At 35.6% G+C, this 72089-nt stretch overlaps 1 protein-coding gene across 1 annotated transcript; it reads left to right on the top strand.

The window, feature by feature from the left end:
- Nucleotides 1–13894: 13894 nt before the first annotated feature.
- Nucleotides 13895–70150, top strand: LOC121327545 (transmembrane protein FAM155A-like). The gene is made up of 3 exons (XM_041271619.1): nucleotides 13895–13978; nucleotides 64760–64931; nucleotides 69681–70150. Exons 1-3 carry the CDS (start codon nucleotides 13895–13897, stop codon nucleotides 69977–69979), a joined length of 555 nt encoding a protein of 184 aa, XP_041127553.1. The 3' UTR covers nucleotides 69980–70150.
- The last annotated feature ends 1939 nt before the right edge of the window (nucleotides 70151–72089 follow it).

Here is a 72089-nt window from a genome sequence, read left to right as displayed (position 1 = left end):
TGCACTACACGAATCAAAGATTTCTCAAAATAATCACAGCTGTTTATAAAGTCATAAGCTTCCATTGCAAAAGGAGACAAGTCTATTTGCTGTATTTAGTGTTTAGTTTTTAGTTTAGTTTATATAGCACACAAAAGGAATCTGATATAGGCCTATTGATACAGTTACTTTTATTATTATTTAAATAAAGGTTGAAATTGTCAATCATAAAAATAATACTAGTAGTTGGAAATGCAACCATTTGAATATAACAAAACACTGCAGTCTCTTATTACCCTATTACTGGCAGTGTTGTGGACAAACTGTTTTTACAATCACATTGTTCAGGGTGCTTGACTGCGTTTCATGAAAATTGGGCCTGTAGTGTTTTGTTTTGTATTATTTGACAGCTTTGTTTCTGTTGTGAAAGAGGCTGTGTGTGTTATATAGTTATGCCAATGGCTTCTTATTTTACAACTACAAAAAAACTTTTTCCAGTGCAGCTGGGCAATGTCCCTCCTTCCTGACTCGTATCTATCATTGATTTGTTCTGAGTATTTTAAACCCGCCCCAACTATTGAGTGGCAGAAACTTCTTACATTTCTATTGGAGACTCCACTTGCGAGATTTAAAATGAGATTACAATTAGAAGCCATTTTCGCAGGATTTAAAGCTATATTACGTTAGAGTGGTTGAATTTAAAACCGATTTGCAAATTGTGGCAAAATATAAAAAAACAAATGCCTACACACAAAAACGTCAGAAAAATGTGCCTGTGACTATAAGAATTTCGTTGTTGAAGACAGCAAAAGAAGAAGGTACGACTTAAGTGTGAAAGTACTGTCGAGTACTATTATACATATTTTGACCAAGCATTTTGTAAAGTATGCGAAAACAGTGCTTTCATACAAAAAGCGAAAATCCCCCAAAAAAACAAAAAAACGGATTGACATAAAACTTGAAAATAGCTGTAAAAAATAAGCAATGGAAAAGGAAATGAATAAAAAATGAAAAACAGAGGCCCTAGTTATGCCCAATAAAGCAAACGTACTCCTTTTGAAATTCATTGCCATTTTTCTGCGCTGTTAAATTATGATAAGGGATATTACTGGATTAGAATGGGTCGAAGGATGGTAAAGTTTAATTAGGTACAAGTACCTAAAAAGAAAGCGGGGCAGTTTGGCTGCAAGCCTTTGGACCGGATTGTTATAGTGGAGGTTAATATTAGCTGAGCCTTTTCTAAAATTGCTGTTCGCAGACATTTACATCACACTGTCTACATGTTTCGGGTTGAGGCTTGGCGTGGCTTCTTTCTTACTTAGTCTCCTGTTTAAATATTCCATTCGACACTCTCAAAGCACATTGAAATTCTAGCCTTGTACCAGCCTGATTGTGCATTCTGCTGGAGAGAGGACCTTCCCTCCACTTCACCAACAGCAACATGTTTTATTATCCCCTAGCAGAGTATGCAGAAGAAGAGAGGAGAACCGCACAAGCAGCCTATAAAACATTAAGTAGCATATAAGTATTAGGCAACCCCCAAAGACTGAAGAGGCACAAAATCAGTTTTAGATGTCAGAATGAAATCTTGAGTATTTCACATGTTTATAGTAAACAATGGCCATTGCAAGGCTTTGTCAGCTGTGAAACTACCTACGTTCCTTATGCATGTCCGTATTCTCAGTACAGGAACAGAAATATCCTCTACTAATTAAGAAGGCTTTTGTATGACTCGCATGACATTTGTAAGTACAAGAAGTATAATTTTTGCTTGATCATTGTTATTTTAGTTCACCATTATGTAGAATGTGTAGTACTGTACCATTGCATCAAGAACATTAAAGAATACCAATGGCTCTGCCTTTTTTCCACAAAATTGTGTTTTAGTCATTCTAGCTATTTGAGAACATTTTACAGAAAATACTGAGGTGATATTTGAACCATGTGTTTCCTTGTTACAACAGTGTTCTTGATATTTAATTGTAGTCAATAAAAGCTGAAAAACACCAGTGAAATAAATTCAAAAAACGACTGCAAAATCCTTGAATTGTATTTACCGTAATGTATGTGTGGAACTCAAACTAAGATGTTTTAAATAAACACCGAAATGACCAACATCAATCAGTAGAGTGAACCAGGAATCCTGATTATATGTTGCGGTAAAGGTCTGAATATTGGCAAATCTCTAAATAAACATGATAAAGCTTTACTTTGGACATTTACTGGCAAAGCTCAAGAATAAGCAAGTATCTTTACCAATAAGCTTTGGCAAATTGTCCGAAAAGCACCTTACAAGGTAAGTGTGGACAGTTACCAGTAAAACTTTTACAGTAACATATGTCATAAACTTTATAGTTCTAAGTAATTTCACAGATTTTCTAGAACAAACTGAAAGAAGCATGTGGGGAGGGTCTGAATAAAAACTGGTGGATCACACTGACTACCTGGTAGGTACTAAGCATACAGTATACTGTATTATAACCAACAGGAATTACTGTGAAGGTGACATATATGACCTCAGTCTTGTAGGCTATGTTAATCCATTTAATTTTGATTGAGCATGTGATCAACAGTACAGCTCTGATAACATAAAGGGATAACTGACTGTGAATAAATGAATTGTAATCAGACATTTACAGTATGAGTGGTTTTTAGCCAAGTGATGCAGGTGTTGGCAGAATTAAGATGGGTCATACACACTGTATATTTTTTTCTAGTTTGATTTCCCATATCAGTCAATGTTTTCCCCGAAGCAGTTATGCCTCCAAGACAGTTTTGTGTTTTTTGAACTGATCAACACCAATATGTTGTTTGCCAGTTCAAAATTAATCTCAATGATTGTGTAAACAAGGAAAACCGAGGGGCTGCATTGTTTTGTCTTGAGTAACTAACACATTTTATTTCATTTAATTAATACCTAATAACTGCAAATTTCTTAAATGTAATTACTCAGATAATACAAGTTTCGGCACAGCCCGAGTAAACAAGTCTCACCCCTGTGTGTTGTCATTAATCTGTGTTCACTTTTCTCAGATATGCCTCAGAGGCTAATGAAGCATGGATATTTCAAAATTAAAGACAATGGAAAAGTGTGTCTCTGTACTGAGGTACATTATCTGGAGATTTGTTTACTGACGGTTAGATTCTGCAGAGTGTGTGTGTATATTACATTTACATTTCTGTTTTGTTGAAGTTATATATATTTTTTTTTTATTTTATTTATTTATTGGTGGCTCTCAAGTATTCACCCCCCTTGGTCTTTAACACGTTTTATTGTGTTCCAACATGGAATCAAAATGGATTTAATTAGGAGTTTTTGCCACTGATCAACACAAAAAAAGTCCATAATGTCAAAGTGAAAAATAAAATCTACAAATTGTTCTAAATTAATTACAAATACAAAACAGAAAATAATTGATTGCATAAGTATTCACCCCCTTGAGTCAATATTTGGTAGGGGCACCTTTGGCAGCAATTACAGCCATGAATCTATTTGGATAAGTCTCTACCAGCTTTTCACATCTGGATACTGCAATTTTTGTCCATTCGTCTTTGCAAAATTGCTCAAGCTCCATCAAGTTGAATGGGGACCTTTGAACAGCAATTTTCAACTCTTTCCACATATTCTCAATTGGATTGAGGACTGGGCCACTCCAGGTTCATGGACATTTTTGTTTGTAAGCTGCTCCAGTGTGGCTTTGGCTATATGTTTGGGGACATTGTCCTGCTGGAAGATGAATCTTCTTCCAAGTCCTAAGTCTCTTGCAGACTTCAGCAGGTTTTCCTCCAGGATTTCTCTGTACTTTGCTGCACCCATTTTGACCTCTATCTTCACGAGCTTTCTAGGCTTTGATGCAGAGCAGCATCCCCATAACATGATGCTGCCACCGCCATGCTTCACGGTAGGGATGGTGTTCTTAGGATGATGTGTGGTGTTAGGCTTGTGACAAACATAACGCTTCGCTTTGAGGCCAATAAGCTCTTCATGATGTAGTTTTTGTTAGGAAATGTATTAACCAACTGTGGGACCTCCCAGAGACAAGTGTATTTAACCTGAAATCATGTGAAACACCTTAACTGCACACAGGTGGAGTCCATTCAACTAATTATGTGACTTCTAAAGACAATCGGTTGCACCAGAGCTTATTTAGGTGTGCCATAGCAAAGGGGCTGAATACTTATGCAATCAATTATTTTCTGTTTTATATTTGTAATTAATTTAGAACAATTTGTAGATTTTATTTTTGACTGAGATGGACTTTTCGGTGAATGAAAGCAATATATTTAAAAACAATGGGTTGCATGGAAATATGCAGATAAATAATTACAAGAGCCAATCAAATCATGTGAAAATTGCCTAACTAAGGTTTCTACAGTCACAGTGTTTTACAAGTTTAAATACAGTAGCTTCATACATGTTTCACCCTTTTTGGGGCTAATAAATCGTAAATTATAAATCATATAAAGTTAGGCAACTTTCACGCGATTTGATTGGCTCTTGTAATGCTTTATTTGCATATTTCCATACAACCCATATATATATATATATATATATATATATATATATATATATACACACACACACACACACTATATATTAGGATTGTGTTAAAGCCATTAGGATTAGCAACATCGACTGCTTTCTTGTGTATATTTAATCTTTAGTTAAACAGTGCAAATATAGTTATAAAACAATATAAATTCCTCAGTGCCATAATTTAATAAGAAGTTCATAAAGATGGGCTAGATGTACATTATTTCGGCATACAGCAAGCAAAAAGGCCATGGGGTAGTGAAAGGTATTTAACCAATATTGAAGCTGTGAAACAAATCAATTCTGGCATTTGTTGTACGATTACCCGAGACTTTGAAAATACTGGATAGACCTCAAAATATATTGGTACATTAACTACATGTAGTTACATTGTATTTACAGTGTACAGGCAGTCCTGCACTTACGACACAATTGGTTCCTGAAAGTCACGTTGTAAGTCGAAGCACATTTTCCCATAGGAACAATGTTAGAAATTGGGATTACGTTCCTGACTCTTCAGCCAGATAATACAGTTTTACAAAAATGACCTGTTATATTGTACTCATGCAAATATTTATTTAAATCTTTACGCTCAGCCCGGTGGTTATGTCTTTTCAAAGGTTTATTCAGTGTGTGTATGTGGTACTCCTAGCAGGAAATACGATCGTCTGAAGTTAAGCCCATCATCATGTGACAGAGTTCACAGCTTAGGTTTCGTTTTGAGTCAGCTGCTCTTATCAGACATTGTTAACGGCAAATAAATTAATAAAATAAATAAATACAGTTACATGCATAAAAATAAAAATAAATAAATAAATAAATAAATCATGTACTGTAGTTCGGACACAAAGCATGCGCACATGACGCATGGCTCAGGTCTCGCCGTATCGTAAATGCCGTATCGATGTAGTGAAGTCGAAGCGGGAATAATGCAAAAGTGTTATTCGTCGTAAATTAAAGCATCATAAGTCGAGGATCGCCTGTACTAATATATCATGCAATTACTACTAGAAGATAATCCAGGTGATAATCAGTATGAACTAATACTTGTTGGAGGGTATTAGCATAAATGTATATTTGTACAGTATTCTTTTATCAAAAGCTTTATTTATTTACTGAAAGAAAACAAAACAAGGTGCATATTTATTTACCTGTATGCATCCAAAACTTGAAAATCATAAAATCTCAGTTGGCTGGTAATTATGCAAATGAAGACATTATTTAAAAAATTGACAGCATTTAAGAAACTGTGTGTTTGTTAAATACAGATCCCCTGAGGGCTCAGTTATAGGAAACACACAGGCTGTTAATAAGAAATTCCAGGAGTAAAAAAAAAAAAAAGTGGTAATGAGGGGCAGCTTATATCCGCTGCTGTTATTTAAACCGCTAAAAAATCATAAACCATTTCAGATTCTGACTTCATGTTTTCAGTGTTCCGGACACTAGCGGTGTGCTGCTACTCGATACTCATCCACGGAATAGATTTTTCAGTAGGTATTCAGTGAATTGATTCATTAACATGTTGATTTTGAAACAAGAAAAGCTGCCCTTCCTTCAATTTACAATTGACTACCATTCAATGGCAATTACAGTAACTTCCACATTGAGGCCCAGATTTATAAAAGGATTCTGCATGTTTTACAACCATAAAACTGGCGTTGAGGACTCTGAATTTTTGGATGGGATTTATAAAAAAAAAAAACAGGCAATGGCATAAACACACAATTAATACGTGATTTTGAGGGGGGGGGGGGGGAGCAAGGGCTTTAGGTCTTGATGCATATGTAATTCTGTATGCATATGTAATTCTGGGGCGTTTCTGATAAGAAAAGGAGGCGTTAATTTGTCACAGTCAGACTGTAGGATATATAAAAGGCAAGGATTAATGTCTGCAGCAAGAAGGAGACATCATTTAAGGACAAAGAAACATTTAATAACATTTTGCAAAACCCTTTTTAACCCTTCTGATCAAGTCAGTTTGTAAATTATGGTTTACAGTATCGGTACCTTATTGTTTTGCAAACTCCAATTTTAAATACGTTTCATAGCTTACATGACAAAACAAAGTCTGCAAATAGAGAATATAGAATTAATTTAAAAAAAGGTTATTTGGAAGCACCTAAAAAGGTCTCCTCACAGTGGCAAAGCAGGTTCTAATGAGAGCCCTTATTTCTTAGAGTGTAGGCATTATTAAAAGAACAGTGGAGAAGATTAAGAAAAGGTGGAATGATATTCCGAGGTTCATGAAAGAAAAAAGTCTTGTATACAATGAGACCTCCACTGTTATTTTAGTAATGCCTACAGAATGTATTTTTTGGAATATGGCATTCTGGTATTTAACAATACTGGTTCAGGCAGTCTTATAAAATAGGTCGTTATTTTGACGATGAGCGCGGCCGTACTGAGCACGCACATTACGTGGTTTTTTGCGGTTGGTTTTTCCCCTTTATAAATTTGGGCCCCAGTGTTTTAAAAGTCGACTGGAGGATTATGTTCCCCGTATGCAGGCCACTGATATCTTTACTTCCGTAATGGCATAGGAAGGCCGTAAACTGACTTTGAGCTGAAAATAAATAAATAAATAAATAATACAAATACAAATAATATCATAAAATATTTATGATGAGACATTTTATTAGCACATTAGTGTTTTACATTTAAGAAATGACGGCCTGTTGAGCTTCCCTTAATGTTAAATTTGAATGCACTAGCCCCAAATTATGTACTTAAGTATATAGTTATAACACTATGAACAAAGTTGGATGTAATACTGTATACAGGCTGCACTCGCACAGGGCTGCTTGGGACACTTCGGGGAAAATCAGGTCATGTCATTGTTCTGTATCTCTACTGATCTCTTCCTTTATCTTCTTTGAATCACTTCTGATGTAACTTATACCTTTTAGATATAAAAGATCCAATGATTAAATGATATGGGAGCCAGGAGGTTTGGAAGTAGATGTAAGATGTGTGGTTTAGCTCTGTACAATTTTGATATTTGCATTTGGTAAAAAGGGGACTGAATCTTTCTATGACCAATTAACTAGCACTGCTAAACACTTGGTAATTTTAAACATATCTGTAATCATAGTATTAATTATTTATGTAGACAACAAAGGGTACCTTTTATTTTTTCAGCTGCAATATATTGTATTATATATCATCTTTTTGCCTGCAGTTCAGACAGACCTAAACTCTTATGTAAAACAAATGCTCAAATGTGTTTTATGAATCTGTGTGCATGTTGTTTTGTTATCTTGATTAATATAAAACATGCATTAATACAAAACTAGAAAACATTATCACTATGCCATTGTTTTAAATGGCTCCCACAGGGCCATTTGCTTTCTTAAGGATGTACAAATTAAGTACCATTTAAAGAGCAGCTTGGTATGTTTAGGTAATTAGAGTTAATGTATGCTGCTTCTTGTTGTTTAAATTCAAGTTCACATCATATTCTGGTTACTTTTTAAAACTTAATGTAAAGCACCCCTGTTGCTCAATCTAGTTCTCAGAATCCTGTCTTCCCTCTAAGGCCCTGTCCACACTACATAACCGATCTCGAGAACCGTACTCAAAAAAACATTTTAATGAATCCAGCTCAAAGCGTCCACACTGAAGTACCGTTTCATGTTTAGTCAGGCTTAATGCGTTCACACACTTAGAATAGTTCAGTTACAGCAGCGCAATGAACAGTGGGAATGCATACGACAGTATCCCACCACGCGCTGCATTTTATTTTAAAAGGATGTGTTATGCTTTATATTAATAGAGGTGCATATTCTTAAAGAAGTAAGTATTTTGGAAAAAGTAAATGCGAACACACACAAGTAGGGCTTGAAGTTTTATTTTTAATCAGATGACATCACTTTAAACAAATTGAGCTGAATCTGTTTTCACAATTAAACTCTGAAAAAAAAGCTGTTAATTACAAAACAATCTTTGTTTTTACCTTCATATCTTGCCTACGCCTAATTCTGGTCACCTTAATTTTATCTCAAACAGAGCTGACAAATTACGTGTATAGTTCACCCCAATCCTAGTTTTAAATCGCATTTCATTTTTGAAGTCGCCTAATTTAACGTGCTTTTATTATTTTTATTTATTTATTTTTTTTAGCTTGTTTAAAATCTTAATGTATTAGTTGAAGCCAAATGACATATGAAAAGTGTGTTAATTAAACATCACAAGACAAAACTTCCCCTCATTTACTCTCGTATGCACAATTATTGGTTTCATTGCATTTAATTTAACACAGAACCGCAAAGTGTGGAAGGGTGGTGGGTAGTTCACTGACACACGGGAGACACTAGGGTGTTTTCTTCTCTTTTAGGTTTCTTTCGGGTTGTTGTTTCGGATTTTCTTACTTGGAAACACTGCACAGGTGCCCAGTTTTATTTAGTGTTTTTTTTTTTTTTTTTTTACTGCCGTGACCGACAGGCAGATATAGTAAGGCTGCTGCCCTCTTCCTGCAGCACTAACGCACTAGAAGAGTCAGCACAGATCTCCCCTCTGTTACACTCGCTGATAAAAAAATAAATAAAAAGTTGGCTCTGGTGTACTAGCATACTGTAACTTAACATACCGTGCGTCTGCATCTACTGTGTATAATTCTCTTTTTGAATGACATTTCAACATATATTTAAATCCATATCTGTAAATCACACACCCCAAGTACATCTGTGATATTCATACATTTAAACACTCAATCAATGACAATCAAACATACTTGGAATTTTAACAACCTTGAGAAGAAGTTGTGTCTGCGATTTTAAAACAGTTAAAAAAACAAAAAAACTTTCCTAAACTTCGGAGGAGGATTTGTGAATAATTATGCAAGTCCATCTATAAGTGTGAAACTCACATATGCAGTGTGTACGTGCAGCATGTATTTATGTATTGTACTATATGTAAAGAACCTTATGCAAGTCACATTGTATCTGGTGGGTGGCGGCCTTTTCAGAGGTGAAGTGAGATTCAAATTGGGCATTTCAAATTGGGGAGAAATGGGGTAAATACCCAGTTGGCCACAGTAAAAAAAAAAAAAAAAAAAATATATATAATATATATATATATATATATATATATATATATATATATATATATATATATATAAATATATATATATATAAACAGTTCTGCGCAGTGATCACCTTAACGAGGCTTACAACAAGTCGGACATGTGTTACTCCAGTTACAAATCCGGTAACACTTTGGTGTTGAACACTTGAAGTGAACAGTTTTGTTTTTCTTGACACTGAAACTCATTTATGTATACAGTTGTCTCACACTAATACAGACAACATTATGCCGTACATTCGGATATGCTGAACACAACAAAACTGGGAGTTACAAGTTAAAGTATGGCAGGAAACTAGGCACTCACAGGGGAGAGAGAGAAGTCATATAGTTGAGCATTTAATTCCTGTTGTCAGTTTCAAAGTACTGCTGTGTTACTAAGGGGATCAGCTCAATATAATTGGTTTCTCATTAACAATATCAGCAACAACAGTTCCTCAGTGACAATGAAATTATCTTCTGCTTTTATGTACCACTGGAATCTCTAGTTATATTTGATTTACTTCTGTATAAAGACTCGGCCTATGTATAAACCATAAATGAAAAGGCAATATTGTTTAGAGTTCACAGGAATTAATTTTGCTAGTCTTAAATTTGAGCTAAATTACTTACTGTGTATTCAAATATAAATGCATACCTTTATTCCTGACAAAATCCTGGAAAATGTTCACAGATTTTGTTTAAAAAATATGCCTTTTCTTTTTAGAGTGTGTGTGTGTTTTTTTTTTTTTTTTTTTTTTTGGTGAAGCTGTAAATTAAGCAGACAATCATATCAGTGACGTACAGTTAGTGTGCTGGCTCTCAATCCTACAGCAGGGTCAAATACATCTTACAGGTATTGTTATAATTTCCAGTACATGGACATGGTACTGGCTCTTTAAGGCTGTTTTGATACACTTGTGCAGATCCACAAGAAACTGGTTAAGACATTGGATCATGATTAATCATCACTGTAGTGTGAGATTGAAACTAGGGTGAAAAGCCAGTGTATTATTGATCCCCTGCACAGCCTACCACTCATTACTCTTTCCTCCTTAGAACACTGGTAAAAAGTAATGACTATATGTATGGTACTATGTATTCTCTACAGGTTGCTCAGTTATTCTGCATTGATTTGGACCTCAAGGCTGCCAGTCCTTTGATTTAATAAGAAAGAAAAAAGAAAGCATGAAGGACCTATTTTCATTGAAGTTTCATTAGAAAATCAAAATATCATTTTGTGCAGATAGAAAAAGAAATTGAGATGCACTGTTTAATGATCATGTAAAGAAATATAAGCAAGTATCGAGAGATCTAGAATCAAATAAGCTTTTCATATTCAAAGCTGCTGACCTGAATTTTTTTTTTAACTGTTCTCATTTTAGAATCTTAACTTGCATTCAGTCCAACAACTGAATTGCTACACTGCATTTCTAAGTGGATGCAGAGCTTGATCTAAGGAAAGTAATTCTCTTAATTCAGCTTTTAATATAAACTTTAAACATATTTTCTTTTCCATAACTTACACTTGTTATATGAAGCAGAATACTCCATTAATGTTCCTTTCACTCGGCCTCACTTGTGAAATAACTGCTGTACAATACTCTAAGGTACATCCTTTATAAATCGCTACATATAACTATAAAAACCTGTTATAAATTCCAGCAATGCAAATGGTTTTCCAGGCCAGAGCTGGCAGTATTGCAAGTTGATTTAACCCTATACAGTGCCTATAGGAAGTATTCCCCCCCCCCCCCCCCCCCCCCCCCCCCCCCTTGGATGTTTTCACAGTTTGTTGTGTTACAACCTGAAATCTTGATGCATTTAAATGGATTTTTTTCCCCGTTTGATTTACACAACCTACTCAACACTTTCAATGTGTGAAAAAAACGCTATGACACTCTTAGAGCAGGCCATAAACCCAACTGAGCAGCCGGGTAAGAAGGGTATTGGTCAGAGAAGACACCAAGAGGCTAATGAAAACTCTGAAAGACCTACAGCGTTCCATGGCTGAGATGGGAGAAATTATCCATGTGTCAACAGTAGCTGAGGTACTCCACAAATCTGGCCTTTATGGAAGAGCGACAAGAAGGAAGCCATTTCTGAAAAAAGCCCATGTAAAATCCCATTTGGAATTTACAAAAAGGCATGTGGGAGACTGAAAAGATGTGGCAAAATATTCTGTGGTTCGATGAAACAAAAATTTAACTATTTGGCCTAAATGCAAAGCGTTATGTCTGGCGCAAACCCAAAACAGCACATCACCGAGATAACACCATCCCTACTGTTAAGCACGGTGGTGGCATCCAAAGCGACACTGCACACAGCCAAAGCGACATTGGAGTGGCTTAAAAACAAGAAAGTGAATGTCCTAGAGTGGCCTAGTCAAAGCTCGGACTTGAATCCGATGAGAATCGGTGGCAAGACTTGAAGATTGCTGTCCACCAACGATCCCCATCCAACGAATAAAGCACGATCCAGGTGTGCAAACCTGGTAGAGACTTACCCCAAAAAACTCACAGTTTTAATTGCTGCTAAAGGTGGTTCTACCAAGTATTGACTCGGGGGTGAATACCTATCTAACCATAAGCATTTCATTTTTTTTTTTTTTTCACAATAAAAATTCTCTTGCCTCTTCAAAGTGTTGAGTAGGTTGTGTAAATCAAAGGAAAAAAATCCCATTTAAATGTATCAAGATTTCAGGTTGTAACACAACAAACTGAAATCGTCCAAGGGGGGTGAATACTTCTAATCAGGCACTGTATCAAATCTCTGTATCTGCTTAGCAGTGTGGCGTAATTTTCAGGAGGTCAGTTCACCCGGTCTTTCTGTTGATGGATTGAAATGAATGCAAGATAGATTCCACATTGAGGTCCAGTAAAAAGAAATGAGCTCAGGAGCATTGAATACAAAAAGGTATTTGTATAATGCATGATCACTCTGTTTACAAATAATGCTTACCAGAGTATTTACTCAGTCCTTTATGTTTCAGTCTGTACAATCTCCTTTGCACCTCCAAGTTGTTAATTGTATGAATACTTTTTGTCTGTATTCCCCAGTAGCTCGCCTGTCAGTGGAACTGTAAAGAATAGTAAGGCTTATTGCTGAGGTGACCCATGCTGACATCTCTCTCTGCCTTTCTTTTACTAATTGAAAAGCTTGTATTTTGGTTCTAACCTTTGGCAGTCTCTTGGGAGGAACACACTACTACATAGGCAGAAAGCCTGAATAAAGGATACAGTTCTTCAATACATTCCAAGGTTATCTAAGATTAGGCAAACTGTCTTTTCTATCAGGTTCTCCTTGAAAGTCTGTTTCACCTTTTTGTTAGCAGATTTATATATATATATATATATAATATATATATATATATATATATATATATATATATATAGAGATTATATATATATATACACAATTTAATTAACTTTGTTTTCGCAACACGATTGTTGGGCTGTATATAGTTTTTTTATGCTTTGCTTTCTTTCTATTATATTCTATCCTGATTGGTGGATAAAAGTTCTGAAGTTTATAATAATATCATTTGGGTTATTATATATAGTTATACTACCGAAAGGATTCATGTTCCAATGCAGAAAATTTTTTAAAAAATACAATTGACATACAATTATATATATAAATAAAAAATCTCTCAAGGGCTCGAGTGACAGATAAATTTGGCCGGAGGTCTTGTCCACGGGTGCCCAACGGTTGCCTGCGCGAGGCCGGCTGGTAATACATGAACAGTTACATGCACGCTAGTGCCGCAGATAGGAAGTGGCTATGGGCCACCTGGTGGCCGGGGAGGATGGAAGCTGAAACTAAAAGAAGCAACAAGAAGGAATAACACACAGTGCTTTTATGCGCTTGCTGATGACGTTTGGTTAGATGCCGATTCTCCTTCCAGAAAAGCAACTAAGTTTACAATTCAGCACGGAGAATCCGCTATGAATGAATGGCAATGAATGAATGGCAATGAATGAATGATGATGATTGAGATTGCAATAGCAGATGATGTATGAACTGTGAAGGGCGCTCAGGGCCCGAGTGAAAGATAAATTTGGCCGGCGGTCTCATCCGTGGGTGCCTGACGGTTACCTGCGCGAGGCCGGTTGGAAATACATGAACAGTTGCATGCACACCAGTGCCACAGATAGGAAGTGGCTATGGGCCACCTCCCCCCAAAAAGATGAGCCCGCCAAACCATGAATGGAGAATAATGATAAATAATTAACGCGCTCTACAGTGGTACTCTGCCACATGTCTCCCAAATATTGAATTTAATGAAAATTAGCAGCTGAGACATGGCCCGTCCCCAAGAGCATGACTGCGCCGGGGGAGAGAGCCCAGCCACTCCAACCCAGCCACTCACCCCGCAGAATTAAGTATGAGCCGCTCAGCACTCGGGTAAGGAAAAACTCCCTACTCACATATTTTTTTTTATTTTTTAGGGGCAAACCTCATTAAATCCATGGCTGAGGGCAGCCCTTCCTCCAGGCTCTATGCGGTCAACTCCCGTTTCGACTACCCAGTGCTTAATTGAGCAGCCGAAACTGAAAGAAGCGACAAGAAGGAATAACACACAGAGCTTTTGTGTGCTTGGTTACGGGCGGATTCTCCTTCCAGAAAAGCGCCCAAGTTTACAATTATTTGGATTCAGTTAATATATTGTGCAGGACTGTCAATTTTATTTGTTAGCATATCTTTGAGATGTGATGGGGCGCCTGTCATTTTTTTTATAAATGTATTTAGAGTTGTGTTTGTAAGAGTGCCCTCCAGTGCCATTCCAAACGGAATTCAAGTAAATACATTTAAAATTGTGTCATTTAATTACAACTGCTTGTGGGAAGGCCCAGTCATTCGAGAGGAGCTTCTTGGCTCAGAATGATTACACTCTCAGAAATTTCAGAAGCTGGATTTTCTTAGGTGGATTAATAAAAGGAAATGAAACAAAAAATACTGCATTCTTGAAAATACACATATGATAAAATAATAAAAATATCTTTTAAAGTTCTCCTTGTGCTGTTTGGCTATAGACATGATTTATAAACTACCAACTGCAAAGATTCCTACTCCAAGCAGGAATACAGTGGAGAGTAATTGTGAACTTTCATCTAAACTTAAGGGCAAAGCATTTTGGACTAATGGCATTTGGTGTGACATTCAGATGTGACTTGGGCCTGTCAGTCTCCAGAAGTTAATAAGACACAGCTACATTAGTTCTGTTTACAGATCCAGACAGAAGATACAAATACTATGGCAGAGCAAGTCCTGACTATGTTGCAATAGAACTATCCCTAACAAATGTATTAGACCCCTGTAAGGATTTATTAAATATTACAATTCTTGGCTAAAGGGAATGAAAATAGAAACAGTTTTACTTGAAAAGTTGTATATCAGACTAGGCAGTTAGCCAGAGACGTGTCATTGGAAATTACTAGGAATTCCCCTTGCATTGCTGCTGCAAGCCTAAGTGCAATACATTGGTCACTGTTCTCTAGTACAGTAGCGGCTATTTGAGATACCGTGTTCCCTCTAAGGCTAAAATGCGCGCATTTTTCACAGTAACTGGCAATAACCTTCGCTCTCACAGTTTACTTTTGCAAGTTATCATAAATATCAACCTCAATCAAGACTACAGCCACTCGAGGTAAACCTATTATTTTCAGACCATTCTTACAAAGCATTAACATAAGCAGATTTTTGTCTGTCTTGCAGCTGATTCTCTGATTTCCCTCTGTAAAAATGCACGTCACACAAATGCAGAATTCGCTCAGGCACCAGAGAATCAACAGCTTGAGCAAAGCAGGTGTCTGGCTGTTCTGTCTGAGGGTGCTGCTCATGAACTTTACAGTCTTTAACTCGTTGTATAATTGAATACTAAAATCAGCATTATTTAGAAGTATAAATACTCCGGTAAACATAAATAAAAATCACAATACTCACACTTTGACGGTTTTTATTTTATTTCCCTTTTTAAAAATGACCATTTCAGAAATCCTCGCATGCGTTTTGAAACTGGTAAATGTAAATCAGCACATTAGTTAAAAATACCCATTTAAAGGTATAGCAATTGAAGACATACCATGTCCATTTTTTTTGCGAGTTTATTCATCATGTGACATCACTCTACGTCTCTGCTGAAACTTAGCATGACGGCTGCACCAACGAAGAAAAACAAGCAATGTTTCAGTAAGACAGAGTTAAAAGAAATCTGATTATCAATATGAGGATGGTGCGATAGTATTCTTAAAGTTTTGCTGAAGTTCGCGTGATCATGTACAAGTCAAAACCATTAAATAGCATAATGGCAGTCGTAAACACGTAGAGAATAAGAAAGCAAATAAGATGGCAACAATGGGAAAGTACTGCATTGTATGCTGAAAAACTATTGCCTAAGGTACTGCGCTCAAGGCGGAGATTTCCTGAAGCAAGCTAAATTAACTGTATTTCATTATTGTTTAGTTTATTTCTATCCATACTACCTGCCTTTAATGACGCTATAATTAGCAATTTTAAACCATGGCCATTTGCTAACCGAGTTATATTTTCTGATGACGAAGAAATGAGCTCAACACTATTTTTCTAGCTATACAATCCTTAAAGGAAATGGATCGCTTTACTGTGTAAAGGATGTAATCACTACACTACACACCTTTATTTGTAGACTGAACTACTGTGTTAGTGGAAGACGTAAATATGATTCTCACAACTGCTGGACATTTGGTTTTCTCAACTGTTGTAGTATATTTCTTAGCTTGTCCTGCTTATTTTAATGCAAGCAATGAGCCAAGTTATGTCTATAAACATTGACAGGTTTGAAGTGACTTCAGGTGCGTTAGTACTACAGCAACAAGCGTCTGATTGGGGGGGGGGGATAAAAAAATTAATTGTGGTAATATTTATTAAGTTTACTTATTTTAACTACCAACATTAAATTTATGTTCAAATGCCATATTTAATTAATATGTTGATAAAAAGTGGGAAAAAATAGAATTTGGTATTTCCAACAATGGGGAAAAAGATGGTTACAATTAAAGGCAGTGCAGATGCCAGTGTTTTATGCAGTAGTATAAAGCAATTTTATGCAGGCCACGATGTTATGAATGCAGTCTATCTGTGATAACAACTGGTAGGGCTGCATAGGATCAGAGGATGATTCAAAATCAGAGCAGAGCCACAATAAATGTCTTGTTGTATATTTAAAGTAAATTGTGTAATTGTTGAGATACTTGTGTTGGAATATTGTTTCAAAATTGTATAATGCAAAAAAAAAAAAAAAAAAAAAAAAATTAAAAGGGTTAATGAGTGGCCAAAAGTTTCTCAGTATAATTTACGCTTTCTAAGTCAAAACGGCAAGTTTCTCAGTATCTACTTATCTAAAAAACTGGAACGCTGCACACACACACACACACACATTTACTCAAAGACAGCGACTGCAGAAGTATGCAGTGACAAGAAATCAGGTACATTTAGGAAGGAGATATTCTTTCTGCTTTTTAATTTAAATGCTAATGATTAAGAATCAATGCTCTTTGTGGAACCTTCATGACACAGCACAAAAACCTACAATCACGACATACTGTCTTCAAGAACATCACTTTAGTTATTGAAAGCACTGGTCTTCATAGACCTTTTTACAGCTTGCTGTCCACCTGCATATGTGTACTGCAGGAGTGAGGTAGAACCCAACTCCTATAGAAACACATTACTCAATGTACCTTCCATCAGCAAAAACAGGGTACAAATCGACACATGTCAAGTTCTCTCTCCCTATAAACTGGATGGGGCCATCTTTTATAGTTTAATACAGAATGTTATTTTACTCTTCTAGCAGTCCTGATACGTTCCTTGGTGGTCTCTCCTCTTGGAAGTTTCTGCAGAAAGGACTACATCCAGAACCTGTGTCTTTTTACTGTGATTACAAAAAGCAGTGTGTGATATGTTCACACAAGAGAGAATCAAACTAGACGACACAGTCCAATGACCAAAAAAACAACAACAAAAAAAAAAAACACATTAACCACAGAATTTATGTGGTAGAAATGGTTACCTAACATGATTTATCCACCGAAAATAAAATACAAACTCATTGCAAATACTGTAGGCTTATCATTAAAACTATAAATAAGTGTTTGGCCTGAAGACAAATATGGCATGCCTATCTTTTGAGTTCTGTCCATATTTTGAATAATTCATTTAAATAGTTAAAACATTCTTATGAGCTATACAGATGAAATCTGGGGAAATACCAACTTTGTTTTTGATGACATTATAATGAATTCCATTACATGAGAGTAAATATTAAAACTTCATGCTGATTTGAACTCAGCTTTTGCCAAGATAAGCACCACCTAAGACGTAGCTTTACAGTAAACTAATGTGATCCATCTGCGTCTCCATCCATTTGTGTTTCCTTCCATCTGATGATGTAGATATCCTTCTGTCTGGTGTTGATTGCTGAAGTGTAATGCTGGCTCCAGGGATCAGCTTATTTTGCCTCCCCAGTGCATCAGCACACACAACGGCTGCAATGCTGGCTCCGGGGAGCAACCACAGTGCGGTCTCCCCAGCGCATCAACAAGACAACCGTTTGGATTGAGCGAAGTAGGGTAGATCTCTGGGGTCTTCAAGTGGGCACCTTCTATCCTCTGTGTTTCGCCGACTAGCCCATGACACCTCAAGAGGGCTCGACGGTGATTCTGGCGTCCCAGCATTAACCCTCTCCGTCCCCCACTCAGCTCAACCCAGCTTACTTCCCCATACATCAGCGTTTTTTTCTTTCTATTGTGCTTGAGATCTCCAGCCAAAAACCATCAGTCTTAACCACAGGCAGTTGTTGCTTCTCTCTGCTGCATCTCTGTGCGACACAACTCTTTGCTCTGAATCCAACATCTCTGAGAAACCGGGTTGTAGAGTGCGCCACAAATCCTTGACAACCCACCTCCACTGGGTAAACCCAGACTCTCCATCCTCGCTGTTCCGCTTCATATTTTGAATAATTAAACCATTCTTATGAGGTACATAGATGAAATCTGGGGAAATACGTACTTTGTATTTGACGACATTATATAATATGTAATGTAAAGCCTGCATACACACTTTCTAGTTTATTTCCTTCAGTGGAACTACCCAACTGTGACCCTTTTTTATTTTCCCTGTCACAATGCACATAACTGCATAAATACCATGCATATAAATGGAAAATTTACTGCAGCGTATTTTTACTATTACTTTTATTTAAGTAAAACTTTTTTTTTTGTTCAAGGAAACTGTAGTCTCTTTGAACAGTAAAAAAAAAAAAAAAAACTTTTAAGACAAGAGTAAAATGTGATCTGGTTATTATATTAAGGATTATATTGTATTTGAATTCAAACTTAATGGAAACTGTGTTGTAGACTAGTATTGTCTTTGGTTGTATCACTACAATTTTCATTCACACATTGACCAGTTAAGTTTGATAGGATTCTACTGGTTTTGTAAAGTACATGTTTGCCGTGATTTTTGGTTTTAATTCTTGTATAAATACCTATAAATAAGGTCATGTAATATAACTTATTGCTTCAGGATTCCTGGAGAAAAAAACTGTTCTTTGCTGTAATTAGCATAGTGAACCTTCAGGGGTAATTAACAACTGTCTGAGCACACATTTTAATAGAGTCAAATAACTTTGGATGTGTCACTTGGGTCATTAGTGTCAGAATGGGCAGTATAATCAATTCGCTCCTTTAACCTTGCTTAAGCAACGGCTGTTTTAATTACTAGCATGTAAAATATATATATATATATATATATATATATATATATATATATATATATATATATATATATATATATATATATAAGGGTCAATATACTTATATAATATAATATATAAGTAAAAGGCAGTGTTGCATGAACCATTTTACAGTTATAGAAATATGTAACTTTTTTCATTTGTAAGCTTCATAGGGTGACTGCTAGTTGAAAGCATTAATATAAAAGGCAATTATTTGAAGAAACTTCTCAAAAGAATACACTTACAAATAAGCAGAGAGAGAGAGAGAGAAAGTGAGAGAGGGTGAGAATATGGTAAGCAGAATGAATACTATTTCAGATTCCAGATCTTTTTGACAAATGCATGAATGATTTAATTAAACAATTAGGGTAATAGAGCAGAGAACAGTGAGAATGAATAATGTATTTTCATATCGCTATACCTGCTTCCAAACCTCCCAACTTCAAGAAACCTTTTGCAGATATTTAATCCTCAGACGGTTTGGCCGACCCATGAAGCAGTGGGTCTGATTTTCAACTTGGTCAAAAATATACCGTATTAAAAACATATTTTATATTGGTCTGCATGATGTATTGGTAATGTGAGCTGAGGTCAAAATAACATTTTGATTCAATCAGTCTTCTTTGCAAAGACTAACAGGCTTTTGGAGTCAAATTTAAGACAGATGAAGAACCATTAAGTTAACTTATTTCACCATTTGACCCTTCTGCAGCAGCAGTAGTAGCAGCAGCTATCCACTGACCAGTGCATTTTGGACTTGGGAGTTACAATAGATTACTTGTACGGTGAAAGAGACCTTGCTTTTTTATTTTGAAACTATGACACGCTTTTTTTGTGCTTGTCACTCAGTAGGCAAAGCAGATCTATATTTCACATTACCATATCTCTCTCCCTTTTTTCAAATACAATCAGTAAGTATCAGTCACAGATCCAATTGGGATTGTATTGGTAGTGTTTCATTTCTTACCATATTGGAATCCCTGCCTTGATATAACATTGTTATGATCTCAGGCTAAAAATATGACCCAATCTGCTTGTTGTTCTTTGTGGATAATTACAATATGACACTCAGCTTTGGGTTATATTTCAACATGGGATTGCAGCACACACACATACTACTCGCATAGAGTACAGTATACCAAGAGCTCAGTTTTTAGTGTTATAGCATAAACCCTAAATTATATGGCCAAATTAACACTTTGCCCTACTGTCTGTACTCATTTAGATGAGCATCAAGAGAAATTGTGGTAACAAAAGTAACAGAGATTGTATAGGGATTTTATTTTCAAAAGGTTGAGTTGCATTTCAGTTTCAGAAGTAGCGTTTTTAATTTCAGACTTTTTTTTTTTTTTTAACAGAAAACATATTTCCTACATTTGTTTGGTTTTTTGAATGGGCCTGACCTGGTACAATTCCATTCTGCCTCAACGATAATATGGAATATAGTAATATGGATCTCTGAGAGAAAAGGACAGCGTTTGCTGTTCACCCTATAAATTTATTTCAGTTCTGTCTTTGGCCCTACACTTATCAGTATTGACACAAATGTAATTGTCTTTTGTTTTCTTTTGCTTGTAGTTGCAAGCAGTTTCTAAGTGCTCAAAAGTAAACACTACATAACAATATTTGTAGCTGTCAACTTAAAATCAATTTGTTCCCCTATGCCCATGGTGAAACTGATTACAGCTTATTTAAATGCAAGTCTTATCATGAAGGAACAAGAGAACCAAAGCAGCATACTAATATGTTCATTAGGTGTAGATGAGGTAATTATAATCTGTGGTTTCTGCATGGTTTTCTCTTACTAGTGTCACTTTATAGCACACTCTACATTCAAACTCTCCTCCATGCAGAAGCAAAAGTCCTAGAATTCTGTATGTCCCACCTCATGATTAGAATGTTTCAGAAGCAAGGGCTCTGCAATTTTGTTTTCCTGATCCAGTCGTTTGTGGCGAACAAGCATTGATGATGGCTAGCATCAATATGGGCTATGTTAACAACAACTTTTAGCAAGCCAGACTGGTACTCTGTGCTCCCATACTGCATTATTTTCTCACTCACTTAATCCAACATGCAAGAATCTCAGTTTTTATTCCAAAACAACCCGACATGAAAAGTTCATCAGATCCTCAAGCTTTGTTTTTTGTTGTTGTTTTTTCTTAATCTATTTTGCTTTGCCACATGGTCGCTGAACAAGCCAAAAACAGAGTGCTTTTTAACAAACTGTCTTCATGACAAATATATGCCTGCGTTACTCTTTTTTTCAAAAGATCAATAGTTTCCAGCTTTGTTGCAACATGAAATGATTTTCGTTTCAGAGGCATAGTTACACAGCGGGCAATTTTTATAAATACAAAAGGGTTGACTTCACTGCAGAGGTGGCATCCTGTGCATGCAGACCTGGATGTTGACAGTGTGTGTTTATATTATTTTTTTTTTTTTTTTTTTAAATGTATTTGGGGTCCAGGGGCCAGGTTCGTTACAGCCGAAGGTTCGTTATAATGAAGGGCATTATAGCGAGGGTGTACTGTATATGAAGGTAAGCACAGACACAGAACATATATTTTAACAGAACATTTACTTCTTTTGAATACTTCTTGTCTATATATGCTTTGTCTTTTTCTATCTTGGATTCTATAGCTAACAAAACCTGCGAGGAAGCCTTTCCTTCCACTGCCACAATTTCACTGCCGCAGTAGGGTCAAATTCCTGGATGCTTGACCTTTTAGCATGACTATTTTCATCAAAGTGTCAATGCTTTCACTTTTGACAGAGCACCTGAATTTGTTATTCACTCTGTTTTGGACACTAAATGCCCTTGTTATACACAGACACAAAGCAACGTCACATAGGTTGGTAACATTATACATCAGATTAGCTTGTAGATTAAGAGCACGCTTGCAAACGTTTGTAGTGGTACATTGCTTATAGCTTCTATTAATCATGCCCTTTAACAACAGCCATTTAAACATCTCCATCCAACAAAGGAGCCACTTGATTCTCATCAACATGCAGTCCCTCACTGTCATACTGTACTTTAACTTTCTTAGTTTTTCCAAAAAATGCAGAAATGCCTTCTAGTGCCCCTTTAATTTCAACATCACTACCTTCCACAACAGTGGATAACTCCAACAAATTACCCAAATAAGTGAGCATAGCATTGTCCCCCTTCTTAAATCTGCTTTCAGTATTACATTTTAGACTGGTAACATACACTGTTGGGCACAAGTCTTAGACATGTTGCATTTTTCTACTCTGATGCATTATGAGCATCAACAATTTACTCAAAGCCTCTACTAGTTCACTACAAAGAACAGCCACAACATTTTGAACATCCAACATAAGTGCTATAGCAAGTGCATGCTTGTAGCTGCCAAAGTATTTATGCAATGAAGAAGCTGTTGCATTCCCCACTTCTCCAAGCTCATGCAAAGTGATCACACTTGAGGGATAATTTCTGTACGCAGCCTGCAGTGCATTTCTGAAACGTAGCCACCTAACACTGTGAGGCTCTTTAATTTTGAGAACTGGATCATCTAGTACCTCTGCACTCTTTTAAGCTTTGTAGTACGGATGGGAATTGCAAAAAAGTTTTACTGTAGGCAACTCTCCTGTCTTCACCACAGTGATATGTAACTGAAATAAAAGATAGTTTGTTATGCATAAGTAAGGACCTAAACTGTAGTTACACAATAGCTGTTACAATTCAAAATGACTACACAGCCTAATTAGGTTCATACATGTGTGCTTCACTTTAACCATCCAACATACAGATGTGTACAGAAGTTATCCCTCAGTTGTAATCACAGAGATACTCTGTCATCCCTTTATCTCCTCTCAAATCGACTATTGCAACTCTCTCTATGGTGGACTTCCATCACGCACTATAAAAAGACTGCAGCTGGTTCAAAATGCCACTGCTAGATGTAAAAAAACATGATCACATTACCCCCTGCCTTGCCCAACTGCACTGGCTACCTGTTAAGTTCAGGATTACTTTCAAAATTCTCCTGCTTACCTACAAGGTCCTTCATCACCCAGGTCCTCTGACTCAGGCCTGCTGGTTATACTTATGCAAAAGTGCACAACACTCGGCGCTCTTTTAGCTTCATGGCCCTGACTCTCTGGAACTCTCTCCCAGCTTTAGTGCGTGCAGCTCCCACAGTCGCTCACTTCAAATCAACTCTGAAGACCCACTTGTTCTCTCTTGCTTTTATTGCTCTCTAAGCCTGCTGTCTGTTATTAGCTGTTGTCTAAATGGCCATTTCAACTTTTTTACTCCATCTTACCTGTATGATTCTGCTTGACACATGCATCCACAATGTTTAGAAGTCACATCCTAACCTTTTATTTAATGTATTATGCCTATATTTAATGTGTTTGCATTGTTTCTTGTTATATTTAATGTATTAGACCCTGTATTTCACTATATTTAATGTATTATGCATTGTTCCTCACTATCTTGTAAAGCTCTTTGTGATGGTGGTCCACTATAAAAGACGCTATATAAAATAAATATTGATTGATTGATTAATAGTAAATCACCACACTCATAATGTCACGTGAAAAAAAGTTTATTTTTCCAATTAAAAATGTAAACATTACATACGTACAAACACTGCATAATATATCGGCATTTTAACCATACGATGAATATGTTTTAATACTAATTATGTACTTAAAGCTAAATTAAACTAAATATTATTACAGTTAGTGATTTAAACTGATTTTTTAAAAGTGATGTTTTGTATTTTAATATGCTGAGTAGAATTCCCACATAGCAAGATAATTAACAGTATGTGTATATTTCTAAGTCTGTTAATGTAACCAAAAAAGTGTTGGAAATGTTTTTGTAGCTAAATACGTATATAATTTGAAGCAAAATAAGCGCATATTTCTACGCATTAAATTAAAAAGTAGTTTGTATTTGGGTTTTTTAATGCATATAAATGGCAGGTGCGCAGTTTATCTAGACCGCTGGTTATTTAAATGAGTGTTATACGCACACACATTTTTAATTTGCCAGTGCCTACTGTCTATCTCCATTTTTATTTTATAAAAACGGTTAAGTGTTTATAAACTTGTTATTAATTATGTTATTAACAATCATAGAATATGATTAGGAATAAGACTATTTACTGTTATATTGTTTATAATGTTATGACGGATGTAGTCTGTGTGCCAGTCGTTTCATGTCTGTTTTGTCTTTCTATGCCTGTCTGTCTTTATATGTCTCTTTATTATACACTGTTTTTTTGTTATTGTTTATAATCACTTAGGAGTCAGACACTTTTTTTTAAATGTTCGTCACCACTCGACATGGTGCCAATCCCTGATCACTTATAACAGACACCAAAACTAAAGTGTTACTCAATCTTCTTCCAAAGCAGACCTGTATGGTGTCGGCTTTTGCAATAGGTAGTATTCTATGCGTTCTTAAAAGACATCATGGCGAAGATAACCAGTAAAAAAAGCACCTTTTATAAAAGTAGGATTTGAACCATGTATGGGTAAGGCTATAGCATACAAACAGTGCGGCTTTACAGAACAGGAAGAATGTTATCTGTTCAAAGAAAAATATTTCAGAAAGAACTTCAGTAGTGAGTGGGAGATCTAACTCAGAGACAAAAGTAGTATGTGCTAAATATACAGCAGGCCAGCATACAATACACACATCACTCCATTCAACTGAATTGTTGTACAGTCAGCACTCACATATCCAACCCTATAACATTTTTACTTCAGTGACGGTTAGACGTGTGTGACGCATATCTGATTATTTCATTTTGACCCTTGTACATGCATTAAAATAAGTAGGCTTCCTTTTAGATGTACTGTATTGGTTTTGTTGGTAACAGTTTCCAGAATTAAAATAGTATCCAAAGTCAGCATTCAAAATTTCAGAATATAGTGCTCGATAAGGCCCTAATGTCACAGTTCACTTGCAAATGAAGATTCACAAAAACAACTAAAGAGCACATATTTTAAAAAAATAAATAAATACTTCACAGTATCTAGAACTGTTTCGTGATTAACTGTTAGATTACCATAGCTTGTCTCGTTTGCTTAGTTTTCCCTGCATTTTTGTCAGGTGAAACTGGATGAAGCGCTGTAACTAATATAAGAGATTTTTTTTTTAAATGTATTTATTTTTTAAACGTGGGCTGTGATGGATATTCAGATAAATTGAACCGATGATGGAATCGGAAATCGTTTGTGATGGGTAAGTTCATTAATTTGTTTTATATATATATATATATAAAATATGTAACAGGGATTATTCTTAATACAAGGGCGATAAAACGCGGCTCACTTGTATCTGGGTAAGGGATAACCGAGTGCTGACTGTCATAGGCTACCTGTGTTATTTTTTGTTTTATTTTGTAAGAGACCATGTTGTGCTACATGGTTAACAGTAAGCTTATTTTATAAGTATTTTTATTTCACAAAATGTATTTAAATTTTTACTTTCAGTAAACAGTACCATTTTTAGCATAGCTCCATTGCAACTTAAAATACAATGACGCACACCTCAAGCTACAGACTAAAAATGCAGGTAAATCTGAAATTGTATCATGTTACAAAGGCAGGTCAAGAGCTTACCAGTCCTCTTTTTTACATTGCAAACATAACCTGTTGCAAAAAAGCTGAAAGTGCCTGTCATGCCTGGCAAATCTGTTTTAAAAAAGTGTATTATTTATGATAACCATCATTAGTTTGAAAAAAAATCTAAATCTGCGCAGCTTCATAAAGTATAATGTTAAATAAACTGTGGCTGGTAATCCATCCCTGAGAAGACAGAGTTTGCAACAGAAAGATGTCATAAGTAACGCACATTGTGAATTGATAGCATCTTTGTTTGTTTAAGGAACATCTGAGGCAGAGATCTCTGAAGGAAACACATTTCATTTGATAAGATGACAATATGCATTTCAGGAGGTCATGCAATTTAATCAAGCAATCACACTGCTGGCTTTGCATGTGTCAGAGTCCTTTCTCAATATTACAAGGACTTTAGTTCAAAACCCATTGGATTTCTTTTGAACTCCCTAACAGAAAACAGAGGAGATTTTAAAGACCACAGCTTGTAGATCAAGATCTAAATGAAAATCATATCAATCCTGAAGTAAATCTCTTGCTACCCAAACTTTCCAAGGACTGTTTTAAGGATGGTTTTGTTAAGGACTTGCCCAACTGTTCTGGAGAGTAAAAAATGTATTCTCATTTTTTAAAACAATGTTTACTCTAAGGAAAATTGAAGGAAGTTTTGTTTTTATAAAAACAGTTGTTCGGAAGATGTAAATAAACTTCTAACCCCATAAAAGGTTTCATTAACTGCAGGCGTTGTTATATTAAACAAAATGGGCTTAAGGAAACGGTGCATAACAAAACATCCTTTTTTTTTAAAAAAAAATAATGTACTAAAGTAAATGTTGCTCTTTTCTATCAGAGATCCATATTACACATTCGGGCAGAATGGAACTGTGCCAGATCCATCCTATTCAAAGGTCAAAACAAATTTGGACAGATATGGACCTTGTTTACTGCACTGGTAACCAACTTGCATCCCCAAAGCAATCCAAAACCTATATTCTTTGTGTGTTCTGATCTATACATTATTACACTTATAGATAAAATACGAGCAATATAGTGACCAAAGCTTCCAGCATCTTCTATTAATAATGTGCACTGGCTGTAGACGCATACTGTTTTGATTGTTTTGCTTGGATGTGTGTTTGCCTTGATGGATTTGTCTAAAAATATCTGAACTAGGCTTAGCAAGAGAATTTTGGGATACACTTAAAAATACAGTCATATTAAAGTATTCCTGATCAGGCTAAAGCTTTTACAACAGAGCACATTACTAAGCCATGCTGCCTGTTGAGGTGTGCATTCCTGCATTGTACTTTTTAATCACAATTGATTTGATATTTGCATTCCTATATAATTATCCATTTTTTGGTTTGGCATGAAAACATGCTATATCTTCATATCAGCTCTTACTTTCAATATCACAGCCTCCAGGTTTTGAACCCAGAAAAAGATCCATGGTTATATCCACAGCTGCTCAAAATTAATAGTTCCTGTTTGTCAGCAAAATTTGCATAAGACTGCTCACAGGAACCCTAACATAAACGCAGCTGTGGAGCCTCCATGGGTAAGTTTCAGAAAAAAAAAAATGTCCAGGACCCCTTTTTAAAGCCAGTGAAGGAGTTTGTGTTTTGTTAAACTTGTCCATTTGGATATCTTTAAACAGCTGATTTAACTTGGCTGTTTTTGTGCACGTGAAATGGTCAGATATGACTTACAGTAGCAGATTGGCAATGCAGTATTACAAGAAACATTGAAGGCTTACTTTGCAGTGTACTCTTCATACTGTGTTTTGGGCAGATGGAGAGGAGACACATTCAGAACAGTGGAAGGTCAAAAAGATGATACTGCGGTTCATGGAATTAGGAATTTGGAGATATGAGAGCCGCCTATGTAAATGGCAGTCAGGGCATTTTCTGTTTAAAGGAAGCAAATTAATAACAAGAGCTTTGATCATAATAATTTCAAATAGCATCTAGACTTTGCTTAGAAAGAGATGTAAATGTGTATATGACCTTGTGGTTAAGTGGATACAGGTGCAGAAGTGATGCAGTGCATGATTAAACAGACAAAGAGAGTTGTAATCCAGTTGGAAAGGGGTTGTATTGTATCCAGGTCTGGTGACCAAATAATAAGATCCCGGCAATACACAACAATGTTTATTGCACAGAGTAAATAACAACAGTGGGTTTCAATCCCAAACAATAAACACAAATATCTGCCTGTGGCAGAGCAAAGCTCTGCCCTTTAAATTGGCAGGGATGGGGTTAACTTCCCCTACCTGCCTGGGTTTATTATGTTCAGGTGGCTGGGGTTGATTAGTTGATTAGGTTGATTAACGATCAATCAGCACCCAGCCACCTGATATAAAAGGAGGCCTCTGCTTCTCATTTGGGGAGAGGGAGCTGAGGAAGATCGTTAATCAACCTAATCAACTAATCAACCCCAGCCACCTGAACATAATAAACCCAGGCAGGTAGGGGAAGTTAACCCCATCCCTGCCAATTTAAAGGGCAGAGCTTTGCTCTGCCACACTGCCCCACAGTAATACCAACATGGTCACCAGTCCTGGGTGAGTGCAGTAGTGCTCGTGGTGGGTAATACAGTTTATCAGTGACAGTAGTGCAGTGCTGTTCTGGCTTTGTGCTGGCCCTTGGCAACAGCTCCAGAACTGTGTTAGCCGTATAGTAATTTACAAAATAAGACAATTGCGATACGTTATTTCTCATGGGGTCTCTCGCAGTCTTTACAGGTTCAAAACTCAAATCAAAGCGAAAGAACACATTGCGTCTCTACGCCCCCTTTTATGCCGTCACACATGACACCTTGGTAAATGAGTGCAGCCTTCCTGCCAATCTGCAGCAGTCACATCGTTCCCCTTCCAGGTCAATGCGTTAATGGAATGGCGTTCTGCCCCCTTTCTAGCTGGCCGACTTCCCTTGAACCCTGGGAAAGAACTGTCAGGCCAGCCCATCCAGGGAACTCTGTTCTCACTGCGCCCTCACAGGTCGGGAGGGAGATTTACTACCAAGAATCATCGTATTTCTGTCACAGACCTCCAGTAGGGTTCCGGTTTTAATTTCATTTTAATGAGGTCTGAGTCTAGTTTCTTTTATTATTGTTTTTAAAATATTATTTTATAGTTATTCAATATAGTAATCAAATTGCTTCTAATCATTAGGCATTCATATATTTTATTTTAAAATTAAACCTATTCATTTCCATTTCACAAATGTTATGAAGTATGCTTAAAAACCTATTAGTGTTAAATAATACTTTTACTTGCTGCCAACTTCTAATCGAGATGTAAAAACTATGCAAACTATGTAAAATGCATCTCTTTCTGACAATAGAAGGATCATTTTATTGGATCAAAACTAGAGGAATAAAAATAACTTTGTAAATATGATACATTCTTGGTGATTAGCAGTCACCAGTCTAGGAGAATCCATGTCAAGTCAATAATGTAACCAGACAGAGACTGAGCATCCAAGAACATCTATAATATTGTACAATGATGATTTTTAAAGATTTTCATGCTGAAATAGGGGGATGTTGGGGGTGTCCACATAACATTCCTGTTTCCACTGTTGATAAGCTTATCATTCTGTCTTTGTTAAAGGGTTTTACAGTGTCTCACATTATATTTTTAGTACAATCACATGTAAGAGAAAATCTGCATTGTATCTTCAGTTTCATAAACAGCGCTCTCAGAGAACAAATACGTTTATTACAAATGATATTGTAAGAAAGATACTTTGTAACGTGTTTTATATGCACTCAAAAGGGTTTTTTTCTACTGTGATCAGTGTTTTCAAAATTAAACTGCTAATTTAAAGGAGTGAATAGAGGCCTTCATAGGTTTGTCTAGGTTCTATTATTCAGATGTATCTGATCCTTATTTTTTCTAGTCTTTTGGCTTGAACTCTACTCAAATACTTTCCCTCTGGCCATGTCCTACAAATGGCTTTTGGCAGTAAGCACAAATCTAACTAGAAGAGGTACAGCAAGAGGTCATATTACTTTCATGGCAATTACCAATTGTGACTAATGATTTCACACTAATTACGTATTAATATATAATGATTAAATAATGATTTCCATTTGCAATGTCACATCTAATATATTGTTAGGCAACAACAAAAATTGGCGTACTTCCACAATAACAGTGATGTACGGTAAATACATTTTCAAGAAGACAGGAAACACAGAATTTACAAAGATGATTCTTAGTTGGGAATTTCCAGATCCAGTGGTGACACTGGGGCCCAAACAGTACTCATAAATACTGTAGCCAGGAATTACACTGTCAAAAAAATATTAGAAGAAAAAGAAAAATGAACGAATCTTCCTTGACCGGGTCAACCAGACAAATGTGAAAGGAATGCATTTATAAACAGCACAGGACTGTAATTCTGTAACCTTCTCTATGCCATGCTTTATCTTAGTTTGTATCACTTTTCCTTTGGTTTGTAAAATAAATACATACTCTTACACACACACATTCATAATGTGTAGATGCTACCATGTATTCCAAGTTTACCTGGGAACAACATTTCAGTCGTCTGCCTTGAATTTGAACAACTTCTTACAGGCAGGTGACAGCATCGATATTAAAATTCTGGCAAGTGCTTGATGCCCTACAGCGATAAAATGGCCTTTCCATTCATATTTGTATTTTTTTCTGTAAGGAGTACCATCTGCTACAGCAGGGGAATATATGGCCTCTGGACATAATTTTTTCCCCTCTTGTTATTATTTGGTTTTGTTCAAAGTTATATTTTCCCCTTGGGGCTAATTTGGACGCTTTACATTGGCATTTGATACAAATTCTACCACTTACTGTGACTCAAGGTCACTGTCACCAACTTCATGGTACTAGTGGTCCTCAATTACAATGCGTCTACAAGTTTTCAAGTAATGTATAATCAGTCCAGTTTTGCTAACCAGACCTGTAGCCCGAAATATATGCGTTTGTAGAAACCAAACTTCAATAGCAATGTTTTTTGATAAATATGTCAAACATTGACAACACATTTTTTAATCAAAGTGCGATTACTGATGTCTGATGAAATGCAAGACTAGAGAAGACATATACATGGACGAGGAACATATAGAAACCAAGTAACTTATTGAATCTTTACTTTTAAATACAGTAGATGCTGGTTATTAGCAATCCTGATAAAAACAACTCTCGGACAACATTTTCCCAGGTACCAGTCCCATCCTATAGACTTTAATGTTAGTGGAATTCTGATATTAGCAACAGCACACTGCTTATTGACAACTTTATTACTAGTTACCAGTGCTAGAGCACACTTGCATGATTTGCATATATTTCATGCAGTTTTTATAACACACTGACTTTGCAACTGCATGTTTCTAGTGGACTGAGGCAGAATCGTGGCTTTGAAACTGGCTACAAAGCTGCATGCAAAATTGAGATGGCTTTACAGCGGGAGGTGGTACATTGTAAAAAGCAGACAATGTTGGACAATTTAGATTTTAAAATTGTGTTCTTTACTGTAGAATTGATTGTAAGTACAGCACATATTTTTTGCTTTACTCATTGTAAGGACAATTGTAGTACATCATTGTGTAGTACTATTTAAGCCTAGTTTCTTTTTTTTAGTTTTACACATGTTCTCTTTCTCTTTCAGTTAATGACAACTTTTTTTGCTGGGAACCGAGAGGTTGTTAATAAGTGGCATCTACTATATCTGCAGACACTAATATGATTTATTTCCATTAAATTCTGCTAGAAGCGCTGTGCATTTTCTGGAAGGTACAGCTTTTTGACAAAGTTACAGCAAATAGTGGTTTGTAACGGAATGCTGAGATACTAACTGAAAGACAACGCTGATAAACATAAAGAAAAAATGACACATTACTTGATGACTTCACTACAGCGTGGTAAGCACATACAAATATGGTAAAGCTAGTGCTGGGACAAATACCCAAATATTCAAACAAATATTTTTTTACATGTGGTCGGATACAAAAATCAGATGTTTGTATTCGCTACAAATTACAAAAATACCTTGCACTTATTTACCGTCTCACCAGTTTCAAAAAATGGAAAATGAAAAAAGCTGTGTGTGATATGTGATATTAATATATATATATATATATATATATATATATATATATATATATATATATATATATATATATATATATATATAATATATCAAGATCGTTCGAAAAATTAAAAAAACTAGATTGTGCAAGCACACACACAGTTATCTCTATGGAAAGCCATCTGGGACAAAAATGCGTTGTGTTGCTTTAGAGCAGGGGTCGCCAACACGTCGATCAGGAGCTACTGGTAGCTCGCCGATGGTTTAAAAGTAGCTCCTGACATGTATTAAACTACACACACAAACAGTTTTGGAATCTTATAATTAAAAAAAAAATAATTCCTGCAGGAAGCAATCTCAGAGTCAAAAAAGGAAGTGAACTAAAGGCAACTTTGCAGGAACAGCAGTCATTTGTCATTTGATTCATGGCCAAATTGTTGTTCAAAGAACAAGTCAAAAAACAAGTCAGAAGTAATAATGTCTGCTATAACTGACATGCAACTGGGAGCTAACACTGTAGCAAGGAGAGTATGGGCATTACCTAATGATGTCTGTGAACAGTTAGAACTGGATTTATGTTGTTTTCAGTGGTTTTCAATACAGTGTGATGAGTCTGTTGACTTGAGCGACTTGAATTGAGGACTCTAGCTTTTTTACATACCAAACTCCAAACATACCACTCAAAGCTTTTGTCAGTAACAACGGATGGAGCCCCCGCAATGACTAGATGTCACATGGGCTTTATAGCATGTTGGAAGACAGACCCTGATTTCCCCCGTTTTTCTCAACTACCACTGTATTTTACATCAACAGGCACTTTGCGGCAAGTATTCGAATTAGTCTACGTTATGAGTCCTGTTGTAAAAATAGTTAACTCAGTTCATGCAAGAGCCCTAGAACACAGTCAGTTTCAAACACTACTCTATGAAAGTTTCCACTGATTATGGAGATCTTTTGCTTCACTCTGAAATAAGGTAGCTTAGCAGAGGGAGAGTACTGCGCTGATTTATTTCTCATGTGTCAGAAATTACAACTTTCTTGGAGTCAAAAAACAAAAGTTATGCACTGTTGGCTGCCAGTGTGTGGCTGCTTGACTTGGCATTTTTAACAGAGAAATTAAACATCCTGAAGTGTGAATTGCAAGGAAAATAAAAAAGCAATTGCAGACATGATTTCAAATCAAACTTGGATTACTGGGTGGAACAGCAGCAGAAGAAAAAATCCAGTATTTTCTGGTTGTGCAGAAATGTTGGAGGGAAATGAAGCTGCTGCAGAACTTTTGGGCACCAATAAATACTACAATTTCTTCACCAGACTGAGGCAAGAATTTAATGACAGATTTCAAGATTTTCAGCAGCTGGAACCTTGTATACTGTTTACTTCAAATCCATTTGTGCATGTGGATGTAAGTGACATTTCTGAACAAGTGGGGTCATTGTTTAATCTGGATTGTGTTGAAACTGAAATTCTTAATCTTCAGAATGATAATCAGCTGAGAAAAGATACCCAGTGTCTGATTTCTGGACTTCAGTGGACAAAGACAAGTACAGAAATCTCTGCACAGCAGCAGTGAAAGTGGTGTATTATTTGGTTCCACTTATCTATCCTAATCTGCCTTTTCAGACATGAACTTTATCAAATCAAAATTTCGAACCCTCCTGAGTGACGAGCATATGAATCACTCCATCAAGGTTGTTCTTTCTAATTACGAGCCAGATTTTGCTGGGCTGGTATAGACCACAATGCATTATGAAGTATCACATTGAAATCTAGGTAAGAATAACATTTTTCTTTATTTTTAGCTTTGAGAAGTGGCTTGCAAATGTTTTTGCAAATTAGAAGTAGCTCTTTATAGTAAAAAGGTTGGAGACCCCTGCTTTAGAGCAAGCCAGAAGAGTAGCAAGCACGTCATTATGAAATGCCTCGCTTAAACAATACCCAGATTCCTGAAAATGTTGTGTACTGATTTTTTTTATATATATATATATATATATATATATATATATATATATATATATATATATATATATATATATATATATATTTTTTTTTTTTTAATGTAAAACCCCCTCATGTTATTACTTTATGAAAATGTGTTGATGGCCACTGTTTACTGTGAACAAATGTTAATGGCAAGGAATGAAAAAAAAAAAAAAGTGTTGTCAGCTTTATGTACTTCAGGAATAAACAAAACAACAATATTTTGGGAATAAACAAAACAACGTTTAACTTGAACTGCTATTTGGTATCCTTTAGTTAATTCACTGGGGTAAAGTAAGTCCTCCACAACTTATTCTTTACTCCTGGGATATTTGTCTATTTTAACGTGTTCAATATTGTAAGGTTCTGCTGTAAAATAAACGTGCATACACACAGGGCCACTACCACGCCCCCTGCACTGCGGTGCAGTTTACCAGCATTTCTTTACTTTTTGAAAAACAAACAAATATTTAAATTATGAACGAATATCCGAACATGAAAACGCTGTGCTCGTCCTAACACTAGAATATTTAAAAACACTAGAAAATTAAAAAAAAACTAAAATGATCAAAATAACCATTGGGACATTAAAAATATAATATTTGTCTTTTTGTGGGACCAAAGCCTTGTAGTCTGCATTCTATTTCTGGTACTACAATATATATATATATATATATGTATTGAGGATAACACAGCTCTGGAATAGCCTGGACTTGAACCGGCAATGTCCAGGCTATAGGGTGTATCCTGTGCTCTACAGCTGTATGTTTCAAAGATATTTCAGGAATGATTACAAACTACCTCATGGAAGAAGTCAGCAACCCAGTCATTACTGAAGCAAAGCTGATGATCTTATAATCAAGTAAATTAGTTGTGATACTTCTACTGAAATGAAATTTGATCTAATTTCCGTTTTGATAATCTTCATTAAATTGTAATGTTCCTAACGCAATGAAACAAATTCAATCACATGTCTTATGTCAGGACCTGTTAGCAGAACCACATTATAGCCACAAGAGTCCTTTTGTTTTTTATTTTATTTTCTTGAGTAACATATAAAGAAAATATATTTTTAAAGCGGCAACCTAGTAAGGGTTATTTCATTTATTTACTTTTTGCTTTTTTTATGAGGTCGAGAAAGCTATAGTCACTGTTGCTCTGAAAGTGAGAATATTTGATAGATATTAATTTTTCTATTTAAATGCTCAGTACCATAAGGTGTTTGTTTGATCCTTCACACTCACACTGCAGATAAGGCTGGAGGGGGTTGGTTCTTCTCACTACATGTCCTCTCTACAAAAAAAAACACTATAAAAACAAAAAAGATGAACCAAATATCCTAGTAAAAGTCTGTGACATTTGAACAACAGACCTTGCAGCCATAATTGTATGTTAAAAGTTTTGAATTTGTGCCTATATTTGTCCTCCTCTTAAAGCTATTTGTGACTACATGTTTCTGTTTAATGGCTGAATGACTAAACTTGACATTCAATGACTTAATTACATGACAGAGTGTTGGAACGGAGTGTCACGCAACCCATATAAAGGCAATGAATGCAAAATGAGTGTGAAAGCAGAGTAGGCTAATAAAACAGTGATACTTAATTAAATTTCCAGATAGCCCTTCAACAGAAATTAAATACAAGATGTGGGTTGGACGCAGGAAAACTTAAATTACAGAGTAAGCCATTGGTTTATAACAAACAGATACATCTATCAGCATGTGTTTGCAGTAAAGCTATTTGTATATTATGCAACAGTATGGTGCCCATAATTTTGACAGCCCATGGTGTCAGTTACTCAATAATTTAGCTGTCTGAATGTACTGTTACTAGTTTATTAAATACTTAATTTACAGTAAAAAATGTGTGTGTATATTTTTTACTGTAATAAAACAAATACACAATAATATGCTTACTAAAGAAAAGTCATCATATACTGTATGTCCCCACTGCTATTTGTGTCAAAATATGGTATGACCTTGTTTTGGATTTATAACAGCTTCTAAACATCTTTGTTTTATGAATATTACTGTAGTATGTAATATAGCTTTTTCATTTTAACATTTGCCTATGGTTTTCCAGGAAATTAAGATATCAGTCTACTCACAGAGTTCGCAGGTTGATGTAGCACTATTATCATAAAAATAATAAAAAGGAAAGATCATAAAATAATGTCATTAGTAGAAAGCATAACAAAATAAAACTAGCTGTCATAGCAGGCAGCACTGCAATTACAGCACATAATATAGTTGTCTGCATTTGTCACTGAAATATATTAAAATATAAATATTTTATCAGTTTTGCCATCTTGGAATGGGGCCAAAGCTGTAAAAAGCTAAACTCCAGACCATTCCATGATCTTACTGCTGCACTCTTTACTGAGTCACAAAGAATAAGAGGTCACTGATGGTGGATTTCAAACTTTGTTCTTTGTTCCTGTCAAGATATAGCCTTGATGTTTCATGCTCTGTACAATCCTGTATGTGAACGATGGGGATACAAAATCTACTGCATTAAATATAGTTTTATACTTGTAAAAATTACACCAAGTTATTTTGGTACAGAGACTGTAAAACAGTGTGTAGATTTGCTAATGTGATGTTTTTTTTTTGTTTTGTTTTCCTATTAATATAGTGACTGTCAGAGATTACATTATGAGTAGTAAAGATGACCAAAATTGGACAAAAATGCAGAACAGCATGGTAAAAAGCTGAACATGGTAAATAATAAAGGCAGATAACAGAATTTACTTCACATTTCCATCCACATCCTCCCTGAAGGTATTAGAGGAAGTTGTCATTTAGGAATTGTCACGTATCCCTCTAGAACAATTTAGACACCTTGCGTACACATCATGTCGAATCAGTAATGTCTTTAGTGTCCATGGTGTCAATACACCATATTGACAGAGTTTTAAGTAGGTGTTTCAAAGTTGTAGGTATTGTAGATATAACAGCAGATATTATATAAAAAACAGAATTAATTTATTCTGACAAAAACTAGCTACAATCACAAAATAAACACATACTGTATAGATATGCTATATGATAGGGAGGAGTCAGTTTTATTCTCTCTGGCTTCTGAGAACAGTTATTGACTTCAGATAAGTTTAGTCTGTGATGGTTTTAAAAAATGAAAATTGCAAATGTCTCACTTCTCAGGAATACAGAAATAAGCACAACTGAACTCGACAGCTTTTTAACACCGCACTGTTTTTGAAAATGTATGCAATGTTTTCATTGCACCCCAAAAAGATTTGACAATTTAGAGTCAATACAAGACAGACCCCTGCAGAGGAAGGAGCGAGGATTTGCGCAATGCTAGGTTTCAAGTTTTCAGCAAAGTCTGTACAACTGGCTGCCTCTCCCCTTGACCCCAGATCTGTGGATGAAGTGGCACTATCCAGATCACTTTAGTATGTTAACTATGCATTTATATTTGTGTATATTACTGGACTGATTGAGAACACCTAATGATGAAATTCATATCCCAACAAATAACCTATATTTAACACGTTATACTTGTACTTTTTGCTAACATAACAAAACCTTTTCGGTTCTCACACAAAAAACATTTGACATTTCATATGATTTCCTTTTTCTCATTATTGGATTTGAAAAGGTATTTCCTTTGTTCTGCAATATTTATACTTTTTTATTTTTTTTTTTATTTTTTTTTTTTGTCCAGCACACTAATGTTCTGCTGTGTATTCCTTGTCTTCCACAGAGCTTTATTAGACCTGAACCTAGCCCTCTCTGATTTTATACAATTAGTTTCTTTCAAAACTGGAGGTAGCTAACAACGCTATCCTGAAATCTCAAACTACTTTTTCAGATCTGTTTGAGCACCCAAATAGCAAGTTTACTTTAGGAGCTCTTCATGTGCATATATGAGGTAATCTAACGTACAGTTACTTATCACGGTTCATTAAATGTTTTTTTTTTTTTTTTTTTTTTTTTTTCACAACCTATGCAACTAACTAATTATTAACTTACCTTTCAATGAAACTGTATTTAATGTGGGTTTCGTGTGGACAATGTAACATAGTTTATACTCAACAGTCCTAGGGCCACATTTACTTAGTCATCTGGCTGTAAAACTTAATGAGTTGAGTTGTCCTATGAAGTCCAGTTCACAATGATTTTTCTGTCCCCAACAGTATCAACAACACAGTCCCTATGCACTATCCCCTTTATTCATTCTTCAACCACAAATGCGTCTTAACACACTCTTTTGGGTCTTTTGTAGTCCAGTAGACTTAGACATGTCTGTCTGAATAGTCTCTTTTATTACACGGCAGGGTATCTCTCTCACCCTAGAATGAGGCCTCACAATTTCACTTCTCCAAGGTCCTTAGTCTGCCATGCTGTGAGCACTTCTTCCTTATATAGCTTCTGCTGCAGAAGTTGACTTTGTGGTGTTTTGTGTTGCACGCTCCGTATTTGGTAACAATTCCAGTCATGAGAGCCTTAGCTTACCTTTCCTAAATATTGTTTGTTCATGTTCAGATCCTTAGCTGCATTTCCAAAAAGGAACAGTAATAAGTTTTGTTGTTGGCAAAGTTGCAAGATGTTTCCTAATCATTATATGGCATTTCCTGAGGGCCCCTTGTGCTTGAAGCACATAACCTTGCTATCAACACGTGTGATTCAGTATAGTCAATGTTGCCCTTAATGTCTTATTCATATTTCATTCAATGAATTATTCAGGTTGTCAATGATTAATCATCTCCTACAATACTCATATGTTGTTGTTGTTGACGTTGACATTGCAGCAGCCAGCAGTGCACTGTTATTTTGAATGGTTAAACAAGTAATTGTGCAAAATAATAATAATTTTAAGTTTTTTATCTTGTATGTGTATATAACTGCAGCTATTGAGCTGTGTAAGTGTGTAACTTAGAGGCATATGTGGATAATAGAGGATGCTATTTTAGTGATGTGCATTAATAATAATATAATTTGTATAATGATCCTGTATCGGGTCCAAAGCAACACAAAACACCCTTCTCTCTCTCCTGCCTAATTAAGTAAAACATTGTATACATCTAACACAGTCAAACTGAAAATATTGTATGTCCTTATTTGTTTGACTGTAACCCCTGTGACATCACTCATGGTCAAGGATAATTCAGCTGGGCCATGGCATATTCCCCGTTCATAAAAATGAAATATTCCTTTTCATCTTCAGTGTTCCGTGAGAAATTCCCTAATGTTTTACGGTGCTGACAATTGGAATGGAAAACAAACCAAAATAATAATAAAATAATTACAGAAAGAGAACTCTCTTCAAAGTGTAGATTGCAGCAGGTATAGAAGTACTGCATTCAAAGTGATTATATAGAAAATACAAATAAAAAGCTGAATCAGCAACCAAGTGGGAATAGCAGATAACGTATCAAAGAACAATGTGCAATGACACACTTGAAGCTTGTTAAGCTAATACTGTGGGAGAAGTATTGTGTCTTATCTTTTGGGAATATTAACAAAAGATTGTTTTCATCTTATAGGACAGTGCGATCTAATCGAAGAGTTATACTGAAAGGCAGTGAACTGATGGTTCTACAGATCAGGAGTGGTATTACCAACATTACTGTTTTTTTTATTAAATGAAAATGCATTTATTTGGTATGTGTATGTATAAACAGTAATCAAGCAAGGAACACTTGTAGACATGTATTGATTTTATCTGTTCATGAAGTACAGATATGGAAATATGGAAAAATAACAAGCTACCAGCATGTGGCAGCCATATTCCTCTCAAACACATTATCATGACATCAAGCCTGCATGGTGAACTGTGATCGAATGAAAGATGAAGACTTTCTTCAGTCTCCCCAAGAAGCAGGTGATCAATGACTAATGTCGGGAGTCTCCAGGTCATATCAGGAGATTTGGCACATCTGATCACTGTAAATGCCATCCTTCCTATCTTTTTTCCAATTACAGGCCAGAAATATATGATATAATTAAAGATTTCAGACAGCTCAGATCTAAATAACTCATAGACCTGCTCTAATGCACAGTTATTTCTTTGCATTTTTCTTGTATTTAGTGATTATTTGGGGCTTGATCAAAGACTATGAGAATTACCGTATTCATTTGACTTTAAGATGCACTTTTTAAACCATTCTTTTCTTCTCAAAAATAGCCTACGTCTTAAATTTGAGAACAGTATAGTGATGCGTGTATTAAAATCGCCAACAAAAGCTGTGACTACCCGAATACACAAACACCAACGTGACTTACTGCCGAGAAAAGATGAACCAAAACATTACTGCCGGATTTCGAATCATCCATGACATACAAGCAGCCATTTTCAAAAAAGCACCATTAGCTTCCTGAGGAATTCCAAGAGAAGCTTTTACAATTTCAACGTTTCTAACACACTGTACAAGCTTGTACAGTGTACACTGCAAAGCAGTCACAACTGGAAATGAGAGGCAGCACATAACTGTAATGCTCTGTGTGACAGCAGATGGACGCAAACTGCCTCCATATGCGTAATTGAGATTGTATCTTTGTAAATGCATATTTAGTTGATGTTTTATTTTTTTCTTAAATTCAAGGGTGTCTTAAATTTGAAGGCATATTGTAATAATATAGTTGAAGGGCAACATTAGAAACTTGTTTTTATCTGACACTGATTTGGTCTGGAAAATAGTGCCAGATTATACAGTGTGCAGGTTTACAGAGGTACTATAAAACTAATACCCGAGAAAATAAAGGTATAAATGACATACTATTTGAACACATTATAACCTATAACTCTAGTATTGTATTCATTTAAAAGTTTTAGGCAGTCAAGATTTACAAATCATGCCAGATTTCAGAATAGACAGGTTCCAGACTGTAGAGAGTATCAGCCATTCATTTCAACAGGGATTTAGCAGGACCCACAAATGACACCTAATTATACTGAATACCGGTTTGTAAAGGGGCTGGATTAGACTGGTTTTACAGTATCCATGTGAATATGACCTTGTTTACTTATCTGGTTATTTTTTCTATAGTCCATTTGTCCTAGAATGTTTGAGCTGAGAATGTGTGGGGTGAGATGGCTTTTTATAAAAGGAGGTATAACCTGTCAAAAATGTCAGAGACATGAGGTTCTGTATATGCATTTAGCAGAGCAGAGGAAATGCTGTTTTCAAATGTGACAAATAAAATTTGCATTTGCAGTCAAGGAGAATATGTGCAGGAAAGGTCAAGACGAGCTTCTTGAAACCTTAGTTGTACCTGATGAGAGCTGATTCAATGTGTGTGAGTCATTAATAGAAACAGGGCTGAAATCTGATGTGCTTGGCTTATCACACTCTCTATGCATCTGTGATCCATACAAAAAGCATTATATTTAGTCTTAAAGCATTTTAATAGTTTTCTTTTCATATAAATGTCATTTAATGAAGACTTCTAAGCCAAAGTGATATGCATTATTCAATCAAGCTGCAAGTTATAACAAATACTTACATTGGCTTGTACCATGAAAATGATGGAGCCAATGGAGATGAGAGGTCACAATATTGTATTATTTTTTTAGAATCAGGAGCCAAACACACATGGAAAAACAACAAGGCTGGCAAGCAAGATGGCAGCCAGGTAGACATTGAGGAAATTAATTAAAATTTCAATATTTTTATAAGGAAATGTTGGTGAAAAAGACTATTCAAATGATATATGTAGCTGTATATTATCTCAAAATCACTAAATACATGGTGGAAATGGTGGAAAAAAGCTTTATGTATCAGGTTTAGATGTTTAGGGCAGCTGTATTTAGATCTGGCATTTTCTATGTGGGATAACAATATAGAACTATGATAAGAGAAAGGCATTTGATATATTGCATTGCTTATTCTTGAGGTATGTTATACAGCAGTTTAGAAACAGATTGCATCTGTATGTAGGGCCAAGGGTGTCTGTTCCTCTTGTTGTATGCAGCGTAGCATCTGAATATAAATATTTCAAGTAAACCATGTTTAACCGAACAATATATTGTCTCGAGAATGGGATTCGTTTTTTTTCACACTACCTGCTGAACTTGCTCACAGAGAACAGGCTGGTTGGAAGAGAACCTCCTGGGTACTAGAAACAAAGGTTACATCTCAGGGAAAATGTATTGGAAAGTAGAACAAACAGTATTCCAGTTTGAGGTGCTGTGGTGTCTGTTATTAATCATCAATAGCACAAATTGGCAAAACCCATTGGTTTGCTTGCTGCCACCACAATTTAGTTTAGTCGTGATTTTATGCTTTTACACTGTCCTTGAGGTAGTAGGTTCTGACAAATTGGGAGGAGAGTTGAAGCAAATAATTATATTCTAGCTTTTTATCATCTGTAGAATTATTTCCTTTTCAGATCATGCAACAACACGTTCTTTACTAAAGAGAAAACATAACTGTTGAAAGATGTGTTGCAGTACAACAAGAAACTGGTAGGCCTATGTTTTAACGAATGAAGTGCTTGTCAAAGAGTGGAATAATTCTGTAAACTGCATTTAAATTAAATTTTAAAGAACCACTGACTGTCAGCAGAAGGCCACCTTTACCCGTTAAGGCGTGTCACTATTATGTGCTGTCCTGTTTTTATAAGATTTTTTTTATTGTCAGGATTTGAGTTGTGCGGGTGAATAATAGAATGTCCAGACCAAATGTCCCAGTGCAAAATGATCTGTTTTTATTCTTTGAACAAACTAAAAAGAATCTGCCTCTTTAGCAGCAATGCTATCGGGGGGGGGATTGCAGTCTCCAAATAATAATATTAACTGCACACAAAAATTAACAATTCACATCCGTGCACAGAAATGTTAATTTCCAGTGCTTGCCATGCTGTGCAGTTCTTTGAAGTTGGTGCTGGGGTTTTTCGTGGTGGCTCGTTGGTTGCAGCTCCCTGGCTCTGTACTCTGTTAGCAAAACACAAAACAATACAAACAGTGCTCCAGCTTACTAGTTATTCAGTGTAAGGGGCCATACTGACATAGCTGCTTCCCTTTTGTACCACGAAACTTCTCCCTGCAATCAACCCTACACAATGGTATCTCCAGTTGCAATGGAGTCCTTCCGTTTACATACAGCTACACGCTGCCTTAGTAATATAGTCACCTTCCGGTTTCCGCCTACTGTCAAGCCTGGCAATCTAGGAGGAAACATACCACCAACCTTACACAGCGTCTTTTCTGATCGGGAGGGAGATTTACAACTCGATTTTATATGGAATGGCCCATAATTAAAAATTAAATATTATATCACCAGAATACCTATCTTGACCTGCACAAAAAAAAAAAATAAAAAAATCACTGTTTTGATCTATGGTTAAGAATCTGTTTTGTGGCATCTCGTGAAGCTGGCATTATCCACCAATGTAAAATAGCCTCCAGTATTTGAATTTTGGATCAGCTTCAAGTCTGCACATTCTTAAGTTCAGAACTACAGCCCTCACACTATGAAAGGGAATATGTATACCTGATTTTACAGAATATTCATAGACCACTGCTGAAATATACCTACACAGAACCAAAACAGGGCAAAAACTCATAATAAAAAAGTCTCTGCTTAGTCATGGCCATGATGAATTTAGAATGCTTCCCAACAAAAGTGCTATTAGAGATGGCTGAAGTAACAGGGTTAATGTTTTCATGTTGCATGTACTGAAAAATTGAGGACTGAAAGGAGGATGGTATATGTTAAAAAGCGTAAACATTTACATTCAACTGTTTCGTATTTGTGGATATAATGTGAGGCATATTTGTTAATTATGTTTTATGTCTCGGATTTAATTGGTCCACCACAGATACACATGTAACAAGCTTGAACTCCTATCACTTCATTAAAAATGTATTTAAATATAGCCGCTACACCACTCCCAATTATATTAGGGAGAAAAAAAGAATCCTGATTAAGGTTTATTTACTTGAGCAAGGACTTATGCCGATACTAGCATTACTCCCAAACACATGACCAGAAAATTATTAAAAGTTTACAAAGTTTTAGCACACAAGGCAATTCAATTTAACAGTGACTGTTTCCAATTAACAATTTAGAGATAGCAGCAACAATTTAGATATAGCAGCAATAATTACAATGTAACAGCGGTGATTTACTTGTAGCTGTGATCGTCAAGTTACCGAAATCCAGCCCAGTGAACACCACAATGCATCAAAGAAAAAACCCAATGAACACCACAATGCATCAAAGAAATAAATATCAAATGTGCAATTTAACACAAATCAAACTGTCTAAGTGAAAAAACTAAAACAACAAAACAATTCTCAAATATAACTTCTCACAAAAGAAATATCACATCCAGTACACTGCTACTGAAAATACTACTACTAGCAAGTGACTTGTACTTTAAACTGACCAGACTAACCTGCTATATTTATTTATAGAAGGCTATTTGTACAATAGTAATACAATCATGGTCAAATTACAAGTTTTAAAATAAAAAGTTCACTGTTGTTGCAACAACCTTAAATCATTACCAGTACATAAAAAGCGCACATACAGTACACAATTCCCTAACATGGAGCGTAGAGGGTAAGCAATTAGTAATAATTTAAGTTTAGTACTTATTCATACAAAATACTTCAACTGTATATCTCCGAAGTCACAAAACAGTGCAACCGGTAGAGCAGAGAGTCTCAATGCAATGACACAGAAGTCGGTTTTCAAGCATTCTCAACCAGACAGCCCAATAGTCCGCATGTCTCCCGCTACCTCCACTCTCTGTTCAAAAAAACTTTCTCTCGAATGATGGTTGACTCGGTTTAAGTACGTTTACCTACAAAAAGACAATTAGAACACCTAACAAACAACCTGTGTGTGCTCAGTTGGTACTTATGTTCTTAAAGATATAGCATGTCTTTCATAGAAATAAGTTCTACACATGTATTCAAAGTAAAAACATTGTTCTTATTCAATCGAGATACAAGGTTCCTTAAATAATTGTGAACATTTTTTTTTACTTAAAATACATGAGGTATGGTTCAATTTAATAATTTATGTTATGTTCAGTCTTCTAAATGCTTGATAGTGCTTTATTAAATAGACAATGAAATAGAACATGTAAAATGTATTTATTCAGAAGTTATAAAAACTAATAATCAAGGTATGAGCAAAATATCACAAGCATTTAAACAATATTGTTATCCTAGCTTCTGCACCTTGAATTCAATTAATCGCATCGTTACCTTCCTTTATAAATTGGTGGGTTGTGCAAGAGTCCCTTGATCGGTTCTGTGATCCAGCCTTGGTTGTGTTGAAGAAAGTTCATTCAAGGAACTGAAGAAGAAATGCTTTCTTTGTTACTGCATTGTCCTTCCTCAGCGAGATGTCCCCAGAAGTAGAGTCTTTCAGTTTTCTGTGGCCACAAAAACAGCTTTTTCAGAATGCAGAGTTGAAAGCAAGTAGAATTTAAAAGGTTTTCTTCCGTCAGCAAGATGAGTCAGTTCCTCGTTCTACTGTTACTCGTCAAGTGCAGTTCCCTCATAATCACGTACTAATCATTGTTTTGTTAGTAAAACTTCAGTAGTTTACATTAACACTAGAACTACTGGAGCTTTGTTTTTCCTGACCTCATCAGAGTTTTTAATAATGCTTTTTCTTTTTCATCCAATTGATTTGGTAGCTAGGCACCTGTGCTTTTTTTGAAAAACTGAATATATATATAATATATATATATATATAGTTGTGCTTATATATATATATATATATATATATATATATCCGTCGCAGAGTGCTCCACCCCTGTGTGTTCATGTTAGTTTTTGAATGGCAGAGTGCTCCGCCCCTGTGTGTTCATGTTTGTTTTTGTGTTAATGTTGCTGCACGGGACATCAATGGGTCTGTGTAGCACGAATGATTTAAAATATATAGTTGTATTTAGGCACAGGGATTACGCAAATGAGTTCACATGCTGCGATTCAGGTGAATAATTAATTTGTAATTGAATCCTGTACAACATTATATCGACATTTGACTCACTCGGGGTTGTGTGTTCGTGAGTGGAGAATGGGTGTGGAGCCGAGAGTAAAAAAGTAAGAGAAAAGAAATAACGTAAAATAATTGCTACAGCATGTTGGAAGCATCAGCACTGTACTTGTCTTTCTGTTCGTCCACTGTTTGTTTACTGTTTTGTCGTTTTGTTTGTCTATTAATTTTGGCATCAAATGCTGTTTTTGTTTAAATTTTTTATTTGTTTCATTAAAACACTGAGTGCAGCCATTGCATCGCAGTTTCAACCCCAGTACTGACTGCTTGTGTGATTCTTTCTGGTCTGACGTCACCCCTGCAAAACCACCCTTCCACAATATATCAAACATCTCAAACCATCAGTAGACCCAGGGTTGCAGAAACTTATGGAGATATACCTCATACCTAGAACTACTGCAGCTGTCATTTTGACTGTCATAGTAAAAACAGTGGGTTTGGCTTTGTGCTGCTGAAAAAAAAATAAAAAATTCTGAATAATATGTACCAAACCAGCTATTGCAAGACTGGAGACAGAAATTACCATTGAATTGCCAACAGAGTCGAACTCAGGCACAAAATAAAAGGCTAAATAGAAAACACTTGTATAAAACAATCAAACAAACAAGTCTCGGGCACTATTCTCTATTGCTCCACAATGTCCCGCTGCATGTCTCTGTATTTAAAGTATTATGGATTTTCTTGTTACTGCATCTTGTAAAGCTGCTAGCCCAGCATTTGCAATCATAAGTCCCCCTTCCAACACCACGCCCAAGTCTCATGTCAGTGCTCATGTTGTAACAGGTTTCCCTCACGTGTAACAAGCAGGCTGCAAAAATGGTGTCACAGACAATATCCTGAAGGAAAACAAACAATAACGTCAAAACTTTTTTTTTTTTTTTTTTGTAAACCAAAGTTTTTACGCTCCAAATATCACAGGCAAGATGGAGGAGCATCTGCTTTACAAAGAAATTATGGGAAAATACAAGTGAGGAAATTGGAATTAAAGGTAAGCACTATGTTTGGTATATTAAAATAAACACACTGTTTTGACTACATATAACACAGAACAGTTTTGTAGCATGCAATTCTGCAGTAGTTTTATATGCATTTTAATATAACTTAAAAAAAAAAAACATAAAAACCGCTGCAGTAGTTCTATGTATGTACATACATCTGATGGTTCTGTTAATAGGTTAAAACAAGACCCTGCAGATAAACTTACCAATAGGTCCACTACCACAACACAGACCATTAACAAGAAGACAAGAAACAGATTGCCTTGCTGCTCTGCAAAAGTTTTTTTCTTCTGGTTTCAACTAAAAAACCTTCAAAGAAGTTCAAAAGCAGAGTTCTGGGTAGTTCAAAATGGCTGCTTCATTTGCCGTGGTAATGTAAACAGGAAAAGAAAAATAACGAACTTCCATTGTCCCAAAGGGAGTTTCAAAGGCCCCGTTATAGTTTTTCAAATTATGCACACCGCTGTTTGTGGTAGATTCACAACTCTATCTTTAGCAGAATGTGGGAGGACACATGAGTCTAGCCAATCAGACAAGCAAAACCACTTCCAATGAACAGCAGCACTCTCTGCACACATACTACTATGATTGGTTCTTTTGAAATATAGGGCTATTTTATTAGTCATTTTAAATAGTTTCCGTCTTGTCTAGAGAATCTGCTAACGTTGATTGTAGCAGAGCAGCAGCCCTGCCCCTGTGTGTGGGAATGTAAGATTGGCAGGGATGGGGTTAAATCTGTCGCTGCCAACAATCACAGGTGACCATTCCCCAATTAGGTAATTGTTGTTAATTGGGGAGGGGCCTCATATATAAAAGCAGGGAGCAATTCTTTGTTTGGACTTGGTGTTTGAGAAAAGGGAGTTTAGTTTGTGGGTTTTGTACTGTGTTTTGGAGTCTGTTCAGTGAAGGGGAATACCCAGCTTGGCAGCAGTTTTTTTGTGTACATTTCTGTACCTTTTTGTTTTGTGCCTGTTTATTCATTCATGTTTTTGTTAATGAGATGTGTGCAACAGTGCTTCACTGCAGCTTCTGTCTCTGAGTCTCTAATTCCTGCTGGTAACATCTTGGGCCATGACGCTATCCTGTCACATTTATAGCCTGCATGTGTCGGGGATATGAGAGTAAAACTTTCATACTTTGTGCTTGTAATGATTTTAAATTGAGGTAATGTGAAAAGTCATAACTTTTAGTCCTCTATGTCTATTCCTATTAACATTAATTGTAACATTTGTGCCATAAATCCTTTGCTTATTTTGTCTGATTAGCAATCACAAGCCAGGGAAATCATGTTCTGTTTTATGTCGATTTGCCTTTGTTTGTCCAGCAAGGAAATGCTGTCTGATCCAGTGGAGGTGTTACAGTGAGATATGTTTTACCAGTTAAAATGTTTATTGCCAAATTAATGTTTCTGGTCGTCACAGCTGGAAAGTGTAAAACATGAATCTGTTATAAGATAAGAATCTTTTCATGACTCTCTTTTATAAATGAGGCTGTGCTGTTTTTTTTTTTTTAAGCTTTGATGATGCGACTGGAACGTTATGTTTTAGACTGTTTCAAAGAAACACAGACCTACAAAAAACAAAACCTGCTTGTTAAAGAATATTTCTTTATAAAAAATGCTGATTTGTTAAAAATTTTTTTTTTTTTTAACTCCAAATCCATCATAAATTGTTTCTCTATCACAATAACTTGTATCTCATAACTAGAAGAGAATTTTCTTTAAATATCTCTGTTGTATTTCCACCCCTGTGATGAAGCTTATGAAACATCACTGTCTAGAAACGACACCTGCTGTGAAGGTAGTCCGTAGCATATCCATCTACAGTACAGCCCATGCTGTTACCATCTTCTGGCTTTGCAGTTCCTGCATGTGTGTGCACTTATTTTCAATTCCCTAAGGCATGTTTCCTAAATAACATTTCTATAAAATAACAAAACATCACTGCAATAGGACTGCATCACTGCCAAGCTGTTTTCACCAGGAAAGGGACAGACAAGGAAGCTTAAGGTCACCAGATGCCCCTTTTTGGACGGGACGGTCCCACTTTCAGAACACTGGTCCCAGTGTCCCAAGAAACTTTCTTGGGATGCTCATTTTGTGTGCCCCCCCCCTCCAGATCATCATTGCATTGTATTTTCATGCAGGCTGCTGTGTTGCCATATCTAACTTATTACAGTACAATGACAATTGGTGTGACTAAAGGGAAGTTTGAACGACCAGTACAGTAGCATTAAAAAGAGTAATGATTTCATACAGGAAGGGCCTGGTTTGCAGATTGGACACTGGAGGATAGCACAGAGATGGAGATAGAGCGAGATGGAAAGTGGAAATCAAGAGAAGATGCAGTTTCTTAGGCAGAAAAGGGACTAGATTTGCAGCAGCAATCTACAATAAAATAGAATCTTGGAATTTTATATTATTGAATTGCTACTGTGTAATGTAATAACTATACTTGTTGTGTAGATATGGAATTACAAAAATAATTAGATCATTTATTCACAAAGCTTTTTAAAGTAAAATATTCCACTCTGAATATTGCCATGAGTCTCTGCATTCTTTCAATATGATATTAGATCAAGCATTGCCAAAGTGAAAATAAAAACCCTAGGGCTTCCCTGTAGCTTGAAAGTTATTCCCAAAATTTCCATACTATCCCAGTTTCAAGGCTTAAAAATCTGGTCACCCTAAGGAAGCTGCAAGTTTGAATGTGCTAATGTACAGTTTAATTCTAAATAATAACTTAAACAACCAAAGACAGAAAAAAAAAGACACATTGGGACACAAAAACTCACAAAACGTAAATAAACATGGACGCGGAGGTAACCTTCACCAACATTTACAAACCATTCTATCTAACTAACACCCGTGGCTGGAGCCTTAATTAATCATTTATCACTTGTCGGCTCCAGCTACATTCCCACGTGTTTTGACAGGGAGCAATTTAACCCCCTTCCCTACCAAGCCATTAATCCCCACACCAACACACACACACACACACGTGCACCACCAGAGTCACCATTTAAAATATTTTTTTCAACAACAAATACGTAGTGGTACGTATATGCCAACCATAACACCTGACAGGACACATCTTACTGCACACCGGAGTGTGGTTTGAGTTACAATTCTGTAGGCCAAGTGCCTTCAGACACAAAGAAGTGTGTTACTGTGGTTAAAAAATGTCGCTCTGTTGTCAAGTAATAATAAAAAAAAAATCATAATACAAAATATAATGGTATTTGCATGAGCTTTGTTAGCATTTATTCAACAAATGTAACCCTTTGCGGTCCTATATCGGACCATTACAATTTTTCCTTTCCTGTCCGACATCATCAAAAAGACGTCGAGCACAGATCTCTAGTCATTTTTTCTCTGGTAGAAGCCGAGAAAGCTTTCAATGGCCGAGTGAGACTGATAGAAGCCGAAAAAAAATAGGTGGATCTGAGAAATATGCATAATCCCTTCACCACAGTCATAACACGGACATAAACAAACAAGACAGCTGCTTCTGCATCCAGCGCTCAAAGAATATCACAGACATTTGCCAAGCTTTTTGAGATGTTACAGTAGTAAAATAATTTATTAGATAGCATTATTGAGGAGTTTGGTGATAAAACAAGTGATCAGGTGATGATTTATCAGTATGTACTACGAAGAGATATGTGATAAATACAGCAAACAAGGAGTGGGGCAGAGCTGGAGATGCATTACTGAGTGTTGACCTGCAGTGCCTTTTAAACCTATTTTACTATGAATAAAATTACTTTTAAACAGCGCATGTAAAATAAACAGTGCGTGTGAAAATAAATTTGACCTGATGTGCCTGACATGCGATAAATAAATGGACTGCAAAGGGTTAAACAAAAATGTAACAAACATAATTTACAGTGCCTAAGTCCTGAACTCACAAGTTGAGAGCGATTTTATTATGGTATTTTATGAACACTAAAAACAAAGAGTCCTACAGAACAAATAACACTTACTTTTCTACACTAATTGTTATTTAGGCGTAAAGTAATCATCCCAGTAATCGATAGATAGTAATCAATTAAAATATATATATATATATATATCCAAATAACATTGTTCACATTTTTGACAAGATGGCTCCTACCAATTGAACTAGTTCTTTCTGCTTTGTTTTCTATTGTGCATTTTTTCTATGAAATTATGGGTATTAAGAATAAAGGTTTGGAACAGTTTAATTATTGTATTAAACTGTATTAGGTCAATGTTACTTAAAATTACAATTGGAACTTCTTACAAATCAAACTGATTACCATACATCTTAAGCCAAATATAAATGTTATTAGACAGATTGTTTGTCTAATTTTACATAAATAATTCAGTGAAAGTAGAACATGACATGATCTATGATTACAGGGTTTGTAGTTTAGTTGAATAGTGGCTTGAGGCAATCATCTGTGACTGACAAATTATTCAATACACTTATAATTATCTTACTCCTTTAGGACACAATTATATCAGGAAATGGTGGTTCTTTGATTTCCTCAGCGTTTTTCTAGAATGAATAAGTGGGTTTGAACATAGCTGACAAACTTGGTTTGCCTTTATTTTCTGATGTACCTGCAAAGTTCTATTGTATATAGGGTATTATAATCCAGGGCTCGTAATAGAATGTGAAACAAGTAATGTGATTGGTCGAGCAAGGTCCAAGCTGTCCTCATTGGATGGATACAGACAGTTGGAGCCTTGTCACATATTCTAAATCACTCTTGCTTACACTCGCTTACAGATGTACAGCTGTAACTATGAAACTAAATGACTAGTTACCTGCAAAAAATCCCAAAGTAGTAAGCGACATGCCGATTCGGATGAAGCACAATTAAATGAACTGGAAGATGGCAAAACAGAAAAAATAACAAACAAACAAAAAAATTGCTGTCTTTATGTGCACCCAACTCTGATGTTATCAGTTCAAATAATTAATTTTTAGTGGTTTGTAAACCCTAAAGAAAAACACAAAAAGACACTTGTGCACATTATCTACCCCTGTCTGACACAGACCATGAACAAATTACCGAAGTCCAAGACTTAGTTGAATTTAGTTTTATTCCTCACGTCTCTTCTGCTCAAACACTGTGTCTGCACTAACAGGAGGAAAAAATAACTCAGTGCCATCTCAACTCTGCCCTCTGGGGTGCAATATCAAATTATACATGGGACTACTTTATTTGGCGTAAGGATATTTAACACTAGAAGCCCCACAGCAATCATTTTGCCGGTTTTTGGTTTTAAAATGTATTTTTCTCCAGTTGTGTAACACATATGGGTCTGCGCGTTCATGTACCTTTCTGTCTATATGTATTAAATATTCTCACAAAGCATGAAACACATATATATATATATATATATATATATATATATATATATATATATATATATATATATATATATATATATAAATAATAAATATGCTTCAGTTGTTCAGGTGTTTGTGGCGTACGTAATAAAGAAAAAAAACTGTTTCTTCTTTCGTTGTACTATTTACATTGTTTTGAATACAGCCGTCAGAAAGACTGCTGCTGGCCTTCTAGGTATGAGTATATCTGCAGTCCTTCTAGTGTTAGTAAAAAAAAAAAAAAAAAAAAAAAAAACACTATTTGTGTTTCTTTTTTTTTCCCTGTTTTACCTGGATTATAAAAGCTATAAGGCCCTATAATATATAGGGCCTTGTAGCATTTATAATACATTGAATATACAGACTTCTCAGGGGTTGAAGGCACGAAACGAATCACAATGCCCTGAGGCGTCCATATATTCGACGTATACGGACGCCCAACTGGGCCTTATTGCATACTTAAACAATGTTAGCAGTGACAGTTTTTTTATCGGCATGTTGGAAAAAAGGAGACATCATTTTATTTTCTGTTTTTACAACATCTTCTAGTTATAGAATGTTTTAACACTGGGAATACATTTTATAAATAGGAGACCAGTGATATTTTAGCAAGCTATCAACTAGCTAATTCTATTCACAGTACCACATTTCAAAACTTACATTGTCCCAAAATGAATAACAATAACAATAGAGCACCCTTGAAACCAAGATGTGAACTTATTTAAAGCTGGAGCTTTCCTGATTGTGCATTTCCTAGTGCTTTTGTTTCACCTTAATTTTTAATTTATTTTTATATATTTTGGGACAACATATTCCTGAATTTGCGTTTGATTATACTAAATATTTGTTGTACTTGTACAAATAAAGGGCCAATTTTACCCAGCTGAAATTGTTATTTGGTTAGCTTGATAGTGACACAAAAGGTTGTAAGCTTCTCGTTGGCCCTGTGTGATTTAAGAGTTAATATTTAAAGTTATGGATTAAATATGGCATACAAGATACTTAGGAAAAGTAAGAATGTCTTTGAAACAGAATACATTATAACCCCAAGTTCCCTCAAAGTATTATGATTAATTTAACTCCCATTCATTTTGCACAAAATTGCACGCTTAAGTTTTGCATCTGTTATGCAGTGTGTTTCATAACATTACAATTAGTTTGCCTCAAGTCTGCCCAATTCAAAAACAATTCCATATTCCTTTGGATTATCAGGGTTGCATTTCTTTCACTACTGGTACAGAAAGCATTTGCAAGTGGATTCCATAACATGGGTTACATTTGCTATACATTTTTTAATGGAAGCTTGATGCCCTCAGTTAAACCAGGTTAAAAAAAAGAGAAAACCACTAGTATTTTACATCTAAAATTGTCTTGTCAGCTGTTGTAAAATTTTAATCAGTCACACTCTAACACAGCAAATCAGTCCCTGGTTGATTGTCCTCAGTGGGAGAGAAAACTATTATCTCACAGTTGCCTGGGTTGTTCGGAATCAATCATATCCTTCCACTCTTAATCAAATACATTAACATGTTTGATTCACAAAACCTGTACAGTGACTTGCAGGAACATGCCTTTCAACCTGACTGTGTCCATAATTATAAAGAACTGCTTCCCATTAAGATACAGTTTTAAGTTTTTTAATCAATCGTCCAGACTGTGGGATGTGCAGATTACTCAGATAATCCTAGTATTCGTAACAATTATAGCAATTATCAATACACAAGTACAAAGTATAGATCGGCTGCATTTTAGTTTATTTGTAGCTTGTTTTAAGGAATGCAGGCATATCACTAATATATTATTTGTGACCTCACACAGCAACAGCATTGTTTAGATGGAAAGCCTCAGGCATATTCTTTATTATGCAGTCCTCTACTATAAAGGCACATTTAAAACCTAGAATTTTCTGTGAAATAGTGTTTTGTATTAATAATAATAATAATAATAATAATAATAATAATAATAATAAATAATAATAATAATACAACTTTGTTACTCTATTATTATTACAACCAAATGTTTTACTATACGGATAAATTAATGACCTCTAGAACTACCTTTTAATACTCGACGATCTCTAGTAATCTTTAATGAGCTGCAGTAGCATTATGAATTATCACAGTTTGGAATAAACAAGTAAGTGCTAAATGTAATAGTAGAACTATTTTCCTGTTTATTTTTATTATTATTATTATTATTATTATTATTATTATTATTATTATTATTATTATTATTATTATTATTATGTTCTTATAAAATAAGTAACTTTGTGAACATTTTTTATCAAACCTTGGCTTTGTGAAACCAGGCAGACGTATTGTTTTTCACTTGTTGAGGAGTGCAAAACAATGGCATGATACGTCCCACACAACTTGTTAATTGTGCAGAGTTAAACAGGTACAATATGAAAGCAAATGAGATGGATGGAAAATATCTTCAGCTTTTCTTTCCTTCAAATTAGGCGCATGCGTATCATTATCTGATGTTTCTGTAATAGAATTATCAATCAATCCCTAATTTAGAGCAACTTTGACCAAAGCAAGTGAGACATAAATACTGAACCTTTTCCAGTGTTATTTAGTTGGCTCTTCTGGAAGAGCCAGCCAGCCCCCTTGACACTGCTGACTTTATTTAGGCATTAGGTGCTTGCTTAGTCAAATGCTTGACCAGCACTGCTAGTATATGTATGTGTGAAAATGTAAATGGTTTGGTGATCCAACTATTGGTTATTAATCCTTTCAGTTGTGAGTTGTGAAATGCACTGCTGGTCCTACGAGACTGAGTTTTTTTTTTTTTTTTTTTTCATGTCTACTGCATGCTGTTGATTATTAGAGTGTACAAACAAGCTGAAATTTTGCATGTAAGTAATGAACATTGGCGAAATAGACAAATATGACCTTTTACGAACCACACAGGTCTCTTCACAATGACAGCCTCTTGCCGTCTCACAAACTGCAGACTGCCCCGAACACACATTTTGCCCTGTTAATATATCTGCCTGCTAATCACAGGCAGGTGTCAATGATTATCTCTCAGTCCCATGACATTCTGGGGGATGTAGTACTTTTTCCCCTCCTGAACTACATATTTCTTTTTCCGTAATCTGCTACTATCTATCTATCTATCTATCTATCTATCTATCTATCTATCTATATATATATATATATATATATATATATATATATATATATATATATATATATATATATAAAGTGCCCCACTGCAGTAGGCAGATGCCGAATTAGTTAAGAATTTTATGTCATTTCAGAATCTGCCCTGACTGGTTAACTACCCATAGCCATCTGAACAAAGAAAATTTAACAGATAGAGTACAATACAAATGAATTCTCTTTGTTGCCTTTAAGCGCAAAAGCGCACTGCCACCAAGCCACCCATTGTAATACTTGTACACATATTATGCAGTGTGTTTCGTAACATTACAATTAGTTTGCCTTGTAGTGTTTATTTAAATAACTGTAATACTTTCTGACAATGCTGTAGGAACTGAACTGAACAAAATATCAATGCACTGTTTATTTCCATCATTGATTAGATATAGAGGTTAGATTGGGGGGGGGGGGGGGGAGTCCAGATTTTTTTTTTTTATTTTATTCTTACAGTACAAATTTCTGAGCAGAGTTGATTTGTTTGAATGAGAGATCATTCAATATCAACAAGAGACTAATAATCAGAGTTCATTTTAAACATGTAAAAGCCACCCAATTAAATATAGTTACCTGAAACTAATTTGTCATATCAATATTAATTAATTATTACGCAATAGCATAAAGTTTTTACTTTTCTTATTTAGAAATAATATGAACGACAGTTTAACTCAGAAGAAAACGTTTTCTCACAAAAAAGTTTCTTTTTCATTTTGTTAGAAAATATTTTTTACACATTCAAACCAATATTGTTTTATGTTTAACATTTGTTGACATCAGATCTCAGACAATTAGACATTTACCTCATCATTTCATTAACCCTTTGCAGTCCTGTGTCGGACCAGGTCCAACATTACGATTTTCCCTTTCCACCGATGTCGAACCCTGTCCGACATCATCAAAAAGACATAAAGCACAGGTGTCTAGTCATTTTTTCTCTGGAAAAAGCCAAGAAAACCATTCAATGGCCGAGTGACAACGATAGTAGCTGAAAGAAGCCGGAAAAAAGGCCATGTGAGCAACAGAGCTAGCTACTGCACCACAGAGATAAGATGGACACAAACAAAGGAGATAGCTGCTTCCACATCCAGTGCTCAAAGAATATCATGAACATTTGCAGAGTTTTTTGAGATGTTATAGTAATAAAATAATGACTTGGATCGCATTATTGAGGAGTTTGGTGAAAAACGAGTGATCAAGAGAACATTTATCAGTATGCACATCTATAAAGAGGTATGTGAAAAATACAGTGAACAAGGGGTGGGGCTTGTAGATGCAGTGCTGATGTCATTTTGCCATGCAATGCGTTTTAAACCTGTTTTTCTCAGAAAAAAAAAAATTGCGTGTGAAAAATTGGACCGGACACGCCTGACAAGCATTGAATAAAAGGACTGCAAAGGGTCAAAATAAATAAATAAAAATAAATCTAAACTGTTAAGTCAGTCTAATGATTAAATAAAGTTGTTTGACTGACAAACTATTATTGAGAACTGCAGGTAGATACCCAGAGGATGAATACTGCTGTGTTACTTTCCATTAGCCTTTCATTTATTATAACAGGGCGCACTAAAGTCTTTCTTTGCCATCAGCCCGGGTGGCTGTGGGCAGTTTATGAATTGCCCAGGCAGATACCGAAATTACATAAATTCAAAGCTAATTCAGCATCTGCCCGCTGCAGCTGGGTACTTCGCCAACTGCCCGGGCATTATGGCAACTGCTCAATTTTTATGCAATTTGACATCAGTAATGTCTTTCTACATCAAATTTCTTGTCAGCTGAAATTGACTCCTAACTGTAAAGCTGCCATGTGGTGCAATCCCCTGCATCTTCTCCATCTGTATGTAGTAGGGGTTAGCTGTTTGTATCAAGAAGCGCTTTTACTCATCTGCTCTATTGCATGCTATATGGCACTTCATCTTCTGAATAAACGGGTTCAAAGTTATGAAGAAAAGTATTTTGTTTCCAGTGACCTTATATCTTAACTAACAGAAATACAATCTGGTCAGAGCTCTAGCTCTGTACCATTTCAGTGGATTGTTTTATCAACCCACCATTTTAGCAATTTACCATTATAAGAAAGTTTACAAACGAGAGGAGGCCACTCGGCCCATCTTGCTCGTTTGGTTGTCAGTAGCTTATTGATCCCAGAATGTCATCAAGCAGCTTCTTGAAGGATCCCAGGGTATCAGCTTCAACAACATTACTGGGGAGTTGATTCCAGACCCTCACAATTCTCTATGTAAAAAAGTGCCTACTATTTTCTGTTCTGAATGCCCCTTTGTCTAATCTCCATTTGTGACACCTGGTCCTTGTTTCTTTTTTCAGGCTGAAAAAGTCCCTTGGGTCGACACTGTCAATACCTTTTAGAATTTTGAATGCTTGAATTAGGTCGCCATGTAGCCTTCTTTGTTCAAGACTGAACAGATTCAATTCTTTTACCCTGTCTGCATATGACATGCCTTTTAAGCCCGGAATAATTCTGGTCGCTCTTCTTTGCACTCTTTCTAGAGCAGCAATATCTTTTTTATAGCGAGGTGACCAGAACTGAACACAATATTCAAGATGAGGTCTTACTAGTGCATTGTACAGTTTTAACATTACTTCCCTTGATTTAAATTCAACACTTTTCACAATGTATCCGAGCATCTTGTTAGCCTTTTTTATAGCTTCCCCACATTGTCTAGATGAAGACATTTCTGAGTTAACATAAACTCCTAGGTCTTTTTCATAGATTCCTTCTCCAATTTCAGTATCTCCCATATGATATTTATAATGTACATTTTTATTTCCTGCATGCAGTACCTTACACTTTTCTCTATTAAATGTCATTTGCCATGTGTCTGCCCAGTTCTGAATCTTGTCTAGATCATTTTGAATGACCTTTGCTGCTACAACAGTGTTTGCCACTCCTCCTACTTTTGTGTCGTCTGAAAATTTAACAAGTTTGCTTACTATAACAGAATCTAAATCATTAATGTAGATTAGGAGTAGCAGAGGACCTAGTACTGATCCCTGTGGTACACCGCTGGTTACCACACTCCATTCTGAAGTTTTTCCTCTAATCAGTACTTTTTGTTTTCTACATGTTAACCACTCCCTAATCCATGTACATTTGTTTCCTTGAATTCCAACTGCGTTCAGTTTGAGAATTAATCTTTTGTGCGGGACTTTGTCAAAAGCTTTCTGGAAATCTAAATAAACCATGTCATATGCTTTGCAATTATTCATTATCGATGTTGCATCCTCAACAAAATCAAGCAAGTTAGACACGATCTCCCTTTCCTAAAACCATGTTGACTGTCTCCCAGGACCCTGTTACCATAAAGGTAATTTTCCATTTTGGATCTTATTATAGTTTCCATAAGTTTGCATATAATAGAAGTCAGGCTTACTGGTCTGTAGTTACCTGGTTCAGTTTTGTTTCCCTTTTTGTGGATCGGTATTACGTTTGCAATTTTCCAGTCTGTCGGTACCTATTTAGACCTGGCACATCAGGTCTAAATTTATATTCACACGTGCTGTTTATTTTACACGTGTTGTTTAAAATATATTTTTTTCAGACTAAAACAGGTTTAAAAGGCATTGAATCACAAAAGGACACGCAGTACTGTATGTACAGCCAAGCCCCACCCCTTGTTCACTGTATTTTTCACATACCTCTTTATAACCTAAAATAGGTTTAAAAGGCACTGCAGATCAACACTCAGTACTGCATCTCCAGCCCTGCCCCATTCCTTGTTTTTTGTATTTAACACATATCTCTTCATAGTAGTGCATACTGAGAAATCCTCTCCTGATCACTCGTTTTATCACCAAACTCCTGAATAATGCGATCCAAGTCATTATTTTATTACTATAAACCTTCAAAAAGCGCTGCAAATGTCTGTGATATTCTTTGAGCGCTGGATGCAGACCTGTGCTTTTACATCTTTTTGATGATGTCGGACAGGATCCAACATTGGACTGGAAAGGGAAAATTGTAATGTCGGACCTGGTCTGACATAGGACTGCAAAGGGTTAATTGTACTGTAATTCTTGATATGTATTTTTTGTATCATCGCCCTGCGTAAGTGCATCTGCTAGGAAATAATAATAATAATAATAATAATAATAATAATAATAATAATAATAATAATAATAATAATAATAAATAATAATAATAATGTAGTAAAAGTTAGTTCTTCGGCACATAGTATTAGTGGAATATTGTGATGTGACAGGCTGGTGAGTGGATAGAGAGAACTCCAGCCACCTGAACACAATAAACCCAGGCAGGTAGGGGAATTTAACCCCATCCCTGCCAATTTATAAAGGGCAGAGCTTTGCTCTGCCACATGTGACTTTTGAGCACTTCTTTAATTCTCTAATAGAATAAGGGGAGGCAAACAAGTGGACAAATCGATTGAATAAACTCCTATAATCATTTGTTGTTATACTGGCATGCCCAGACAACAATTAATCAAGAATAATTATGCAGACTTGGTTATTTAAATTTTAACGAATCCGAGTATATATTCACTCCTTTGGTCTATTAATTCTTAAATGGATCGAGTGATCACAGACCCAGGCAGTCTGATGTCTTTGCAAACTAACAGCATTAATACTATAAAGCAATATGGGTACATTGTACACCTCAGGCAGTCTAAGGCACCCATTTGCACTAATGCAGACAATATAACAACATCGCTAAAGCTAATAATAATAATAATCTTATCCTATAGCATCGTATTTAAATATAAGTGAGATATAAATTCAGGATTATATTTACCCTCTGTGGAGAAATATGACAAAATATATAACAGAACAAAGAAAGGACAGTCGTCTAACAAGAGACTCTGAATACAACACCAGCAGTCAGCTTCGCAAAGAGGACTTAAAAAGATGGACCAGACAGGCTTGTGTTAACAAGCTTGGCTGATAACTAATTGTAATTTTGCTCCAATATGTAAAAGATTTTTTTTGTTATCTCCCTTCTTGCGTCAGAAGGCTTAATTTAACCTAAACAGCTGGTTTGTTAGACAGCCTTTATCTCCAAAATTAATTATTTTTGGTACCAGGCGTTCTCCCACTTTTCTAAGATAAGGATATACAAGTTTTTTTCTAAAACTAATAATATATGTTCTTGTACCATGGAGTTCCTCTTGCTTGTTAAGATAAAACATACAAAAGCAAGGGGTTCTTGAGTTAGAACACCTGGCCTGCAAGTGAGTTTCGCCTTGGTTGTTAAAACATATTTTTATGGTACCATGAAAATCATAGTACTTTTACAGATAAGAATCAAAAGCGAGAGTCCCCTTGTCCTAAGATGCAACTGCTGATAAGAAACTTAGCTACATGTGCATTCCCATCAAGGTTATTGAATTATGTCAGTGTTTTATAGTTCACTGAGCCTCTTAGTTAGGCTAATATAAATGTCTGCAATAATATTTCTGCTTGTAGTTATTTAACATTTTCTAAACCAGTACAGAGGTTTACAATACTATTAACAGTTCATTTTCTTCCAATGGTCTTTTGAACACAGTATCCAGTTTGTGTCCAAGATATCGGAGTGCTCCCAGCAGGATTGGAAATCCTTTTTCTGGTTTTGTTCTCAAAGGTTTCTTAAAAGCCACCACAGGGTCAGGAATCCAGCGATAAGCATCACAAGTGTGTCTTAATAAATCAGTTACCTGGTATCTACAGGATATCTGAACCTTTGTTGCAATTTTCCCATCTTTACATTCTAACTTTCACAAATGACGCCATCTCACCTGGAGAGTCTCATCACATCCCTAAAATGTAATTCTCCTTGCATTGTCTAATCTAACATTTAAATTGGTAAAGGATAATACCTGTGGATCATCAGGGGCATACGAAAAACATTCTACAGTGCTTTATCATATGGATACATATACGGTTTTTGTTCCGCTAGTGACAACCCAGTTCTGCATCTCTGACATCCACATATTAGTCTGGATACATGCCTGTCTGTCCCCCTTTTGAAAGAGTTTCCCACAGGGAGTAATGGTTCTGGACTAATAACTATTTTGTTTATACATTTCAATTTGATCAGAGGGTTATTTTGTTACATATTCCTTCCATCCAAAATATCTGAGTTGGCCAGAATTCATTATTTTTTATATCAGAAATTTTTCAGCCTCATTACTATGCCCATCATCAATGGGGAACCCCCCGAGAAATAAAGTTCGATCAAAGGACCAGTTACTTTGGCTGCATAGGCCTTCCATTCAAAAGGTACCAATATCTTATATAAGAGAGAAGGGGTTTAAGGGTCGCTTGTGACAATACTTAATATATAATTCTTCAGTTCAAAATAGGTAAATGTACTCATTTGAATTCCTACCAGTGATTGTACAAGTGTATTGTTATGAATTGCTTGCTTAGAGAAGATATGATAAGGTCAGAACTGGAAGTCATCTGTACTAAAAACTGAATAAAGCTTGGGCCTTATTTGGTAAAAAGATCACAAATGGAAGCACAAGAGCAAAAATAATGGTGCTTGACCACTGTTGCCTTTACATTGATTTATAATTTACGTACCCTTCAATAACACAAATCAATCAATCAATCTATTAGACAAATATTTGGCACCTGTAACCATCATTTTGTAAATGCTGATCTATTTTTATAGTGATTGTAATTATTTACAGAACCTAGTCTGAACATGTCTAAAATTTAAGAGGCTGTCCGTCTAGCTAAATTGCTCGAGTTTTTATATTAGTGAGGCTACACCTCTATAGTTCGGTCAACACCTTACTCTAGTGCAGACACCCCAAGAAAAGGGTGAAGCAGGTTTTTCAAATCAGTAGTAAAACTAGGTACAATTATGAATATGACGTAGACGGACAGTGCATCTGTGTTAGTAAATTGCATTTGGTGCTAAAAAGTTCCTCAAAAGTCAGATTATTTCGGATGTGTAAGGTTATCATGCATAGGTGGCACAAAACTGAGGCAGCTGTATGTTTGTAAATCATCATGGATTGCAAAGAGAAATAACTTCTTCATTGTCTGTTGTATCCTATGCTGTCCATGCAAATTTTTTCTTTCAATAATTTTTGGTAAAAAATGTGCTGCCTTAGACTTATTTTTATGTATGACACAGGGATGTGGTTGAAATACAGATTTATTTATATATGGAGGACTCGATACATTTGAAAAGAATTTTATGCATTTGTTCTCTGTTTTATTTTTATTTACTGATTTGTACATCATATTGCACCCTTGCCCAGACTTGTTGTGCCTGATGTAAGCCCACAAAAACAATTGAAAACAATTTCATCAATACAGTCAAAAATAATTTCAGTGTCTACCACAAAAGAAACATACCTCTAACATAATTCCAACGACTTTTCTGAAGTAGCAGTGAATAACAGTACTGTGTTTGGAATTCCGACCCATTTGTAACTTAATAATACTAGAAAACAAGGTCAGGTAAAACCTGGACTTTCACGACAGCAGTTCTTTTCAGAGATTATCAAAGATGCAGTGTGGTTTCCCTATCTAAAATAAGCAGAAATATCATACTCCTTTAAAATGAAACACATTTTAATAATGTACTGTGCTAATGCGTGTGCAGATAGAGACGGCCACTGTAGTGAGAAATTTAAAGGACTCCCATTTAGACGATGGGTTAGTGTAATGATTAAACAAATGCAATCTGACAAAAAAGGCAGGCAATCACATTTGTTGAAACAGTAATGCTATTAAGTACTTTTATTTAACAAAAATAAAGCAAAACGTAGTAGCTTTAGCAAACTATAACAACTTTTAACTTTTAACTGAACATGCAGCCTGTGGTTCTTTCTATACTGTGTAGTGGAAGTGTGGTAAGTAATATGTAATGCCAAGAGGTAATTTACTATATAAATGATACCCTATTCTTACAAAATATTAATAATTGTTTACAGGTTGTATTTTTTTTATTTAATTAAAAAAAATACTGAGTCATCAATAAAAAAATAAATAAAAATGAAAGACATTCAAGTTTAATTTGCATAAAGGAAATAAAGTAGCCTTTTCTTTTGACCCGAATGCCAGCCACATCAATACTATATTATGAACATGCATGTAGTATACTGCATAATACAAAATGCATTCTATAGCCACCTGGGGCTGCAAAAGTATGTGAACCTTAATATCAAACTACAAACCAATCAGAATCATTACAATCAAAAATTAATTGTCAATAAAGCTTTTCTCAGAATGTGTCAGAAGTTATCTTCTTTGTTTTCTGTGTCTGTCTTCTCGACTTTATGATATAACATAGCTTGTTGGCTTTCCAGTTACCTATACAGTAACTTCAGCTGCAGACATACAAGCTTCTTCCCATCTAGCCAGTTGACATTGAACTAAACAGTCAGGCCTGTGCTGCCCCCTGCAGCTGCATGAGTTTAAGTATGTGATCTACAAGCTCTGCTGTAGTTGAGTTAAGAAAACATAAAAAAATGAGATTTATACCAACAATAAATAGTCACTATAATCATGATTTAGCTTAAATCACGTTTTAACTTCTATTTAATTGTACATTGTTCTGTAGTTCTTTCTTACACTGTTTTCCTTTTTTTCCTATCTGCTTTTTGGTTGTTGACTTTTAAAATGTAAGCCGTACCATGTTCTCTCTGTCAACAGAGGGTAATTTTCCAATGCGCAGTTACATTTATAAATAAATAAACATATTTTTGATGACCAGTTTAATTACATGGAACTTACCTCCCTCCAGCATCTCCTTATGCAAAAATCAGTTGTCTACAGGACAGGAGACAAACAAAACATCTCATTAGCAGTGACGCTGATCCTGTTTATATATAGGTACAGATGTCTTTCATTTTAGATTAGGAGCGTACATAACCTCGAAGTGCCACTGCTCCTACATGGCAACTACTGGTAGAAAATGTGTGTAATTACAAAAAGTTATTTCCATAATTCTATTGTAATAAATGGTTATCCCTTTTTTTAATTGTCATTACCTTTACAAAGATGTTTACAGATGCATAATAATAATGGATTCTAAACAAATATATGCTAGCATTACTTTTGTTGAAATAGTGTAGTGTGTTGCATATTAAATCTTTTTTTTTTCTGCAATGTTTTGTTTTTTTACAGTGGATTTTTCTGTGGCTGATTGACATGGACGAGGACAAATATGCTGATCCCCGTGATCCTAGGGCAGGGATAAACTTGTCTAGTACAATAATCTCCAATTAATGTGTATAAACCTAATTTACACCCACTCAATTCCTGTCTTTCCAGACTGTCTACAAACCGTGGCTGTGTTCCCAGTATTTTGAAACCACGCAATTTCACTGCAGTAAGAAAATACCTTGCAAGCAATACTGTGAGGAAGTGCAAAGGAGGTGTCCGTTTATATTGCCAGACAATGACGATCTAATCTATGGAGGGAGTCCAAGTTTTATTTGTACAGGTAACCCATCCAAGCACAGTATGCAACACTGCTTCAGGTATACTGGGCTGTATTAATCAAACATTAGTAACCCTTCAATACTTAAAAGGAAGTGTGCTATATACTGTATATCCTTTTATAACCGCATACTTTTGTTTGCACTTTTCAAGAAAATATAGACAAAAATCATTCCTCAAGAAACGATAGCATGTTAACTGCTATAAAAATGTACAGTATATTGTGCAGTCAGCCGTTTTGGGATTAAACAAACAGCAAATTGGTTCAAATGAATGGCAAGTAAATTAGAGGGGAAATACAGTATGCATGTATATTAATTTTTGTTAAAAAATGACAGACAACTGTAAAAAAGATATTCCTGGCATCCCAGGAGGCTGTAGATAAATTGATAATTTGAAGCCGGTATATATTTCATAGCCACTACAAAAGTATTCACCCCCCTTGGACTTTTCCACATTTTATTGTGTTACAACATGGAATCAGAATGGATTTAATTAGGGGTTTTTGCCACTGATCAACACAAAAAAAGTCCATAATGTCAAAGTGAAAAATAAAATCTACAAATTGTTCTAAATTAATTACAAATATAAAACAGAAAATAATTGATTGCATAAGTGTTCACCCCCTTTGCTATGACACACCTAAATAAGCTCTGGTGCAACCAGTTGTCTTTAGAAGTCACATAATTAGTCCACCTATATGCAATTAAGGCGTTTCACATGATTTCAGGTTAAATACACCTGTCTATGGGAGGTCCCACAGTTGGGTAGTACATTTCCTAACAAAAACTATATCATGAAAATGAAGGAACAGTCAAAGCAAATCCGGAATAAGATTCTTCAAAAGCAACAATCAGGGGTAGGATATAAGAACATTTCCAAGGCATTGAATATACACCGGAGCACAGTAAAGTCCATTATTAAGAAATTGAGAGAATATGGCACAGCTGTGAATCTGTCTAGAACAGGCCCTCCTCAAAAACTTAGTATCCAGGTGAGAAGAGCACTGATCAGGGAGACCACCAAGAAGCCTATGGCAACTCTAAAGGAGTTACAGTCTTCCACGGTTGAGCAGGGAGGCACTGTGCTTATGGCAACAGGGTGCTTCACAAAACTGGCCTTTATGGGAGAGTGGCAGAAAGAAAGCCATTTGTTTGGCGCAAGCCTAACACCGCACATCATCCTGAGAACACCATCCCTACTGTGAAGTTTGGTAGTTGCAGCATCATGCTATAGGAATGCTTCTCTGCGTCAGGGCCTGGAAAGCTTGTGAAGATAGAGGGCAAAATGGATGCAGCAAAGTACACAGAAGTCCTGGAGGAAAACCTGCTGAAGTCTGCAAGAGACCTGGGACTTGGGAGAAGTCCAGCAGGACAATGACCCCAACCATACAGCCAAAGCCACACTGGAGTGGCTTACAAACAAAAAAGGTCAATGTCCTGGAGTGGCCCAGTCAAAGCCTAGACCTCAATCCAATTGAGAATGTGTGGAAAGAGTTGAAAATTGTTGTTCACCAAAGGTCCCCATCCAACTTAACGGAGCTTGAGCAATTTTGCAAAGAAGAATGGACAAAAATTGTAGTGTTTAGATGTGCAAAGCTGGTAGAGACTTATCCAAATAGATTCATGGCTGTAATTGCTGTCAATGGTGCCTCTACCAAATATTGCCTAAAGGGGGTGAATACTTATGCAATCAATTATTTTCTGTTTTGATTATGTAATTAATTTAGAACAATTTGTAGATTTTATTTTTCACTTTGACATTATGGACTTTTTTTGTGTTGATCCATTTTAATGGCATGTTGTAACACAATAAAATGTGGAAAAGTCCAAGGGGGGGGTGAATACTTTTGAGAGCCACTGTGTGTGTGTATATATATATATATATATATATATATATATATATATATATATATATATATATATATATATATATATATATATATATATAATACACACACACAGTTATGGCCAAAAGTTTTCCATCAATGTATACAATGAACTCATTTTCATGAAGTCAAATGAAACCTCCTGAACAACATTATGCTAACATATTGAATTGCATATCACTTTGCAGTTTCCCATGTACTTAATGACAATCTGACAGAAATTTCTAAATTATGCTCATATGTTTATTTATATTATGTCTCATTCCTAATATTATACGTGATACAAAACATTTGGCCATAGCTGTGTGTGTGTGTGTGTGTATATGTGTATATATATATATATATATATATATATATATATATATATATATATATATATATATATATATATATATATATATATATATACACACACACACACACACACACACACACACACACACACACACACACACAGCGGTTTGCAGAAGTATTCACCCCCTACCAATAATGTCACATTTTGTTATATTACAAATAATGTGTGCTCAGTTTTTCAAACAAAGGAGGAGGTTCAATGTCGGCAAAACTTGCAAAGAAAATGTACAAAATGAAATTTACTGGTTGCATAAGTATTCAGCCCCTTAAGTCAGTTCTTGGCAGAAGTACCTTTTGTAGCAGTTACTGCTATGAGTCTTTTTTGGATAGGTCTATACTAGCTTTGCACGGTAGGATGGCGACATTTTTGCCTATTTTTCACTGGAAAATCAGCGCTTTTGAAATTTTCTTGTACCCTTCTCCTGCTCTGTGTCTCTCTACCACTTTATCCCTGACTTGTTTTGAAAGCTTCTTGGTCTTCATGGTTGCTTTGTTGGATCACTATGTGAGTTGCAGCTTGAAAGTCTTTATATACCTGAGGGAAAACCTGTACAAGTTAAACCACTTTAAGTATGCACAGGTTGAAACCATTTCTCTAATGTTGTGACCTTTCAAACAAATCATTTGCACCGGAGCTGATTTAGGGCTGCAGTAGCAAAGGGGTTGAATGCTTATGCAACTGAGATTAGTCTGTTTTTATTTGTAAGTCTTACTTATTTCTATTCTATATGTAAAGTATAATTTGAAAGTGTTGTGGGGTACACTAAGGTGCCAACAAAATGTGAAAACTTTGCAGGGGAGTGAATACTTCTGCAAACCACTGTGTGTAAGTATATGTGTATGTGTGTGCAATATATATATATATATATATATATATATATATATATATATATATATATATATATATATATATATATATATATATATATCACACACACAACTTGTACATGTATAAGTACTAAATTTACCTGCAAATTGTAAATATTGTTTGTATTTTGTGAGTTGGATATGGATGGTTTAAAAAAACCTACCCTTGAAGATAAAATGCTTTTTACTTCCTCTCCAAATGGGCAGATCAACCAGATAAATGAAAAGATGTTGTTTTGAATGGCAGGCCTACCATTAAAGGGAAATGTAAATCCATTTGTAGAATGAGATGAGGTTAAATTGGTTAATTGATTGCTAATGTAACCTGTCCTCATTTATAAACACACATGATTCCCACAATTCACGGCATGAACTACTTAGGAGAGTATAGCTTGTTAGGTGCACTCCATGCTTTGCTATCAAGAGTGAAGGCTTTGTTGAGGAAAGTTTTAGTTTTTTTTTAGGCATAGTCCCCCTTCCCAGAGTAGTTAGGGGACACTAAGTGTTAAAGGATGGGTTGAGCAGGAAGCTGTGACTGGAATTGAAGTTAGGCACTAGCATGATTATCTTTTTATTTACAAACAGGAACAACCAGCTGCACTCTCTGGCCTAGTATCATTTACACATTCTTCAAGTGGATTTGTATGCACTATTTATTACCATTTTTGTAGTACTGTGGATGACACCTTAGAAATGCAGAGTATTAGTTTTCACATTGTTATGCTTATTTCAGGATTTCATATACGTAACTTACTTTCACAACTAGTCATTCCAATCTGACTAAGAGAGGGAGAGAAAGAGAGGCATAAGGTACTAATACAGGATATTCATATTATTGGCTATCCAGAACCTGATGGTTGAGATGAAACAAAAGACCATAAATATGTATAAAAAAGGAAAGTAGTATTCTTGGGGAAACCAGCAAAATAATGTGAGTAAGCTTAATAGGGTGTTTGTTATGAATTTCACTGACCCTCATAAACGTTTAAGAGGTACCAATGATGATAGTGATGTCCAACCTTGGATATATTTCCAATCTGATGGATTAACAGAACAGGCTGCACTTCAGCTAGTTTTGTAAACTAATTGTGTTGCAGTCGTTTGTAAGGACTGTAGGGTTCAGCCGTGATTATAAATACCTTCAGATAGCCCACAACATTTTAGAAAAATTTTATTTGAACTAGAATGCTGCCACCTTCAAATAAATAACACATTGTATGTGACCCATGGTTATCCCTCTGAAAGTCCAAATGTATTTTACTAACTCATTATAAATAAATAATTTAGCACAAGTTTGCTACAGTTAATCCTTATCAGAAACACTGACGAAATGCTACAAAGATACTAACATTCCCAGTTAGATGTTGGAATTTCAAACCTTGGTTCACACATTATAGTTATGTCAGTGTCAGTATGTAGACTTCATGCTGAACTCCCAAAGTTTATTTGAATCATTCAGATATTACCAGATTACATATTTCTAGGGTCATTACTATTTAGGTCTTGAAATATTATAAACTAAAGGTACTATGGATTCATTTTCAGTGTGTGTGTGTTTTTTTTTTTTTTAATGTTATGAAACTTAACAGTGTTACGGATTCATGTTATTGCCATGGATTCATTTTATTTTTGTTTACCTCACAGGGCTTTTAGAAAACCATTCGACTGATGCAGAACCAGAGTGCTGTGACGTCAGATGGGACTTTAGACCAGATAACCAATCCAAAGGGACAATAAAGACGAACGGCTCAATGGTGTGTCATCATAGGACATCGCTTGCAACTTCTGCAGCATCCAGACTGTGCAACAGCAGGCTTAAACTGTGCTTTCTAGTCCTAATTCTCTTACACACAGTAGTGACAGTGACTGCAGCACAGAACTCTACAGGGCTAGCTTTTGAAGGGATTTCTACTCTGGAGGATAACTCGACCAACGAAGAGTAACAGAGGCATGCATAAAATCCCTAGATTGGCACTTTGGCAGCCCATTGCTACCAGCAACAATGGCTTAGCCTCTGAATCACATCTGCAAAGCCTTGTGGGTACATTTCAAAATGGAGTGGGCCCAAATCAACACAAAAAGGACTCACACACACACACACACACACACACACACACACACACACACACACACACACACACACACACACACAAATTCCACAGTTTTTTGGTTGACTAAATGGCAGTGTTTAAACTGAGTTTTTTTGCACTGTTTATACACTGTTTTAATGTTTTGTTTTGTTTTTTCACTACATTAATACAGGATTTTTTTATTTTTATTTGTAATTTTGTTTGAGGGGGTGGGAGTCAAGTACACTGTCTGTATTTCTATTCATTGTGTGTGTGTTCATCCAGTATTTATTTTTTCTTTTGAAGTTGATTTTTGATTTGCAGAACACAAAACAGCTGCTAAGTCTCAATGGTATAGCAGAATCCTTACCACACACACACACTTGCATATACAAATACACGTGAACAAACATTCCTATTCCTATCTTCTATCCAACTAGTTACAAAAAGAAGGAGTTTGTGCAAAGCCAAGGAGGCACAGGGACTCCTTCAAATACAAATCAACAAATCCATCAATCAATAAATGCATACAATTGCTGTCCTTTTCCTCAGATGGTGTATTTGGACAGTTGATATATTTGATAATGTTTACGAAAGTGTGGTACCCGGGTTCTCATTTTGAATAAATCCAGTCCTTTTATCTTTGGTCTGTTGGACAGCTGAGCCGCCTTGCCTGAGACTAAATCCTCTATTGTATTCCTCTTGTTGCACAAGGTGGTAGCAAAAGTTTACAATTTGCTTTCCCTGTTTATATATTTATGTTTAAAGTGTGCAATATTCCAACATAAGCAATCTGAAAATCACAATAAATAAATAATAATTATAAAAATTGATATAGAAAATTTTAAAGTTGAGACATACTGAAATGCTTTAAAGCTACACATTAATTTTTTTTTAAGTTTGAATGATCTTAAACAAGGACACTGGCATTTCATTTCAAGAGCCCAGCTTGGAATGATGCCCAGTTCCGATTATATGAAAACGAATACCCTTGTGATAGCTGTCATCTCAGCCCTGTGTTTTAAAGGGTGGAAGACAACCTCATCAGAACCACGAACATATATCATTATTTAGAAATGCGTGGGTGTGCAAAAAAGTGTTTCACTTGTTCAGGGATAGGCCTTTCCTCCCTTCTTCCAGGTGACCCAGCACACCTGGTAATATATTAATTGAATTAATAAGAAGCAAACATACATTAATGATACATTCTAGATCTAATCCAAAATCCAGCCTGTTTAATAGCACTTTGTTCTATGATATCAAGCACTCTCACTCAAATAGCTAACATTGATACTGCAAGGTTTAAATTATTATTTTTTTATTTTTTTATTATTATGCAGAGGAGCCCAACTTTTTATTAAAAAAAATATTCAAATAAATATCTGGTAGATAATGGATAATGAGGTATATAGTCTTGTTGCCTTCTGTTCACTTTTGTAAAAGAAAATGAGTGACAAACTGTTTAGATGCAGCATGTAAAGGATATGAGGAAGAGAGCTTACAATTAAAGGGAAGGAAAATTCATAAGGGCTGATTTAAACTACACATTCCTTCCTTTTTATCTGTCTGCATTAGGGTGTGTTTGAAAAGTAAATTCAAGCTAACAAAGTACATTAGAGGATTTATTATCCCAGAAATGAGAAATGCTATAAACTATAAAACACTATATTTAATGGAACCAATAAAATGAGCTTATTTAAGTATACAGGGATTTACAACAAATAGGCAAAGCCATATGGGAGCTAAATTCTGGACAAAAAAAATCAACAAAAACTTTCCTGTCCATTGAAGATTCAACTTGTCATATAACATACAATATAGTGTACAATTAGCAGTCATTTCAAAATAGACTACATGGCACTCTAAGAAAAGGTGGTTTACAATTTTCTTTTAAAGAAAATCCTTACAGTATTTTATGACAGATATTTTGAGAATCACAGCACAAAAGAAAACGTAAATATTATAATAATTTACGTCTGGAATA

The sequence above is a fragment of the Polyodon spathula genome, chromosome 15 (genome assembly GCF_017654505.1).
Source record: "Polyodon spathula isolate WHYD16114869_AA chromosome 15, ASM1765450v1, whole genome shotgun sequence".
Lineage (NCBI taxonomy): Eukaryota > Metazoa > Chordata > Actinopteri > Acipenseriformes > Polyodontidae > Polyodon > Polyodon spathula.
The sequence above is the reverse complement of the archived record's forward strand: the minus strand, read 5'-3'. Positions and strand labels throughout refer to the sequence as shown.

Excerpts from the sequence above, each read along its gene's own strand:
- LOC121327545 (XM_041271619.1), top strand. The coding sequence starts at position 13,895 with ATGACTGCGCCGGGGGAGAGAGCCCAGCCACTCCAACCCAGCCACTCA. Across the intron at positions 13,979-64,759 it reads ATGAGCCGCTCAGCACTCGG|ACTGTCTACAAACCGTGGCT; the intron begins GTAAGGAAAAAC and ends CTGTCTTTCCAG. Across the intron at positions 64,932-69,680 it reads TCCAAGTTTTATTTGTACAG|GGCTTTTAGAAAACCATTCG; the intron begins GTAACCCATCCA and ends TTTACCTCACAG.